We start from the raw sequence: 72,089 nt of genomic DNA, 5'->3' as shown, positions 1-72,089 counted from the left end.
CTTTTCATCATTTTCTACCTTGTGGTACAGTTTCATTGCATTTGTGCGGCCTCCAAAGAGGGATTCTCGTGGATTGAGACGCCCTGGTTTTTCATATGTTAACATGATCTCCTTAACGTCAGGGTTAGTGTCCACAGCCTGTCGCCAATCACATTCCCACATCACCACAACTTTCAGCTGATGCTTATTTTTTAGAGCAGTCACTCTGTTATGGAACTCCGAGCGCAGCTCACCCTGTGTTTTTTTGTTTTGTTTTTGGTGAGAGGATTGATTTCACCTGACGCATAGCACTTATTACAGCCGTGAAAGAAGCAGCCATTAAATTCATAACACGTGTGTGTGTCTTCACAATAGCCATCTACAAAGAACTGACCGAATGACTTTTCACCTCTGTTCAGAGCATGTTGTATGTCAAGGCCCTCTCTGTCTGCAACATACTCAAGCCACTGTATTGAAACATCAGAACATGTCTTGTTTTGTCTAATGTAGGCACCTTTGTATGTCGGAGCAACAGTGTCTTTGGGAAGGAACAGCGTTTTAAATACACCCATACATGAGGAGGCCAATGTAGCGTATGCAAACGGGTCTAGGCCTGTGCCCTCGTGGAAGGCCTCTCTGTATATTTTGCATGCTTTAATCAAAACCGTTACATCGTTAACACAATAGCTGCGCAGCTCTTTTCGAAAGTCAAAAGGCGTGTCGCGGACCGTAACGTACCACTCCATGAACGTTTTCTTAGAGGTGTCACTCATAGCATCATAACCATATAGAGCTGGTGCAGGATACGGACCAATATAATTCTCATTCTCGCGCTTGTTAAATTCATGTGTGAAGAATCCTTTGAGAAGATCGGAGAACCCCATGGCTGCCGGAGTTTTAGATAGAGCCATAGGGATAAAACTGAACGAATCGATCCAACGCTGATTGAAAGTAGAATCGATCATCAGAAGCACCCTAGAACCGCGCATAGTAATAGTTGGACAAAGTTTCTGACTCACCAGATACTCTAAAACTATATAACTGTCAAAACCTGATGCATTGTGTGCTATAAAAGTATAGCCTTTGTATTTCTCCTGTCTGTAGTTCTTAATGAATGATGCGACGCAGTTTGTTGTTTTGTAGCAGTTTTTTTGCCCGTCCATATCCATAACGCATACAAAATTAGCTTCATGGCGCCCACATTGATAATGTGTTTCGAAATCGTAAAAGAGATACTTATCACTACTTTCTTTGCGTTAGACGGGTTGTATATAGCAAGAGTGCGTAGTAGCACCTAAAGGCTCTCTACAATATAGGCATTTAGGTTTTTACATCCGGCTACATGATGGAATATCACAATTTTCATTTTCAAATGTTTCTGAAATCTGTCAACATCAGAGAACGAAACCTTATGGGTGTAGTCAAAACCCAAATCACTATGCAGCTGCTTGGCATAATTCATCTTCTCATCATGCGACAATCTGCTGTTTACATAATGTGCCAGGCAGAGAGAAAAGCAGAGATTGTCGTTACCAGCGTTATTCTTGGGATTATACAAAGCATTACCTTTTTCTGACAATATTTGATCGTAACCAATGCTTCCTAGTTTTCGACGTCCCCTGCCATTCCCTCCCGACATATTGCGCGCTATTGTCACAATTAATTCTAAAGAGTCTTCGGTCAGTGAATTATCGTTACTCTGCATCGCTTGTGCGACTTGCTCCAGAAATGTGTCTGTGTTATAGCCATCGCTTGAGTTCAACATTGTTTGGATAGGGACATCTACGGCGGGACCCCTTAACTCAACATTTAAAACGCTGTCCTGTGTTGCATTGCCCAAAGCCCTCTCTATTAAACCTGTTAGGGTGCTATACACCCTTTTAGGAACACTACCAATATCAGTCAAATCAATATTTCGCAGGTCAACATCTTGACGAAATTCAGCAGCATTAAAAAGGGGTATCTGTCTGGATGCTATTTCAGATGTTACCTTAGAAACTCGCCCCGCACCACACTGCACACTACCCTGAGGATTTTCTGAGGGTGATGGAGGGGGTCTATAAGCCCTTGTGGACGGTTGGGGACCTGTCTGCTCATCTGTACAGGATCGTTTTGACGGCTGAACACTCGGAAAACATGCAGGTCTCTTATTACTCTGATCTATGCCTGTGGGGTCTGTATTTGATGATTGTGTAGCGTCTGTATTGGCCTGTGTATTGTTGGAATATACGCTTGAAGGACCATTATGTGACAACTGCTCAGGAGCAGGACTATCTGATGCTTGTGTTTTCTCACTGTTGCTTTCACTAGCGCTATCACTAGGCATAGATTGGGCCCAGGCTTCGAATATTTTTGCATGTATCGCGCACAATCGTGCAAAATCCTGAGGATTGCTTACTGCTCTTGTGTAATCGTCCTCGCACGGCCATTCTAGTTCCTCATCACTACTAGTATCACACACCCCTAAGGGTTCAGATGTTTTGTTTTTTCGGGTGGGGGTGACATTTTTTTTATTTTTTCTTAACACTTTTTTACTGCGGGGCATATTCATTGTCTTTTTAAGGCATACTATCATAGGTACAAGCAGTGTATTGAGAGAGCTGACATGAGTGGCAAGAGTTGCGCCAAATCCTGTGACCAAATCAACCAAATGCGTGTTAGCTCTGACCTGACTGGCTAGAGCTGTGCCAAAGTCTGTGACCAATCTGGTCAATTGTGTGTTAGCTGTTTGCAAGACATCTAATTTATTCATAAGAGCATCGTTTTTTTCCCGTAATTCTGCTAATTCTGATTGTATTTGTTTATAAGGGACATCGGCCGCAGGTTGTTGAGGGGTAGTGTTGACACAATACTCAAAAAACTCTTCACTCTGAAGTAATGTTAACTGCTCAGGACCTCCTAGTGCCCCACCGTGTTCAAACAGATTGTTAGAAATATAATTAGGTACTGCTTGCTTATCAAGGAATGGAACGTTAACCTCTAATACATTTACAGGAGTGGTTACGGCTGTATTATCCCTGTTACACTTTTTATCTGACACAGTTATGACAGAGGTGTGTGGTATACAGCTGACATAATCGGTGCCTTCCTCGGTGCTATAGATACAGTTAAAGAGGTATTCACCTACATTATATTCAGGGACCTCCTGCAAAGCAGCCTGACTCGGTTGGTGGGCTGTAAGCGGTGTCTCTGTTAGTCCAGTGTCTTCAGATCCTTCTCCTGTAGCTCCCCGATTTGTCTGGCGTGATGTAGGGGCTGTTGCTGTTAGTCCGGTGTCTTCAGATACTTCGCCTGTAGCTTCCCGATTTGTTTGGCGTGATGTAGGGGCTGTCGCTGTTAGTCCGGTGTCTTCAGATACTTCGCCTACTTCTATGGCATGGATTGTCTAGAGGTATAACAACATATTTTTGGTTAAATAAAGACACACACAAGCACACACACACACACACACCTCATCAGATGTCTTTTGTAAAGGGGTATCCTTTTGTTCCCTCTCAATGGAAACACTTGGTGGCTGGTAGGGCTTTGGTGTACTATGTGTTAAATCACACTTAGACGACGACCAATGCAAGGACTCTAAGTCTTCTTTTTTTTTTAAATACAACACGCTATTTTACTGTTTTCCTTTTCAACTCACATCAATAGATCTCTTCTTAGATCCCTTCTTAGGCTTGTGTGGACATACGTTTCTGCTCCACGGGGGTGACTGTGTGAAATCGTCCTCAGGCGTCAAATACAATGAAACTAAGTCTTCCGTCGCCTTTAGTTGCTAAAACAAAGGAAAAAGCCTTTTTAACAATATATACATTTTATTTAAAAAGCTTTTACAACATTGTTAGCTACAAAAAGGTTTCTCACCTCCGCCGCTGTGTTAGTATCATAAGATACATTGGCCGGGTAAGATGAGACCGTAACAAAGGAATGGTGGCTACTTTTGGGCGGGAAACCGTCCGTGTATGGCTTCACAGGCTGCAATTAGCATTAGCAGAATTTTTTTTTAATATATACACGCTATTTTACGGTTTTCCTTTTCAACTCACCTCAATAAATTGCTTCTTAGGCTTACGATGGCGAACGTTTTTAGGCGTAGCATCTTTCACAGAGAGGGGCATAGAAGCACATGGCCTTTCAACAGGGTTGATTTCAGCCACATGGGCGAGCGAGTAGCCGTCGCCCTTACGGATCCTTTGTTCAGGGGCTGATTGTCTAGACACAGAATATATATATATATATATATATATATATATATATATATATATATATATATATATATATATATATATATATTAGATGACTACAAACACAGTGATAAATTAAACAGTAATAAATATTACATTCTGAAAGAGATAAATAAACCGTAAATACCTGTTTGCAGCGTTCTTATTCCTTATTAGAGCGACCTTTTGTTTTATGTTCTGTAGTGTCGGGGTCTGTAGGATTGGGCTACACAGCGCTTTTTTAAAAACAAAAACAAAATGAATGAAAACACAGTACTAAATCAATTAATGCTGTAGTTTATAATATATTTATGAGTTTTTACCTTGTGGTTTAATAGTTTCATCAACTAACACAGCCACGTTATCCCAGCTTTTTGCATGATCACCTAATGACGCAAACTACATTATAACACACACCAAAAAAAACGTTTTTAAGTCACAAATGTCTGAATGAATTAAATACCTTACAATAAGCTTTTTTTTTTTTTACTCACCAAACGCAGCCATTGCTGTAGAAACGAACCCTCTTTCTTCAGAGGTCTTTGTTGAGGAAGTCTGAGAAAACAAGGGAAAGTTTTAGCTAGCCACGTAACTACAAAATGCAGGTAAAAAAGTGAGCAGACCCGTCTTGAAACAAGGGGTTTTAAACCCCACAAACCAAACCCCTTTATGACGATTTAACACTCACAACAATAGACCCCACATTTACAAGCTAACCACCGGTCTAACACGAGTATTTTTATTTTTTTATTTTTTAACACTAGCGTCATATGGTACAACCCACCAGCATTAGGAACACACGATCAAAGTTTTAGCTAATTTATGAATAACTGAATGAATTAAATATCTTTGAACATTCTTAAACACAAGATTTACTTACCACTTGTAGGTAGTGCTGAAAAAACGAAACAGCGTTGCTTGCACCAAGAAGAATTAAAAAGTGAAACTCCAGATGGCCTTTTGTCGAGGGAAAACGTGGTAGCAAGCTAGCTACCAGATCAGCTAAAAAAGCTTCTAAAAAAAGAGCTAAATAGCATGAAACAAAAGGCTAAACAGGGCACTGCTGAGAAACGATCCTTAGTTGTTTTCACCAAAACATAAGACAAACTCCAGATGGCCTTTTGTTGTGGAAAAACGCCACGTGGTAAAAAGGAGGGCTACACGCCTACGCACTATGAACGAGTGTCCTCCGTCGTGTATAGCTACATCTGTGAGAGTCAGCCTCCGCTCAAGTGCACCAGACACCTGTTGCGGCGAAGCGGCCGACCGCATCATATTCATATTATCATCATATTATGCCGCTAGATGGCACTCGCGGAGTGCCGACGTTCGACCGCTACGTTATTACGCTCGCGGTATGCGCACGCAGCTTCGACGATTAGATGCACTACCATATTCGACCACTAGATGGCGATCGCGAGTACCAACGTGCGGCCGCGACGTCATCACGCACGCTCATATCACCAGATTACATGGCGGGTTTGCGCGTGCGTGTGATGACGTCACACATGCACGCGCAAAGACACCACCTTAATACTACTCTCCACAATGATATTAATTGTTGGTTCAACCGACAAAACTTCAACGGTAATGTTTCCACACAAAAGTCTGAGCCGGATAGTTAAGCTAGCTGCTTCTTTATGAACCTCTTTTTACTTTCCAGAAATATGTTGACCTGCTCAAAATGAATGCTAACATTTTTACACAACTTTGAATGCCGAGATAAGAACGTTGAGGGATGAAGAAGCAGCCCCGGTTAAACACAATAAAACAAGCCTCATCACTTCTACAATCAACCATGTTTGTTTGTGGCTAAGTTGTACACAGGGAAAAGAAAGAAAGGAAGCTTACTTGTTTATCGCTTAGGACTGTTATTCTCCTGTCGTGTAGCTGTCTCTGTTTTTGAGACCACTTAAGTTAACGTTACTCATTCTTGTCTCAAATCGACTTTATTTTGGGCTAATGTTAACGTTAATGTCTTAAATCTCTCAGACGTAAGTTAGAGGACTTTTTTTTTTATTATCAACAAGACCGCTTTATGTGTTTTCTTTCAAACGGTGTGAGCTGGTTAAGGGATGTGGGGAGCACAAGTTAAGACCAGATCAGTCAGTCAGTCCTTAGAATCAAGGATGACAGCAATCCAAAGTTTGACTTTACTAGCCATAAAGAATTTGGAAGTTCACACAAAAGAAAAAAGCAGTAATAGCTTTCATGCAGTTGCTATACCAGTGCTTTACTCATTCAGAGATAGAGGCTGCATTTACAGTGTATTGAAATGTTAGGAAATAATTATGGGCTATGTATACTGTGTATGTTGCTAGTTAAAATATACCAAGATATAGGTTTAGGTCATGGTGCCTAATGTTTCACATTTCCTAGTAAGTTATGTCCGAGGGTCTTGGCTACATCACTTAACATTTTTTTGTGTGTGTTTGTCTGTATTTTCACTCACAGAGAAAGCATGTCAATCATATGGAGAGATACAGAAACCTCACTTCAGTTGTTCAGAAAAGAAAGTCAACCCCGAATGCAGATAGCCTCGTGAGACCGTCCTCATCTCGCGAGCTCCAGTTTTCCACTTGCAGATCAGTCTGGCATCTTGAGGCAGAGAAAATTTGGAGCCGTTAGCCAAACAACCGGGCCAATCAGCGTTGGTTTTGAGGTGGGTTAGGTGGTGATAGACCGATGGTTTATCCAATCGGCTAACCAGTATTATCAGCCAGCGGTAGCCCTAATTCTGTTAGCCGCTCGCTAATGCTTTTTTTCTCTTGGATCCTTCTTTTGGAATATGATCCGGGAACCTGAAATGGTGACTTTTATTCCTAAATTCTCGTTACACAAATGGCAAATATCCTTTACCGACATGTTGCTTGCATGCTGAGCTTACGAGCTATGCTTTGCCTGCAGCAGCAGGGGCGGGCTTGTGGTTGTATTTTCATACGCTTCGTGGATCTGATTGGTTGATTTGGCCCGTCTATCACCAACATAGGTGATAGACAGATGGTTCATCCAATTAAATAACCAGTATTCCGCCCCTTCCCAAAAGTTCTCCAACGGAAAGTTCCCAGATGGATATGCCGAGCAAATGCGAAGCAATCCATCTGGCGAGTCAGGTTAGAATGCAGACCCATCACCCAAACAACCAAAGTTATGGGAAGCCAAGTGTCACAGGTCAGTGTGGATAAAGGAATCATTGGCCCAATCCCAAAGTGAGCCCTGAGGACTAAGGACTAAAGACTCACAGACTTAAGTGATCTCAGGTACTAAGTGAGTGAGTGTGTGAGGCCACATGGGCTCAGATAGGTATAAATGGGATTGGGACAGCACTTCACGAGATCACATGTTACCTTGGCGACGTTTAATAACAAAGATGTTGCTGACACTTGCCGGTTTGAGAATCTTCATTTTAAGTTTGTTGCTTTCCACACGGCCAAGGCCCAGGAGACGGCGGCCTGATTCCAAACTCTTGTTTTACAAGCTGGACAACAGGTTGGTCTGTTCCGTGGCCGTGTGTCGTGCTGTTGTTTACCTTTGTAATTTCCGGATTTCCATACGGTCTCCGCGGTAAACGTCACAACGCTTTGAACTGTGGGTAATTCCCTTTGGTGAAGTCTGCATCGATGCAGACTCACGGAAAGGGCTCGGTAAGTGCGTACTCAAACCCTCACGCCCTTTGAAATTCGACATTGGGACAACCCTAAGCCCTTATGAATTTCGCGAGAACGCGCACCAAAGTCCGTGAGTCTGTGAGTCCGGACTTTGGGATTGGGCCATTGACTTTGTCATTCAAGGTCTACACCCACTCAGTGTAGTTGAGCAGCAGGGATTTAGAGACCTTCTGTTTCTCCTCCAGCCCGATCTAGCAGTGATGTCTCGTGGCACACTTAAAAACAAAGTGGAGAAAGCAACACAAGAAATGAAAAATATTCTGAAATTGGCCTTGAAGAAAGTTGAGGTTATTGCAACCACCACAGATTGCTGGACCGCACACAGACGGGGGTTTATAGGTGTCACTGTGCATTGGATAGAGAGTGCAACTCTGCAGAGGTGCTGTGCTGCCCTAGCGTGCAAACAGCTAAAAGGGTCACATACTGTACCTTTTCTGCCCTTGCTAGTGCTCTCAACGATATACATGTGGAGTACAACAACTGACAATGGTTCAAATTTTATAAAGGCCTTTAGAGTCTATGGTGAGCTGGATGAAAATAACAATGCAGATACTGCACTTCAGGGTGCGAGGGCAATTACGGGAGAAGGAGAGAGTGATGAAGAAGAAGAAGGGGGAGATATCACAGGTGTTGAGTTTGTTGAAGCCGGGACAATATTGGATGAAGATAATGGCTTGGAATACCAGCCGCCAAAGCACCAACGTTGTGCATGCCACCTTCTCAACCTGATCTCCACCGCTGATGCCTTGAAAGCAAATGGAAATCCAGTGTACAAGCGGCTGTCTCGTTCAGCATTCTCTAAGTGTTCAAGTCTGTGGAGCAAAAGCTCAAGATCTACCACAGCTGCTAAAAATCACAGAGGATAACTGCAAACTTCAGCTCCTGAGGCCCAATGAGACACGGTGGAACTCCCTTTTCTTTGCCGTGGAGAGGATTGTGAGAATCCTGAAGGAACAAAGAGAAGGAGCAATTACAGCTGTCTGCAGTGCGCTAAAGATTCCTATGTATGTACTTGCCTTTTTATTTTGTAGATTTATTGACTGCAATATGAGGTAGCTTCATATAATTTTTTAGTTAATGTCTTGCAGTTAAGGATGGGTTTAAATTGGCTTAATGAATACTATATGCTATATTCATTAATCACTCTGTTTTTTGTTGTCAGGTTCACTCCCTTTGATTGAAGCACTTCTAGCAGGCCTTGAAAAACGTTTTGGACAGATGCTCACAGATCCAGAGCTAGGTGCCGCTGCCATTCTCGTCCCCAAATTCAAGACCTGCTGGACAAGTGATGAATGTGTCCTAAAACTGGGTAAGTCTTGCACTGTTTGCTTTACGCTTATAATAGTGAAAAGTCCAGCATTTGAAGTATCCCTAACCTAGTGCAAACAAAATGACAATATTTATGTAATCCTTATATATATGTTTTTAAATTATGTTATAAACCATCTTAGAGATAGTTGACATCTTATTTGGTTTTGTGTTCCATAGGCCTTGACTACATCAAAAGTCACCTGAAGGAACAAGTTGTGGTGAATGAAGGAGGTAATACCTACCATTCTTCGGAGGAGGAGGATTTCTTTTCAGCAATCAAGCAGTCCAGTTTCCAAGAAAATACCAAACAGCTGGAGACCTACCTGGGGTGCCCAGGTGATACAACGGATGTACTGAAGTCTTTCCCGGCAGTATGCCGCCTGTCATTGAGGCTTAACACGGCACTACCTGCCTGCGAGGGACTGCTCAGCACTGCAGGGCTGATTTTTACACCAAAAAGGGCACGTGTTGATTCCAAGAACTTTGAAAATCAGCTTCTTTTAAAGCTAAACAAAGATTTCTGGTAGTATTGGATTCTCAACTCACTCAACTCAACTCAACTTTATTTATAAAGCACTTTCAAAACCACAAGTGGAACCAAAGTGCTGTACATAAGGTATAAAAACATAAAAGCTTAAAAAACAATACAAACAAAACAAACAACTTACAAAGCATTATCAAATGCTAAGGAAAACAAGTGAGTTTTAACAGCACTCTGAAAAACCCCCAGAGAAGGACAGGTTTTTACAGACAGAGGAAGGTCATTCCAAAGCCTAGGAGCTGCAACAGAGAAAGCCTTTACACTTTAAGCGTGTTCGTGGAACTACAAGAAGTGACTGATCATGTGATCGCAGAGATCTGCTGGATTGACATTGGCTGATTAAATCAGTAACATACTCAGGGGCTAAACCATGCAGGGACTTAAAAACATACAACAGCGCTTTGTAATGGATTCTGTATCGTATGGGTAACCAATGTAGTTTCATTAAAACCGGAGTAATGTGTTATCTCTTCTTAGTACCAGTTAAAAGTCTGGCAGCTGAGTTCTGAACGAGCTGCAAACGGGACAGAGAAGCCTGACTCACACCCAGATACAGATTCTCCCTCTGTATCATGCAAACACACATTCACACTGATATTCATGTGTACACACACACACACACACAGTACATTGATATTGATGCTAACACAGCTTGCTAACACAAGCAGGAGCACCTGCATTGTAATTCGACTTGTGAAAAGGGATCGGTTTTAGGAAAAGGCCTCCATCAACGTTGCTACTAGCTAAACTAGCAAGCTACACGATGCCCTCCCTCCCTCAGCTGTTCACCTGGCTGTGACTCGTGCCTCCTGTTCAGCCAGAAGATAGTGGAACTTGAAGCCAGAATATCGACTCTCCACCAGATCAAGGCAAGTGAACAGTTCCTCGACTCCATTATCATTGGAAGTTCCCCTCACACACACTGTCGGATGTCTTGATTCCACTGTGCCCTGCAACGCACTAATACAACCTCTGACTCTGTTGTCTCTCCTCGGCTTCTGCCGAGGACCCAGCCAGCTCTGCTGACCAGCTCCACTCCACACCAGCCTGAGCCATGGCGTGTAAGCAAGCACCAGAGCAGGCGGTCAGGACAACGCTCAGCCCTAGCCCAACCCCTACAAGTAGAAAATCGCTACAGCATTCGGATGAACGACGAGGAGTTCCCTTCTCTGCCACGTCCCCACGCAGCTCATCCTGGTCCATCCACACAGTCGACGCGCCCTCACTCCTGCCCCCCCTCGGACTCATCAACCTCCACGCTGGTCATCGGAAGCTCCATGGTAAGGGACCTCCACATTCCCCCTTTACCTAGCGGTCCCTCCAAGGTCTACTGCTTCCCCGGTGCCAAGGTCCGTGACATCCAGCACAAACTTCCCGGCATCCTCACCCGCCACGCCAAGGTCAACAACATCATCGTGCATGTGGGCACAAACGACATCAGAGAGAGACGGTCGATAGCACTCCAGAAAAACTTCACCACTCTCCTCTCCACCCTGATGGGCACAGGTAAACGGATTGTCATCTCTGGGCCCCTACCTACCTACAGGAAGGGTGTGGAGAGATGGTCCAGACTGTTCTGGCTCCACACCTGGCTGGAACCACTCTGCACTTCCCTGAGCATTCCCTATGTCGACAACTTCAACTTGTTCTGGGAAATGCCGAACCTCCTGAAGCATGATGGTCTCCACCCAAACCGACACAGAGCCAGGATGCTATCTGACAACATAACGACCACACTGAAAGGCAAGTATTGACATTCTGTTGAAAATATCACATTCATGTCCCCCAGGTATTGATCCTGATAGCACTATACAAGTGGATGAATCTGAAAATGTTTTCTGCAGGATAACATGTAGTACTAGTATTATTCCAGTAACATGTAGTACTAGTGCTATTCCAGTAACATGTAGTACTAGTACTATTCCAATTATAATCAACAACAGACCATACAAAGTGGTGAAGCCCCTAAGTAATAAGAAGTTGACTGCAAACATAGTCAATTTAGCATCCAGTTCACGCCAGCCACAGCCTGTCCCAAAAGAAAATGAGACGGTGTCTGTTCCTCGACTAAGATCAGTTAAATCAAAGGTAACCAAGAGAGGGGCAATACTTAACAACCTAATTGGAATTAAAACTACCACTGCAATGATAGAAAAGGATAGGAAAATTAGATGTGGATTACTAAATATCAGATCTCTGTCTTCTAAAACAGTACTAATAAACGAATTGATATCTGATAATCAAATTGATCTATTCTGTCTTACTGAAACCTGGCTGGGCCATGAAGAATATATTAGTCTAAATGAAGCAACTCCTCCCAGTCATATTAATACTCAAATTCCTAGAGGCTCAGGCCGAGGAGGGGGAGTTGCAGCCATATTTGATTCAAGCCTGTTAATTAATCCTAAACCTAAACTAAATTATAACTCTTTTGAAAGCCTTGTTCTTAATCGTCAACATCCAACACGTAAATCAGTACAGCCAATTATATTTGTTGTTGTCTACCGAGCTCCAGGTCCGTATTCTGAATTTTTATCTGAATTCTCAGAGTTTTTATCATGTGTAGTCCTTAAATCAGACAAAGTACTTATTGTAGGCGATTTTAATATCCATGTGGATGTTGACAGCAATAGCCTTACTACTGCTTTCAACTCACTACTAGATTCTATTGGCTTCAGTCAGAGTGTGCATGAGGCCACGCACTGTTTTAACCACACCCTCGACCTCGTGCTGGCATATGGTATCAAAATTGAAGATGTATTCTTTATTATCAGACCACTTCTTAATTACTTTCAAATTCTTAATACCCGATTATACAAAATTAAATAAAAGCTACTATACTAGATGCCTATCTGACAGTGCTATAGCTAAATTTAAGGAAGACATTCCAACAGCACTAAACTCATTACCTTGTTTTAATACAACAGAGGACCTTTATGTAAACTTTAGTCCCTCTCAAATCGACAATTGTGTAGATGGTGTTACGGCCTGCCTACGGACTACTTTAGACTCTGTTGCTCCACTCAAAAAGAAGATGAAGCAAAGGAAACTAGCACCTTGGTATAACTCTCAAAAAGTAAATTAAAGCAAAACTCGCGAAAACTTTAAAGTAAATGGCGCTCCACCAAAATGCAAGAGTCTCGTTTGGACTGGCAAGACAGTCTGAAAACCTATAGGACGGCCCTCAGACATGCCAGATCAGACTATTACTCATCATTAATAGAAGAAAACAAGAACAACCAAAGGTTTCTTTTCAGCACTGTAGCCAGGCTGACAGATAGTCACAGCTCTACTGAGCCATCTATTCCTCTAGCTCTGAGTAGTGATGACTTCATGAGCTTCTTTAATGATAAAATTATAAAAATTAGAGATAAAATTCATCACCTTTGGCCCTCAACTTCTGATGGTTCACCTTTCAACGCAGGACTGCTAGAAAGAATGACTAGACCTGACATATACTTAGACTGTTTTTATCCTATAGACCATCCATCCATCCATCCATCCATCCATCCATCCATCCATCTTCGTCCGCTTATCCAGTGTCGGGTCGCGGGGGGAGCAGCTCCAGCAGGGGACCCCAAACTTCCCTTTCCCGAGCAACATTAACCATCTCCGACTGGGGGATCCCGAGGCGTTCCCAGGCCAGGTTGGAGATATAATCCCTCCACCTAGTCCTGGGTCTTCCCCGAGGCCTCCTCCCAGCTGGACGTGCCTGGAACCCCTCCCTAGGGAGGCGCCCAGGGGGCATCCTTACCAGATGCCCGAACCACCTCAACTGGCTCCTTTCGACGCGAAGGAGCAGCGGCTCTACTCCGAGCTCCTCATGGATGACTGAGCTTCTCACCCTATCTCTAAGGGAGACGCCAGCCACCCTCCTGAGGAAACCCATTTCGGCCGCTTGTACCCTGGATCTCGTTCTTTCAGTTATGACCCAGCCTTCATCACCATAGGTGAGGGTAGGAATGAAAACTGACCGGTAGAGCGAGAGCTTTGCCTTCTGGCTCAGCTCTCTTTTCGTCACAACGGTGCGATAGATTGAATATAATACCGCACCCGCTGCGCCGATTCTCCGACCAATCTCCCGCTCCATTGTCCCCTCACTCGCGAACAAAACCCCAAGGTACTTGAACTCCTTCACTTGGGGTAAGGACTCATTCCCTACCTGGAGAAGGCATTCCATCGGTTTCCTGCTGAGAACCATGGCCTCCGATTTAGAGGTGCTGATCCTCATCCCAACCGCTTCACACTCGGCTGCGAACCGATCCAGTGAGTGCTGAAGGTCACAGGCCGACGATGCCATCAGGACCACATCATCTGCAAAGAGCAGCGATGAGATCCCCAGCCCACCGAACTGCAACCCCTCCCCACCACGACTACGCCTCAATATCCTGTCCATAAATATTACAAACAGGATTGGTGACAAAGCGCAGCACTGGCGGAGGCCAACCCTCACCTGAAACGAGTCCGACTTACTGCCGAGAACCCGGACACAGCTCTCACTTTGGTCGTACAGAGATTGGATGGCCCTGAGTAGAGACCCCCTCACCCCATACTCCCGCAGCACCTCCCACAGTATCTCCCGGGGACCCGGTCATACGCCTTCTCCAAATCCACAAAACACATGTAGACCGGTTGGGCATACTCCCAGGCTCCCTCCAGGATCCTTGCGAGAGTGAAGAGCTGGTCCGTTGTTCCACAACCAGGACGGAATCCGCATTGTTCCTCCTCAACCCGAGGTTCGACTATCGGCCGAACCCTCCTTTCCAGCACCTTGGAGTAGACTTTACCAGGGAGGCTGAGAAGTGTGATACCCCTGTAATTGGCACACACCCTCTGGTCCCCCCTTTTTAAAAGGGAACCACCACCCCAGTCTGCCACTCCTTTGGCACTGTTCCAGACTTCCACGCAATGTTGAAGAGTTGTGTCAACCAGGACAGCCCCTCCACACCCAGAGCCTTGAGCGTTTCTGGACGGATCTCATCAATCCCCGGGGCTTTGCCACTGTGGAGTTGTTTGACTACATCAGTGACTTCCGCCTGGGAAATCGACGACAATCCCCGTTATCCTCCAGCTCTGCCTCTAACATAGAGGGCGTATTAGTCGGATTCAGGAGTTCCTCAAAGTGCTCCTTCCACCGCCCTATTACCTCCTCAGTTGAGGTCAACAGTGTCCCATCCTTACTGTACACAGCTTGGATGGTTCCCCCCCCCCTCCTGAGGTGGCGAACAGTTTTCCAGAAGCACTTTGGTGCCGACCGAAAGTCCTTCTCCATGTCTTCTCCAAACTTCTCCCACACCCGCTGCTTTGCCTCTTTCACGGCAGAGGCTGCAGCCCTTCGGGCCCTTCGGTACCCTGCAACTGACTCCGGAGTCCTCTGGGATAACATATCCCGGAAAGACTCCTTCTTCAGTCGGATGGCTTCCCTGACCACCGGTGTCCACCACGGTGTTCGTGGGTTACCGCCCCTTGAGGCACCGAAGACCCTACGACCACAGCTCCACGCCGCAGCTTCAGCAATGGAAACTTTGAACATTGTCCACTCGGGTTCAATGCCCCCAGCCTCCACAGGGATGCACGAAAAGCTCCGCCGGAGGTGTGAGTTGAAAGTCTGTCGGACAGGGGCCTCCTCCAGACGTTCCCAATTTACCCGCACTACACGTTTCGGCTTACCAGGTCTGTCCAGAGTCTTCCCCCACCCCCTGACACAACTCACCACCAGATGGTGATCGGTTGACAGTTCTGCCCCTCTCTTCACCCGAGTGTCCAAAACATACGGCCTCAGATCAGATGAAACAATTATAAAATCGATCATTGACCTTCGGCCTAGGGTGCTCTGGTACCAGGTACACTTATGAGCATCCCTATGTTCGAACATGGTGTTTGTTATAGACAATCCATAACTAGCACAGAAGTTCAACAACAAACAACCACTCTGGTTTAGATCAGGGAGGCCGTTCCTCCCAATGACGCCTCTCCAGGTGTCTCCATCATTGCCCACGTGCGCGTTGAAGTCCCCCAGCAGAACAATGGAGTCCCCCACTGGAGCCCCATGCAGGACTTTAGTCAAGGTCTCCAAGAAGGCCGAATACTCCGAACTCCTGTTTGGTGCATATGCACAAACAACAGTCAGAGTTTTCCCCCCCACAACCCGCAGGCGTAGGGAGGCGACCCTCTCGTCCACCAGGGTAAACTCCAACGTAGCGGCGCTCAGCCGGGGGCTTGTGAGTATCCCCACACCCGCCCGGCGCCTCACACCCTGGGCAACTCCGGAGAAGAAAAGAGTCCAACCCCTATCCAGGAGTACGGTTCCAGAACCAAGACTGTGTGTAGAGGTAAGCCCCACCAGATCTAAGCGGTAGCGCTCCACCTCCCGCACCAGTTCCGGCTCCTTCCCCCACAGAGAGGTGACGTTCCACGTCCCCAGAGCCAGCGTCTGCTGCCCGGGTCTGGTCCGTCGAGGCCCCTGACCTTCACTGCCACCCATGTGGCAGCGCACCCGACCCCAGTGGTTCCTCCCACAGGTGGTGGGCCCATGGGCTGGAGAGATGGGAGCCACGTAGCTTGTTCGGGCTGTGCCCGGCCGGGCTCCATGACAAACCCGGCCACCAGGCGCTCGCCGACGAGCCCGCCGTCTGGGCCTGGCTCCAGACGGGGGCCCCGGGCTTCCTCCGGGCAGGGTCACTCCATCTCTACCTTGTTTATTCATTGGGGTTTTTGAACCATTCTTTGTCTGGCCCCTCACCTGAGACCACTTTGCCTTGGGAGACCCTACCAGGAGCACAAAGCTCCAGACAACACAGCCCTCAGGTTCACAGAGACACACAAACCTCTCCACCACGATAAGGTGATGGTTCACGGAGAAGACCTTCAACAACTAATGGTAAAGGTATCTTGAGCGACCCCATCCCAACGAGGCTACTCAAAGAAGCATTACCCGTGGTTAACACCTCTCTACTAGATATGATCAATATGTCTCTATTAACAGGTCATGTACCGCAGTCATTTAAAGTAGCTGTGATAAAACCTCTTTTGAAAAAACCCACCCTCGATCCTGAGGTCTTAGCAAACTATAGACCTATATCTAACCTTCCCTTTCTCTCCAAGATCCTTAAGAAAGTAGTTGCTAATCAGTTATGTGATTTTCTCCATAGCAACAGTTTATTTGAAGACTTTCAATCAGGATTTAGAAAGAATCATAGCACAGAGACGGCACTGGTGAAAATTACTAACAACGTTCTAACTGCTGCAGACAAAGGACTTGTCTCCATACTTGTTTTATTAGTCGGAATTAAAGGAATTGCACTAAGCTGGTTTAAGTCTTATTTCTCTGATCGGTCTCAATTTGTTAATGTTAATGATAAATCCTCTAAGTACGCAAAAGTTAAACATGGCGTTCCACAAGGCTCAGTGCTTGGACCAATTTTATTCTCCTTATATATGCTTCCTCTTGGTAATATCATTAGGAAACACTCAATTAACTATCACTGCTATGCGGACGACACCCAATTATACTTATCAATCAAACCAGACGAAACAAGTCAGTTAGCTAAACTTCAAGCATGTATAAAAGATATAAAATCCTGGACGACCTATAATTTTCTGATGTTAAACTGTAACAAAACTGAAGTTATTGTGCTGGGCCCTAAACACCTCCGAACTTCATTATCTAAAGATATAGCTACTCTGGATGGTGTTGTCCTGGCCTCCAGCACTACTGTCAGAAATCTAGGAGTTATTTTTGATCATATCCTTTAACGCCCATCTAAAACAATCATCGAGAACAGCCTTTTTTCATCTTCGTAACATTGCCAAAATTAGGAATATCCTGTCTCAAAACGATGCTGAAAAACTGGTCCATGCATTCGTTACTTCCAGGCTGGACTATTATAATTCCCTACTGTCAGGTTGCTCAAATAAGTCCCTTAAGACTTTCCAGCTGATCCAGAATGCTGCAGCAAGTGTTCTCGCAAGAACTAAGAAAAGAGATCATATTTCTCCTGTTTTAGCTACTCTGCATTGGCTTCCTGTGAAACTCAGGATTGACTTTAAAGTCCTTCTCCTGACCTACAAAGCCCTAAATGGTCAAGCACCATCCTATCTAGAACAGCTCTTAGTACCTTATTGTCCCACTAGAGCACTGCGCTCCCAGAATGCAGAGTTACTTGTGGTTCCTAGAGTCTCCAAAACTAGAATGGGAGCAAGAGCCTTCAGCCACCAGGCTCCTTTCCTGTGGAACCAGCTCCCAGTCTGGGTTAGGGGGGCAGACACCATCACCTCATTTAAGAATAAACTGAAAACTCTCCTCTTTGATAAAGCTTATAGTTAAGAAGTGAGGAGTTGCAGCGTCCGCCTAACCCGGCCCACCTGCTTCTCTTCGTAGTCATCAGATTTATTGATCATATAATCAATAATATAGTGTGAGTAGAGGGAGGCAGGCCAGTACAGCCTCTCATCAATGTTTTCATTTGTTTCCTTTTATATGCATCCTGTCCCAGAACTGCTTGTTACTAACCTATCTCTGGGGAGTTTACTCCCCGGAGTCCTTATGTTTCTTCTTCGCAGAGCTATGCTCTGCGATTCCCTTCAACGCCTGGCCGCGTCCTGCTGCGTCCGCTGCACCCACCCATGCTCTGCAGCGCCACGTTTCATCCCGCAGTGACATGAACTACAACGACTACCTTCAAAGTCACTGTTCCACTATCTTTAATGCGATTATTATTGCCATCACACCCCCAACCGGCCCCGTCAGACACCACCTACCAAGAGTCTGGGTCTGCCGAGGTTTCTTTCTAAAAGGGAGTTTTTTTTTTTTCTCTTGAGGGAATTACTGTAATTGTTGGGGCTTTGTAAATTATAGAGTGTGGTCTAGACCTACTCTATCTGTAAAGTGTCTTGAGATAACTCTGTTATGATTTGATACTATAAATAAAATTGTATTGAATTAAAAAAAGGTTCTGGTTGTTATGTTAATTATACCTTGGAAGTTATTCCACAGGTTTTGAAGGGTCTTAGGGTTTCACCCAACATCAAGCACACACAGACTTTGAGGTATACATGTGATCACTTGCGGTCTCTCTCTCCCTGTCCCTGAGATTTGCCTTAATCCCTGAGCTCCTGCTCTCCATGGAAAAGTCTTTTTGCTCAAGACTTTTCACCAGTGTGACTTTATGTGATTTTATAAAGAAAAGTGTATCATATTTGTGTGTAAATATACTGTATCTAAAAACACGTTTTTTCACTCACTTGCTGTCCTACACACAATTATGTTATGACACGTTAAGCATTACAGATGGTGTGTATATGTGTTCTGTACACAATTACGTTATGACACGTTCCACTATACAGAAGGTCTGTATACCCTAGTTGCTCCCAAGTTCTTTAAAGGAACACGCCAACTTATTGGGACTTTAGCTTATTCACCGTAACCCCCAGAGTTAGACAAGTCCATACATACCCTTCTCATCTCTGTGCGTGCTGTAATGCTGTCTGACGGCTCCAGCGTTAGCTTAGCCTAGCACAGATCCTGCAGGTGAATGGTTCCAGTAATCCTACTGCTCCAAATTGTGACAAAATAACGCCAACATGTTCCTATTTACATGTTGTGATTTATAGAGTCACAGCGTGTACAAAAAACAACATAACATGAGACACAGCCATCTTCTAACCGTAAACAAGCCGGGAACTATATTCTTAGGCGGAAGAATATAGTACTTTGGCGGAGTGATATGCTCGCAGCAAGCCGGTCTGAGAATATAGTTCCCGGCTTGTTTACGGTTAGAAGGTGGCTGTGTCTCATGTTACGTTGTTTTTGTACACGCCAGACTCTAAAATCACAACATGTAAATAGGAACATGTTGGGGTTATTTTGTCACTTATTCGAGCAGTAGGATTGCTGGAACCATTCATCTGCATGTTCTGTGCTGGCCTGATGCCGCTGGAGCCGTCCAGACAGCATTACAGCACGCACGGAGATGAGAAGGGTATGTATCGACTTGTCTAACTCTGGGGGTTACGGTGAATAAGCTAAATTCCCAATAAGTCGGCGTGTTCCTTTAAGGGATTCAGGAAAAATCCATGCACATCTACAGATTTGAAGGCATACATCACTTGCCATTTTTCTTTTGCTGGATGTCTATATGCATATCAATAAAAAAATGTAATAGAATGCACATTGAATTTGTAATTTCTCCAACTTGTATAGCACTTCATTGTAAAAATTGTGAGCCTGACATATTACATTTATTATCATTAGCACTCCATGTTCAAAGATTTACTAGCTGTCAGTTTATTTCTAATACACTGTTGCCATCCGTTAGTTGTACTCTAAAAGTATGCGGAAATTACATGTAGATTCCTTTAAATGTAAAGGGGAAGATTAAAAAAGGAACTGGATCTGTGAATTATCACAGAATCACAATTGAATTCATATCTTGCTACTCAGTAAGAATCGTATTAACCTGGAGTCCCAGTCTCTGTCACAATAATCATATGTGATGTTTTAGGCCTATTGGCTGACATTCATTTAAAATGTAGACAATGGCATATATATAAAGAGCCTTTTCTCCATGTCTACTGAAGTTTCTCAGCTTGCACTCTAGTAACATTTGTGGTCCAGGTAGCTTTGCATAAAAAATGGTTGTCATTCGCAAGGCTACTTTTACTTTTATACTTTAAGTACATTTCCAAGCCTGTATTTTGTTACTTTTACTTGAGTAAATAAGTTAAATCAGTACTTCTACTTTTACCAGAGTATTTTTTAACACAAGTATCTGTACTTCGACTTAAGTACGAGAAGTGAGTACTTTTGCCATCTCTGCCACAGACCACTTCTCAGTTCCTATGCTTCCTGGCTGATGTTTTGGTCACTTTTGAATGCTGGCGGTGCTTTCACTCTAGTGGTAGCATGAGACGGAGTCTACAACCCACACAAGTGGCTCAGGTAGTGCAGCTCATCTAGGATGGCACATCAATGCGAGCTGTGGCAAGAAGGTTTGCTGTGTCTGTCAGCATAGTGTCTAGAGCATGGAGGTGATACCAGGAGACAGGCCAGTACATCAGGAGACGTGGAGGAGGCCGTAGGAGGGCAACAACCCAGCAACAGGACTGCTACCTCCGCCTTTGTGCAAGGAGGAGCAGGAGGAGCACTGCCAGAGCCCTGCAAAATGACCTCCAGCAGGCCACAAATGTGCGTGTGTCTGCTCAAACGGTCAGAAACAGACTCCATGAGGGTGCTATGAGGGCCCAACGTCCACAGGTGGGGGTTGTGCTTACAGCCCAACACCGTGCAGGACGTTTGGCATTTGCCAGAGAACACCAAGATTGGCAAATTTGCCACTGGCGCCCTGTGCTCTTCACAGAGCAAGCAAGAGAAAGCAGGTTCACACTGAGCACATGTGACAGACGTGACAGAGTCTGGAGACACCGTGGAGAACGTTCTGCTGCCTGCAACATCCTCCAGCATGACCGGTTTGGCGGTATGGTGTGAGGTGGCATTTCTTTGGGGGGCCACGCAGCACTCCATGTTCTCGCCAGAGGTAGCCTGACTGCCATTAGGTACCGAGATGAGATCCTCAGACCCCTTGTGAGACCATATGCTGGTGCGGTTGGCCCTGGGTTCATCCTAAAGCAAGACAATGCTAGACCTCATGTGGCTGGAGTGTGTCAGCAGCTCCTGCAAGAGGAAGGCACTGATGCTATGGACTGGCCCGCCCGTTTCCCAGACCTGAATCCAATTGAGCACATCTGGGACATCATGTCTCGCTCCATCCACCAACGCCACGTTGCACCACAGACTGTCCAGGAGTTGGCGGATGCTTTAGTCCAGGTCTGGGAGGAGATCCCTCAGGAGACCATCCGCCACCTCATCAGGAGCATGCCCAGGTGTTGTAGGGAGGTCATACAGGCACGTGGAGGCCACACACACTATTGAGCCTCATTTTGACTTGTTTTAAGGACATTACATCAAAGTTGGATCAACCTGTGGTGTGGTTTTCCACTTTAATTTTGAGTGTGCCTCCAAATCCAGACCTCCATGGGTTGATAAATTTGATTTCCATTGATCATTTTTGTGTGATTTTGTTGTCAGCACATTCAACTATGTAAAGAAAAAAGTATTTAATAAGATTATTTCATTCATTCAGATCTAGGATGTGTTATTTTAGAAGCTTGAGGTCCTGAAAGCCTGTTCCTGACCAATTACCATCCACTCCCAATTACCGTCAGGTATGTTTTCTAGAGAACCACTCTGTGTTCAAATCTGATTATTCTTACCAGTGTTTTGGTGTGAAACTACAGTATACACAGTGGTTGGTGGGTACCAAGATGTTAAAATTTGTGCTGTGGAAGATAATCCACATCGTTCATTGTGACCCCAGTCTTTTTTTAGCTACATGCAAATGATGACAATAGTTCATGGCAAACAGCCAATCATATTGCAGTGTGGAAAAGCCAATTAGCTACACAAATTCATGCCATTCCCTTTCATTGCCAAACAATTTGGGCAGTTTTATTGTTTTCCCCACACAGTCGCCTGTTAAGCCAAGCATATTTAAAACATCATGCTATAACTATTATATCAGCCACTGACCTTAAACTGTAGAGTAAACGTACTCGGTGCCACTAAAACCACACTTTTTGTCTGTTGCCAGCTGGTGGCCTCTTTTGTTTGTAAACTAAAATGATAGATCTCAACTAGAATGGCAACATGCCTTTTTAATAACCTACATGTGGGACAAGTGCAGGTTAATTACAGCCATGTAAAGGTTTGTGCAGATTATGTGCATTTGCACATTAATAAGCCATCCCAGTATAATTCTAAATCCAACTCTTTATGGCTCTGCTGGGGCTGTGGATTTGAATTCTGAGCTTTGCAGTGGCAGTGTATTCTCCATATACTACATTATTTATGTGCCAGAGATGCCTCCTGTTCTGTTCGTGTTCTTTTGTCACTTAGCTTGACAGGATACTTTCCCCGAGGTGACATGAGGCATGTTTCTGTCTGCTGTGCTGCTGCTTTAAAGAGAATGTGGCATATCTGCTGAATAAAATCAGAATTTCAGAGTACTGAGGAACAACTGTATCCTGCACAAAAGAAAGCAAAATTGAAGAGAAACTCATTAGTCATGACTTCTGTTTAGTCATAACGTCTGTTGACATGCATTCACCACTAAAATGTTCAATAGTTGTGTATTTATTTTGGTTGATGGAGTGATGTAAAACATTCTGAATTCTGATCTCAAGACTTGAAGTTTCGCTAGCTTTAGCAGTAACTTTGTCAAATTTGCTGAAACTGTCACTATATCCTGACAGCACAGCACACAGATAATTGGTGAAAAAAAAAGTTACCAACTGGGGACTTTCAGTAATGGCGGTGAGCAGACATGGATTCTTGTGCTCTGTTGCTAATCCTAACTACTTAAATAATTCCACTTCGAGTAAAAGTATCACAACTTGAAACAATAGTTTTCATACAAGTTAATCAGTCCCTCCAGAAAAACGTGATTATGTGATCGCATAATTTAATGCATAATCAGCCAAAGTCTGCATATTTATGTGGGGGCTGCATTTTTTCAAATACGCCGCACTTTTGCCGCATAAATTGCCAATTTCCACGCAAAATATTATTTATATTATAACATTTTCGTTGCAAAAAAGTCACATATCTTAGCAGAAAGTTGAAAAATGTTGCGTGACATGAACATCATCGAAAAGCAGGGTTTTGGGAAAATAAATATATTCAAAATTAACATATTGACTAAATTCATGTATTTATTTCAAAATATCACTCTTCCGCCAACCACAGGAATGTTTAAAAAACTCACAGCATTATTCAGGACATTTATATAGGATAATAAATGTCCTGGATTCAGCTTATTTGCTTATCCTTGTAAATATTAATATTCTTTTTAATATTTTATCCTTTGGCATGAATTTTATCGCAGCACATATCTACTTTTAGCAGAACTTATTATCATATTGTGTGGGTTTTCTTTGCATGGTTTTTACCTGAGCACTTATTTTTAGCACTTATATTGTTATTTTTCTTCTTTGCCTTATCATTTACATTTTTACATTTTCTCCTGAATCTTTGTCCCGTAGTCCCTAGATGGCCCCTACTAAGCTGATTTTAAACGTCCTCACCCTCGGCACGTTCAAGCTTTTTGTTTAAAGTGGATATAGTGGTTGCCCGTGCGGTCGTTGGCCCCTTGGAGCCACTGCTAGACCTGACCTTGAGTTGACCCCTGAGTTTGGAGACAGCTCCCTACTCACGTACCTACAGATAGTTGCTAATGCTGCCCTCATCTCGGTCTCTTGGTCCTCCTCCTTCCCCAGTAGAAAAGCTTGTGACCCCCCTTGGAGACAGTGGAACAGGATCCGGCAGGAATGCATAGCAGGGAGAAAGCTTACCTTAGTTAACAAAACAGCAACCAACATTTTCACTATAGCATATGGATTCAATTTAATTTTATTTATGACCTTTAGCGGAATCTTGGGTCCATACTCTCTGTATCCCAGATCGCAGTCATTGAAGCCTGACCTCCTGCCATGAACAAGACACTACATTTTCTTCTTTCTTCTATCACCCATTGCGTTTTACGAATGACTATGAATTATCTTGGGCCATAGAGTGCACCTTAATCTTGGCTATGCATTCTTCTTGTTGCATTATAGACATGGATCATGCATGTCAGCATGTAGAATCATCCAATGTTAACGTCTTTCTCTTGTGATAGGGTTTGTAACCTCTTCAGGTTACACAAAGTTGATTTTACATGTGCCAAGTGTTTCTCTGTGTAGCTTAATCTCCACTTAATGTGTGGTGTAAAACCTGGAGTGTGCCATGTGTTGTCTTTTTTGTTTATGTAGAATATATTTCAGGCTTTAAAGGGGATTTTCTGCCTTTGGACTGTGATTTTTTTTTTTAATTGGTCCAGTTTTGGGCGAGAACGCTGTAATCCGAGCTGCAATGCAATCCTATGGGGCAATAGAGACATGTCCACTAAAAGTGCTTCTTTTGGCCAGTGACAGGCTCACATTGAAAGATGGAAAGAGGGTCTTGTTCTGAAATCTCACAAGTTGACTTTTTGCCGTAAGACAGCAGTATGGAATGCAAGTGTGAGAGTTGGACAGCGGAGTGCCGGGGAGAGTTTGTTGTATGGATTACAGAAAGCGTTGCTTTGTGTCTAAAAGATTTTTAATTGCACATTTCAAAATTGTGCCAACACAATGTCGAGAAATATGATTTCCCCCCTGATCTATTAGGCTAGAGTGCTGTCAATCTGACAATTGTGATTTCCATTGGTTCAAAGTACTGTCACTTGGCTGTCTGTTCTGCCAATCTTCCCAGCCCTTGTCACGTGACCAATTCATGTTTCCATGATGGCTATCCAAAATTCTGATACCATGGAACCAGCACTGGAATTGTTTTAAAAAAAGTGGCAGACAGAAAATGTGTATTGTGTTTGGATTTACAATTAGTTTAAAATGAAAAAAAAAGTGGCAGACAGAAAATGTGTATTGTGTTTGGATTTACAATTAGTTTAAAATGAAAAAAAAAGTGAAATTAATATGATGTTTTATTTTTGCATAATTACATTTCTATACAGATTTTCTATGCTGTATTCTGATGCCATGCCCCTGACTGATTATTGGTCCCTCCCCCTGTGCCACCCCACTTAAAACATCCTGGAATCGCCCCTGGTGGAGAGCTGCAGACAGTGCAGAGTTAATGAGGTCAGACACTTATAATGACAATCTGAGTCTGCAGCAAGAACAACCACTTTGTGGACATACATTGGAGGGTTGCTATTGCCATATAGGGTTCCAGTGCAGCTCGGTTCACGTTTTCGCTCAATACTATACCATTTCAAAGATTCCTATTCACATAAGTCACTTAGACAAAAATCCATGGGAAAATAGGGTCCAGGTTGAAAAATATCTCTTTTAAGTAATTTGTACTCATACCAAACAGGTCAAAAGTACATGATGCAAAACAGAGTGCGTTTCTGTCTGTGTCATTTTAATAGGCCATTAGACTGTAAAATTGTTGAAAGAAAGAAAAGGTTATTTCAGTGTGGCCATGACTCATTTCCAACTATGCGTCTCTGGCCAGTAAATGAACACAAATGTTTTCTCTTCCGGTGTATGGAATAGAAAATATCTTTCATGTTTAAGCCTTAATTCTATTTGCTTGTAAAGCTTTTACAATAGTGTATCAACAAAACATAAATCCAATTGTCCCTTTTTTATTCAGTTCAAATCCAAAAGCGTTATTTTTTTCAAACTCATTGATATCTCTCAATGTAGGCCTTTATATTTAATGTTTATCTACATATTGTACTGGGTTATAGGCTACATCTTACACATATCAAAAATCAGTAAGGATAAGTATGGGAAAATAAGAATTAAAAACATTTAAACATTTAAAACCTTTCAATCAGAGTGGTGTTGAAACATCACAACTTCGCCCCTCACCCACCTCACTAAGTACTTACAGAGCCTTTCACACCCAAAAGCCACCTGTTAAGGAAAAAGTCAGGAGCAGCACATCTCATTTCATATACATGAAGAAGGTTTGGGAGACCTTGATGACTCAATTGAGGAGACAATTAAGCAGGCAGGACAGTTTAACCACGATGTGTTATTGTGCAACTCTCTGAAGTACCTGTCCGATGCACTATGAATTGGTACCTGTCTGCCTGCCTGCACCCTTGTCTCTGCCTCATTCCTGTAACCAGTGGACTCTCTGTTACTTCTGTTTGGACTTCTAAACATGCCAGTAATCCTAGGTAGCTTCATTATATAAGGTAGCTTCATTTCATCAATATATAAAAGTTTCTACACTAGATGCCTATCTGACAGTGCTATAGCTAAATTTAAGGAAGATATTCCAACAGCATTTAACTCAATGTCGGGCCTTAATATAACAGAGGACCTTTATGTTAACTTCAGTCACTCCCAACTTGATAATTTCATAGACGCTGCTAAGGCCTGCCTACGGACAACTTTGGACTCGGTCGCTCCTCCTCAAAAAGAAGACGATGAAGCAAAGGAAATTAGCACCTTGGTATAACTCCCAAACTCGCAAATTAAAACAAATCTCACGAAAACTTGAAAGTAAATAGCGTTCCACCAAACTGGAAGAATCTCGTGTAGATTGGCAAGATAGTCTGAAAAATTATAGGAAGGCCCTCAGAATTGCCAGATCAGACTATTACTCAACACTAATAGAAGAAAATAAGAACAACCAAAGGTTTCTTTTCAGCACTGTAGCCAGGCTGACAGATAGCCACCGCTCTACTAAGCATTCTATTCCTGTAGCTCTGAGTAGTGATGACTTCATGACCTTCTTTAATGATAAAATTATAACAATTAGAGATAAAATTCATCACCTTTTGCCCTCAACAGGTCTCCATTGGGTGCAGGAGGACTGGAGAGAATGATAAGACCTGATACATACTTATGCTGCTTTTATCCTATAGACCTTCAACAATTAATGTTAAAGGTCTCTTAGACCCCATTCCAACGAGGCTACTTAAAGAAGCACTACCCGTGGTTAACACCAATACTAGACACAATCAATATGTCTTTATTAACAGGTCATGTACCGCAGTCATTTAAAGTAGCTGTGATAAAACCTATTCTGAAAAAACCTACCCTCGATCCTAAAGTCTTAGCCAACTATAGACCTATATCTAACCTTCCCTTTCTCCCCAAAATTCTTGAGAAGGTAGTCGCTAACCAATTATGTGACTTTCTACATAGGAATAGTCTATTTGAAGACTTTCAGTCAGGATTTAGAATGCATCATAGCACAGAGACGGCACTGGTGAAAATTACTAACGACCTTCTAACTGCTGCTGACAAAGGACTTGTCTCCATACTTGTTTTATTAGATCTCAGTGCTGCATTCGACACTATTGACCATACCATCCTGTTACAGAGATTGGAACACTTAGTTGGCGATTCGCACTTAGCTGGTTTAAGTCCTATTTCTCTGAGCTATCCCAATTTGTTAACATTAACGATAAACCCTCCAATTACGCTAAAATTAGCCATGGCGTTCCTCAAGACTCAGTGCTTGGACCATTTCTATTTTCCTTATATATGCTTCCTCTAGGCAATATTTTTAGGAAACACTCAATTAACTTTCACTGTTACGCAGACGACACCCAATTATATCGGTCAGTTAGCTAAACTTCAAGCGTGCATTAAAGATATAAAAGTGTCTCGAGATAACTCTGTTATGATTTGATACTATAAATAAAATTGAATTGAATTGACTGTTCCTGTCTACTCAGGAAGTAGGGTGGGTCTTCGCCATCGCAATGTGAACTTGCCACAGCAGGTTCACATTGCCACAAATCTTCACGTCATGTTATAGCATACTCATAGCATAAAATATGAACCTGTGGTACAGGTTCTGTTCTTACTGCAGAGCTATTCTGCTATGTTGCATTACTCATTACATTACTGTTGCCTAGTGTGCACCATGCTATTATGTTGGGGGGGGGGGAGACCTGGGGTCTCTAAAGATCCATTAAAGCTTTTTTCAAGAAAAACAATTTTGACACCAGAACACTGACAAAGCAAATAGTTGGAGGAATAGCAGGGACCTGAGGGCTTAATTGATTAAAGTGAATGCATTAGACTGGGATTACCATGGTCCCACCTCTCTGTGTGGCACCTTTTAAGCATGCCATTTAGAAAATGAAGTGGCATAAAACATTTTAACATAAAACATGTAAAACCAAGACATGAGCCTAAAGGGGCTTTGTGAAATGTCTGATGTATTAGGTGTCTCTTTGGAAACACAACATGGGGCTCAAAATATGTGCTTCATTTCTAAATCTCTAAAAGCTGCTTTGTTACTTTGTACAGTACATTAGAGGCTTGACTGCAGTGTAACACATGGGCCATTATCATAATGGACTGAAGCCTAGTAGTGATGTAAGCTCTCAGAAAATATTTCAAGCTGCAACGTGCCTCTTGATTGATTCATGTCAACTACAGAAACTGGACTGGATAATACAGTGTGTGTGTGTGTGTGTGTGTGTGTCTCATGAGATACCAGCCTCCAGCCTGCTGCTGGAATTTCATATAAAATCATGAATTTGATTTGTCAGCCTGTCAGAATCTGGAACACTGCAAACGTGCCTGGAGTGAGAACTTCAGGCTCTTTACTGGAAGCCTCCAAGATGCCAAATAGTCATTGATGTCTCTTCTCTGCTGGTGAGGAGGTGATCCATCCAGAGAACTCAGATACAGTAAAATCAGCTCCCGCATGGTTCTCTTGCTGTGGTTTTCTGTGGTTGCCATGGTTCCCGTAGCGAGCCGCGGCGGCAGGTTGACAAAGTTAAACCATTTTGAACTCTGAATGCATCAGCAAATACCTGTGCACGGGCATTAGAGCAGAAGCCGCTCCTCCCTCTCTTTGCCACTGTGTTGAAAACAGGCTGCTGCAGTGAGTGCTGAATGAAGCTTCCTGCTCTGACTTTAAGCAGAAAGACTACTTTTAGTGTGAGTGTGACCAATAGATAAATAATGGAGTTATTGAGGTTATGTATGCACTAATATGATGCCAAAGTCAATACCTTAGCTTAAAGTGACCATATTATGCTCATTTCAGGTTCATAATTGTATTTTGAGGTTGTACCAGAATAGGTTTACATGGATTAATTTTCAAAAAACACCATATTTTTGTTGTACTGCACACTGCTGCAGATCCTCTTTTCACCCTTTGTGTTCAGGTCTCTGTTTTAGCTACAGAGTGAGGCATCACACTTCTATCCCATCTTTGTTGGGAGCTGCACATGCGCTAGGTAAGGATCACATCAGCTAGCTGTTTGTTTCTACAACTTCAGTCAGTACAAGGCAGGATTAGCCGGGAGACTTCTTCTAAACGAGGGCGCACTTACAACTTCGCGTGGAATACCTGCAGAATAGGGACATGTAAGTAGTTCTTTTGTAGATTATGGTGAACTAGTGTGTGTTGTAGCAGTGTTTTGCCATTGAGAATGACCTAGCATGCTAGCGATGGCTAGCATGCTACGGTTAGCCACCTCGTCTCGGCTTCTGACGTAGAAAGCCGTGCAGATTTTGAACAGCTCACCCGGAGACTGAAGGCAGGACACATTCAGAAACCCGTATCTCACTCAAAACAGCATGAATGTTTTTTTTCCCAAGTTTGTATGCATGTGGAAGCACCAGAAACACAAAATAATACCCCAAATCCCAGAAAAAGTGATTTTCTTTTCATTATATGGGTACTTTAAAGGGAAATGTCATATTTTTCTTCAACCTGGACCCTATTTTCCCATGTATTGGTGTCTAAGTGACTAATGTTTTTACATTAGTCACTTAGACACCAATACATCTTTGAAATATGTCCAGTTTTGAGCGAGAACACTGTAACCAGCAGCTGCGAACTGGGCTGCAATGTAACACTACAGGGCAAATACGCATCATCAATTTCCATCCACTAAAAGTACTGTTTCTGCCATTGACAAGCTCAGATTATTCTTCTAAGTGTCTGAAAATATGGTTTATTTAAATGGAGTCTGGTGGGATTGGTAGCGATTGTTATATGTTAAACAAAAAAGATCTCTCTAGGGATCATTTCCATTATGTTGTCAGACACTTCAGTGGCAAAAACAGCACTTTTAGTGGACGTAAATTGAAGGTTCGCTGCCCTTAATGCTACATGCAGCTTGTATCACGGTCTCTATTAATACTGGATCAATTTCCAAAGATTTTTGTTCCCATCAGTCACTTAGAAACAAAAACATTAAAAAATAGGGTCTAGGTTGAAAAAAAAAAAAGTTACCCTATAAATGTTATAATGACAGAAGAGTATCCTGGTGTACTGCATTATAGTCTGGTATGCCGGCTGTATAGCAGCAGACAAAAAGGCTCTGCAGAGGGTAATAAATACAGCACAAAAAATCAACGTGTTCTCTCCCCTCCCTGGAAGACATTGCTAACACTCGCTACCTCAACGGAGCCTCAACCATCACCAGAGACTGTACTCACCCAGGATAACATCTGTTTGACTTGCTACCCTCTGGGAAGTGCCACAGAGTCAAACACAGCTTTTCCCCCACAGCTAGAAGAACTCTGAACAGACTAAAACTTAAAAAATCAAATGAACTCCAGCCCAGATAGATTCTCAAAAGCCATCACATATTTTAGGGTTTTAATATAGCTTAAACTTTGTGTCATTTCCCATCAGTCTCTCTCACTGGACGGGCAAATAAATAGAGCAAAAGTTCCATTCCAAAACAAGCGAAATTAATAATGAATGTGAGGTTTTATTTAGCAGAATCACATTGTGTTGTTCTATCCTATCCAATATTACCTATATTTCTAAGCAGCTTTTCTATGCTGTATTCTGATAAAAAAGGTCCCTCTTATGATGTCGTGATTTAGCCCCCCTTCAACTTTTAGATAAGATGGATCTTATCATCTTTTAGATATTAACATGTTGATTTCCCTGGTTCATCCTTTGACATTGTATTTGTAAATTGTATTTTTCTATCATATGATATGTACCTATGTAGTCTTTAACATCGGTAGAGGTACTATGTCTGTTAATTGGAATAATTAACAAATATTAAATAACAATTAGAAGATCTCAGTGCAGTTTTAAGTTCATAATAAAAAGAGTTAATTACTTTGTTTGGATACCAGGGAGCTGCTGCTGATAACCTCTGATCTGATATAAACATGCAAGACCATAAGGACTACTTGACCACTGAATGCACATGTCCTGTTACTGAACATTGATAAGTCAGTTTGATGTAATTGATGTGATAAAAGTCTGTTGTTTATTCTTTTATGTGACACTTTTTATTGTCGCTGTCCTTGCCAGGACTCCCTTGTAAAAGAGATTCTGAATCTCAATTTGAATATTTCTTGTTAGTTAGGAGGGTTTATCGTATTCATCGGTTAGAAGGCACAAGTAAGCCAGGAAACTTCAGTCCACTCAACAAAGATTTATTTTCCAAAACTTAAAATGGTTGCAAATGCGTACAAAATCACACATGAGCTGATGATTCAGAACTGCCACCTCATGCTAGGTAAACAGAGTAGCTGTGTTGGAAACCGTTCCCTCATTCACCCAATCACTATTCCCTATATAGTGTTTATTAAATAGTCAACTATGTGGGGACCGACTAAACGAGATTTCAGACACTCACTGAAAACATCGTTGCGTAAGTAGATGCGCCGGTTATTTGTGTGACGGAGGCGTGCACGCCCAGCATCATGTAAACAAACCCCAAAAATACTTTTAATACGCAAACCAAGTGCTCCGGAGAATAGTAAAAGGTTGTATTGATGTTGCATGTTATATTTCCACTGTTAAGAAACAAAACCCTGCTCCATGTTTCCTTATCAGTTTTTGCGGGTCCTTCTGCTTCTTCTTCTTCTTCTTCTTCTTCTTCTTCTTCTCCTTCTCCTCCTCCTCCTCCCCTGGGGAACTACGCTCGCATTACATACAGTAGTAAAATGTAGGGTACACATGCACTATTTCCATGATAGGGAACGGTTTCCAACACCGCTAATGAATGAGAGGGAGTGCAGTCTTTTGATATGGGGTCACCAGGTGAACTTAATGAGGTAATTAAGAGTGAGAAAGGGTGGAAGCAAGAACCAATCAATGGGCTCGTTCAAGATGAGCTGTGCCTCGCTTGTAAAGAGGACGGGAGCAGGCAGCAGCAGCAGCTGGGGACGTTGACAAAAAGCGGCGGCCAAGTCGGAGAGTATACAGCCGTTTGAAGCTGCCTTCAGTCTGTACAAGAAGTCACAGAAACACTCACATCCTGTTAGGTCAGATTAGGATTTATTAAAATGTTATCAGACTCATATCAGTTTGTGATCAGTCTCCGATTGATTAGATTCTGACAGAGTAGCCTGTTAAAATGATCTGCAGGCAATCTGTCACTCATGTTAATATACAACAGACTGTAGACAATCTGTAATGTGAACTTTAGTCTCATTGACTTTTTGTATTTCGTCTCTCTGACAACTAAACGCCACCATCAGCCACACATGTATTCTGTTAACAGAATAAGCCTTCAAATAAGACAAATATCGATCTTAACCTCTCCAATTAAAAAGTGTATGTGAAACGTCAGTGTTGAGTCACTTATGAACCAATCAGCTGTTAGATCAGCTGAGAGCCAGGCATTTCCCATCATGCCCTGGGTCTTACAGTCGGTGGAGAGCAACTGCAGAGCCTGGCTCTAAAAACTGCAGCTGCCTCGATCTCGTGAGGTTATCGTTGCCTATGTGTGCATGATGTCAGAGCAAGTCGGACACAATCTAACCGGCATGCACTGATGGATTCTGCGCAGGCCTGGCTCATCTTAAACAAGCCTAGTGATGAACAAAGGAGAGGAAAGGAAGAAAGAAAGTGCCAAAATCAAAGATAATATGGATCTTTACATTACTGGTAAAAAAAAAAAAAAAAATACATATACATGTACACAATCCACAGTGTCTCAGGGGCTACAAATATATTTGTGTATATAGTCAACAAGTGTAGGTGACCTTCGTCGACATGGTCACAATAAACACAGAAGGCGTTTTAAGGGGGATGCCATCCCATTCCCCTTGTTAACAAAAGGACCATCGTCATCATCAAGTATCTGGTGTTCCTGTTTGATTACCTACCTAGCTTGACACATTCACTCGCTGAAGAAATATAGGAGAAGCCGAAACGTTCGCTGCAGCGCACGGGCGCTCCACTCCTGATTGCAGCCATTGTGTGAGCAGACAGATTGAATATCCCTAGCGTGACTCATTGGTCATTTATCTGACTAAGGTTTGTGCAAGTTAGAATCCATGGCTCCGACATGTCACTAGCATAACCGAAAATGAAGTATATGTGGTACCGGAGCTGTTTGTCTATATAAATTATACTTGATGAAGGTATAAGGATAGAAACATTGGTAATACAGTGAGTACAAGTGATCACAAATTCTTTGTGAGTTTTTGATCCCACACACTTTGTAGTAATTGTTATCAGATTTAAAAGTAAAATTAACATTTCATTATAAAATACATTTTTCACATTTTAGAGAGCCACTGTTAAACATAAAACAACAACAAAGTGAAATCACGGGTGAAAAGATCATTTTGTGAGCGTTTGAAATTTAGAAACATGAACTCAACATATACAGTACATCATATTTTTTTCAGCCATTTCTGTCATGTTGTTCAACTGAAGCAGAACAGCTCTTGCCCAGTTTGCAAAGACAAACCTCAAATTCAAACAGGTCCACCAACAAACAATTAACATATATAGATACATCAAATACATAAATGTACACAGAAAAAATAAATCAAACATTTTAAAGCCTGGAGAAAGTGACACATTTAATTTAACCTTTCTCCTATCTGGGGGATATCGAGGGCCAACACAAGCCCCACACAGGCAACGCACTGTACTACACCCAAAGTGTTTTTTGTTGTTGTTTTTTTTACATTAATAAATCAATCTGTGTTACTGAAAAGTAAAACTCGCACACTAGTATACTATGAAATTAAGCCTGTGTTGTCTTTTCTCAGAAATATCAATTTGTCAACAATTTTGGTTTGAACTTTGTGTTGAACAAATCCGCAGAACAACTACATATAAAATTGATAAGATAAAATCAATTACATTTAAAAGTTTGAAAGAGATATTTAAACGTGGTGAAATTTAAACAATATTGGTTTAGTGCAGTCCAAGAGGACTTGAGAAGATTGTGTAAAATATTGTAAAGTAAACCTATGTTAAAAAAAGGTTCAATTGTAGTGAGGACACTGTGATAAAAAGTTTAACAAAGTGTATGATCAGAATGGCATAGGAATAGTACAGGCTTTTATTTTGAAACATCTGCAGTTTTTATCAGCCGTGTTGAGTTTCACAGACTGTAAAAAACACAGCAAAATAGAAGTAATTGGAAATAATTGAATAAAAACAATATGTACAATATATTTGTAATATAATATATTATTTGTATAATATATTTGGGGCAGCTAACCTAGAGGTTAGAGAAGCGCAGTTCAATCCCCAGACCAGCAGGATAAAATCTTGGTGGGGAAAGTGAAAGAGCAGCGCCTCCCTCATCACCACCACTGAGGTGCCCTTGCCCTTAACCTCAGCCGCTCCAGTGGAGCTGCTCAGTGGCCAGCAGATCAGAATGTGGTTGTACTGGTGTAACTATGTGAATGTGACAGGTCGTCATAACTGTGTTTTTGCCAAATTAATCTGAAGGTAATCTGAATTGTTAAAATACATCTGTGAACTGTATAATTTGGGCATTTTGGGGGTGTCATTGGATGATTTTTTGGGGGTGTATTTGTAAATAAACAGTTACATTTTGACAAACAATCATGGTATTTTACATTTGTAATTAGTTTGCGGGGTATCCAAGCAGCCTCTTATACTTAGGGCTGGCTATAACCTAAAGTAAGTTGATACATGTCAATAAGAATAACCATTTTGTGCTTACAGTCATTGGTGCTTTACATCCTTGCCCACTTACAGAACATTTGTGGGATTCTTACAGTTAAATACATCTTTTTCAGTTTTTCTCTTAACATGTCAGCCAGTCAGATCAGCTTCTGAACTTTACATTTTCTGCTTATCCATTAGTTGTTCTTCTGGCTTTCTCAACTTTGTGTTCCGTATCGCAAAATTCTTATTAAGGAGTTTACACTTTGTCAAGTCCATTTCTGTATGGCACACCTGTGTACTTCAGGGGATATTACAAAAAAATGATGATATATTTGAACTCTATGTAGTTTAAGTTTTATAATGTATGAATGAAAAGGATATCAATCTCCCCATTATAAACCTTAAGACAATAAAACTCTACCACTACATTGTGGTTGTACGGGAGGTATATGTCCCATTGCGAAACACCATATCAGAAGCCATACAGTCCTTGGGAAAATCCAGAGGGTTACATGTTGCTTGTCTCTTCAAAGCTACAGCACAGTAATCTACCTGTTCCGCATCCAGCCCAGATTCCAGCCAGCGGAAACACACAATGCGCTGGAATGACCGCCGGAAATTGTCAGACACAAAGCCGTACAGGATAGGATTGGCGCCGCTGTTAGCGTAGCTGAGGATGACAAAAAGCTGAGTCACCATGGGGTCTGGGGGACGGTGGAAAACGCTGACCAGCTGGATGATATAGAAGGGCATCCAGCAGAGAACGAACACGGCCACAACTAGCAGCACCATGCGGGTGATCTTCTTCTCTGAGCGCCGTCGTTGAAGCCAGCCTGCTTTTAGCCCCACTGCTCGCATCCTGGCCACCATTAAACAGTAACATAAGCAGATGGCTCCAACCGGCAGCAGAAACCCCAACAGAAACGTGTAGACCACAAATGCCTCTGACCACGCCGATTCAGGCCACAAGAAATTACAGTCCACAGCACCGTCTGGCGCCCGGACAGTGTCTGCGAAGATAATGATGGGCAGGATAACTAAAAGTGACAGCCCCCATACACACACATTGACTACTTTGGCTACAGTGGGCCTGCGGTACCGGGCAGCCTTGATAGGGTGGACCACTGCTACGTAACGGTCCACACTCAGCACAGTCAAGCAGAAGATTGATGTAAACATATTGATACCATCCACACTCAGCACCAACCTACACATCAGCGACCCGAAGGGCCAATGGCGGATGGCAGCTGATGTGGCCAGAAAAGGAACACTTAACATGAACAACTCGTCAGCAATTGCCAAATTGAGGATGTAAATGTTTGTGGCTGTTTTCATTTTGGCATATTTCAGAATGACGTAGATGACCATGGCATTGCCAATAAGACCTATACAGCAGACAAGAGCATAGATAGATGGGAGGATGATTCTACTAGCGTAAAGCTCTGGGTAGTAGTACTCGTAGTCCGTGCTTGTGTTATAGGGCAGCCCTGTTGGGTAGGACCCATAGTCCCGGCTCCCATTGAAATCCATGGTCAGTTTTGGTGGGTATTTGATGTTAACTTTAAGTTTAAATGATAATGGTGCTAGCTAATGAAGTTACAGAGAGCTGAAGTCAAGCTTTTGGGCTTCTTGGATTTGTAATACCACCGATTGCCAAAGAGCCAGGCCTAAAACATAACCTTGATCAACAGTAGGTTGTGCGGCCTACTACATTTGTCTAGGCAGGGATGGTAATACTTTATTATTCATTCAATCATTCTATTTTAGCAACCTTTCAAGAACACCTCAGCCCACAAGCCCAAGCTTGTCAAGTGGCTGCCGCTACGAGAGTGGACAGGGTGTACCGAATGGCGTAGATATCTAAAACACGTCATACTTGTGCTGACACTCTGAAAAGACTTCTTAGGGGCTGTAGTTTTTCAAATACTAACTAATCATTGTTTTGTTATTTTGTTAAAATCATGAAGGGTTCAAATCCTAATAGCGAGTTCTGTATTAGTACTCATTTATCTAATATAGTAAGATAATGAGACATTCCTTGAGTTAGCAGAACAACAGCTAGACTAAAAGTGTCAGGACTTTTGGTTTCTATGACAATTCACAGAAAAAAAGGATCCTGTTCATATTTCAAAAGGAACTTCTTTGCCACTGTCACCCAAGAGAATTTTCATTATAAAGTCCAGACAACCTATATATTCTCATTTTCCTCTTAGCTACACAAGCAATACGGGGTATGCAGGAATTCGCAAGGTATCTACTGTACAGCCTGATTCACAGGATTCTTAGTGGGCAATCATGTAGTATTCCATTTTCTTTCATGAGTAAACATCTTATTGCCCATCTGTTCCAGGTTGTAGTAAGTGCAGAGTTCTGATCAAAACCAAGCTACAACCACTTGGACACACAGTAAGCATAGATACAAAACACTCAATCTGTTGATTGCAATGCGGTGTCCCGGAGAGTCAAATCACATCGAGTGTCTACTTGTGTTGTGTTGCTTGGCTCCTGCACTTATGTTGTCTTGTTGAGTCTCACAGCCATTGCAGAGTGTGGAGAAATCACAAGGTTCCTACTGAAGCTTCCCTTCAGGACACATTGTGCTCCCATTTCCTGTGACCTGAATTATGAAAACCTGTAAGAAAACAAAGAACTGTCATTAAGTTTGCCTCTGAAAGACACCAAGCACAAGATGAGTCATACCTTATACAGCGTTAGTTATCTGAGACACTGCATTTACCAGGAATGTATTACCATGAAGACATTTGGTCTGTGTCGGTATGTATTGCACACATCACAGACTCAAAATCTTTTAGTCTTGGAAAGTCATATTCCCATACAGGCTTTCTCCAGCAATACTGATTACCAATAGACCATGAGTAATAATTGAGAGGAACAGTTTTAAAGTCTAGATCTTCTCCCAGCACTGTGTGGATCTGAAGATTGGGCTTGATTGATATCTCTTTGACTGTTAAATTTCTTGGTTGTGATACAACTGATAGCTTCCTTTGTCTTAATCTCATTGAACAGCAAACTTAAGCTGACACGAGTGAAGGGAAAGTGAAATTGCAGATCTCTTAGAACAAGTTAGTCAGGCTTGTGTAGAGCACATTTTGACAACTAATAACCCTTGAGGGTTCAAGCTGTGCAACTATAACTAAGTGTGGTGCATAATGTTTAACAACTATGCCCCGTAGTATCTTTCAGACCACCTTTGTAGGATTAGGGGAACTCATGCTCACCAGATTAGCGCTAGTGTTGTTGACTAGAGAGTGTTCAAAAACATTGCCAGGAATTTGAACTAATACACATAAAAAAAAAAACTACATCAATTTTAGAAAGAAGGTAAAATTATGACTCATGAGAAACTAACCCCTAACCCCGTAAACTTACTATAAGTGTCATTTTTAGTTGTTAGGAACAACAACAATTACTAACATGACATGGCAAATATATCAGTTTAAGGTCCCGGAACTTTTGGTTCTCTCCAATCTGGCAGATTTCAATATTTGCTGCCTTCATCAAAATGGGTTGCGTATAAGGCCAGGAAACTGGTATCCCATGCTGTTTTCCCCCTTTTTTTTCTAACCCTACACCCTCATCTGTGTGGTTGCAGAATTTTGTGAAATGTATTAAATAATGATTTGAAAATGGGTAAAATCTAATAATTGGGAAAGTGTCACAATTCAAAACCTAACTGACTGTTAAGCCTTCACCCTCACCCTCCATACTGAGTGTTTCACTGCAGTGCAATTCTTGATAGCAGAAAGGAATTCCAATTGGCAATCTTCTACATAAGTGGGAGTACGAAGGGCATTTCACAATGATGCATAATATGGCCAATTCCCAAGCACTGAATTGTCCTAAGGCGTGGGACATCCTTTCAGGTCTTCAGAGTGTGATTCACAGAGTGAAAGAGGTTTGTGGTTGTCTGCCAACAGCATATGATAGCACATGATTCACACATAAGAGATGATTCCAAACTTGCTGTCTCATCATCTTGTTGTACAGTATGGTAATATCTACATATGGTAATACATGACAAGAATGAAAGCAGGCAAGAAGAGACGGTGGCTTGCCAGTCCACACTATCCAGACCTTAGTGAAAGGCTATATCGAAATTGCAGCCATCACATGGTATCCCATTAGAATCAGAGAATGTGTTATCCGTTGTAACTGCTGACATGTGAATTTCCTTCTCACCCTGAAACATTTCACTGATTGCCCCGTCTATGCTATCTGCTGCTCTGTTCACATACACTCAACAGAATCACCAGGACTGTTTGCCACCCATGACTGCTAATCTGGACTTTAACGGCTTTGTAGGGTTGAATCATTGTCTCCTACTCCACACAAATTATGTTCACATACAACTATTCAGCACAATATGTATCGCCAAACTTGAGGCTTCAAAACGGCAGTTCACAAACTAATGGATGACGTCACAGATGCTACATCATGCTACTATTTCCACATTCTATGGGCTGGCTGAGGACCTTTGTTACATGTTGTTTACCATCTCTCTCTTCCCTCATCCCCTGTCATCTCTCTACTGTCATCTATCTAATAAAGCTACAAAATGCAACAAATCATAAAATCAAGATTTGACATTTTTATACTCCTAATTGCATACGTGTTTTCCAAAAATGTTATTGTAAAATAGTTGTATATGAATGTAATTCATAGAACACTTATTTGCCAAAATCCCCTGTACATGGATAGAATTTCTTTTTCCCTAAAACTGTTTGTATCCCAGGTTTGTGTAGAGAGCTTAGGTATTTGACATATAACGCTTATAGTTGCTCTTAAAGGTCCAATATGGAATACAGACAGCTAGCGTTTAAAATGGTTACTGCAGTTAAAATTCTAAATACTGGAGAGAGTAGTCTCCCCCGGATCCTCCTCCCCAGCATTGAAGTTCACAGGGGTTGCCAGGTTGAAAATGCTGAACCCATTGACCCACAATGTCAATGTTAGCTTTTAGACAGACATTACTCCACAGTGCAGCAGCTAGAGGCTGCTATGTTTACGGTTGTAAAAGCCTGTGCTCTTGCAGAGCTCTGTACCTGGTTGACAGTCACCTTTTGTTGGCTAAATGTAACAACAACGACCGCTAAAAAGACTGCAACCTTGCGGCGCTTTGTGCCCATTTGCCTTTTGAACATACATACGTTTCTTGGCCCCTGCAAGTAAGCTGAGAAGGGCTGTTTGTATTTTTGTGGATGCTGGTCATGAAGTCTGGGTTTGCACAAAGATGTAATTGTCCGATATTTCCCATATCGTTTGTGCAAGTTGTTTTCAGCCATGCTTCCACTATGAAATACACTCACCTAAAGGATTATTAGGAACACCCTACAAATATCGCGTTTGATCCCCTTTCGCCTTCATAACTGCCTTAATTCTGCCTTAATTCTTCATGGCATTGATTCAACAAGGTGCTGGAAGCATTCTTTAGAAATGTTGGCCCATATTGATAGGATAGCATCTTGCAGTTGATGGAGATTTGTGGGATGCACATCCAGGGCACGAAGCTCCCGGTCCACCACATCCCAAAGATGTTCTATTGGGTTGAGATCTGGTGACTGTGGGGGCCATTTTAGTACGGTAAACTCATTGTCATGTTCAAGAAATCAATTTGAAATGATTCAAGCTTTGTGACATGGTGCATTATCCTGCTGGAAGTAGCCATCAGAGGATGGGTACATGGTGGTCATAAAATGATGGACATGGTCAGAAACAATGCTCAGGTAGGCTGTGGCATTTAAACGATGCCCAATTGGTACTAAGGGGCCTAAAGTGTGCCAAGAAAACATTCCCCACACCACTACACCACCACCAGCAGCCTGCACAGTGGTAACAAGGCATCACATCCATGTTCTCATTCTGTTTACACCAAATTCTGACTCTACCATCTGAATATCTCAACAGAAATCGAGACTCATCAGACCAGGCAAAATCTTTACAGTCTTTAACTGTCCAATTTTGGTGAGCTTGGGCAAAGGACAGGACTGCCACATACTGGATGTTTTTCCTTTTTCAGACCATTCTTTGTAAACCCTAGAAATGGTTGTGCGTGAAAATCCCAGTAACTGAGCAGATTGTGTAATACTCAAACCAGCCCGTCTGGCACCAACAACCATGCCACGCTCAAAGTTGCTTAGATCACATTTCTTTCCCATTCTGACATTCAGTTTGGAGTTCAGGAGATTGTCTAGACCTGGACGGCACCCCTAAATGCATTGAAGCAGCTGCAGTGTGATTGGTTGATTAGATAATTGCATTATCGAGAAATCTTACAGGTGTTTCTAATAATCCTTTAGGTGAGTGTATATCAACTGTTTGATGGATTGTCAATTTTGTACAGACATGGATCGTCAGAGGATGAATTGCAGTAACTTTGGTGATCTCCTGACCTTTTATCAAGTGCCATCATCATTTCAATATATATATATATATATATATATATATATATATATATATATATATATATATATATTTTCCATCCGAATACTTGATATATGACCAGATACCTGCAACACTAATGACATCCCTATGACACCATTTCATCTGTAGGCTACTTTCTTCATTGAACACAAAGACAGAACAAAAAAAGTGATAAGGCTGCATGTTAGAAGAGAAATTGACAACATTGCTCAATGATGGTGCTATTATAAATTAAAAGCTCACTGAACATAAAATATATCAAAATGCTGCCTGCAGTGAAAGCAAAACCTGCATCAATTACAAGTAAATGACTTCCATGCAAACACATTGCTGTTGTGGGCTGTTGTATATTTTCTTTTAATAACAGGATCAGGTCAGAATGGTGCTGCTGCTGCAAATGACTGATTTGCTGTTGTCTGTCCGTGAACAGCATGAACACTGTTTATTCATTTACATAAAAATAGACAGAGGACATTAATCCACACATTCGCCAGCAATCAGTGTATGCTATGTTGCTCATAATAAGGTATGGTCATTATTCATTCTGCCTTTCAGGGATCCATTCTTGTTCCATTGCTGCACACTCAGGGTTTGCAGGCATCCACTGTTGTGAGCAGCTGCCAAATAGTCTAATCTGAGAGAGACACAATGGCAGTACAGTACATTCATACTGCCTCAAGGGAGTGATTGTTTAAGACACAAGAGCACAGACTAAAAAACTAATTACAAACTAGTGCCAAATTATTTCAACCTGTGTCCCCATTGAAAAAGTTGCAGCTCAAATTACTTTGTAATTGTCTTTTAATGATTTGAAGCTAGTTTTTTCGTTCCTGGTTTTTGTTGGTCCAAGCAGATCTTTTGACGGTCAAGTATGTTCCCAGATGGTCTAGGGTGGTCTTTGTTGGTCTAAGCTGGCTTTTTGAGTGTCTGACTTAGTCTTGGATGGTCTACACTGGTCTTTTGATGGTCAAACCGGACATTTGTTGGTTTATGCTTGTTCTTTGATAGTCTGGCCTTGTGTTGAAAATGTCCATGCTGGCCCTTTCCTTGTGTATCCTCGTGAGCAGGTTTCCAGAAGCTTGCCAATAGGTTGACGAACTGAGACACAAAATCACCACGGTATTAAAAGTGAGGTAGCTAGCTTTGTGGGCCATAGACGTGTAAAGTGGTAATTATTTCTTGGACCATAATGGGAATATTTCCAGTGATGTAGCTAACTGTGTGGGCTAAAGAAGTGTAAAGTAGTCATGGTTAAGATTTTTCATAAACCTTGGCTATTGCAATTTCAGTAAACGGTAGCTTCATTCAGCTTATGTGTGTTATGTTGTGATATTATGTGTGTTATTATGTAAATAAATGTAAGCGATGTGATGCAAATAGCTCATGGCCACTTTAATTATTTTAAGGTAGCCCTCAGATGAAGAAAGGTTGGAGACCCCTGGTCTACAAGATAGTCTGCACTGGTGGGCCATGCTGATGGTCTAGTTTTGAGTGTGCTAGTCTAAGCTGTTCCGTTGATGATGTAACCTGTCGTCGGTGGTCTAAGCTGGTCTTTGGATGGCCAACCCTTGTTTTCTATTGGTCAAAAAATGCCTTTTGAGCCAGCCTATGCTTTGACGGTATAACTTGTACACTTAATAGTCTTACTTCATTTTTGATAGGTATCGCTGATCTTTTGATGGTCCTTTTTAATGTCTGTCCAATCTCTTATGGTCTAAGATGCTCTTTTGATTGCCAGACCTAATTTTTAATAATCTGAGGTGGTCTTTTAATGATCTGGCCTGCTCGATGAAGGATAACTCAGTATTCAAGATGGTGTACTGCTCATGCTCTGACTAGTTCAGGATACAGTTAGAGCCCAACACTATCTTGCAAAGTAAAAAGTGACAAATGTTTCATGGGATGCTGGTAGCGCTACATAAATGTATTTCTCTCTCTTTTCATGGATGAAGCAAGCTAATCCCCATGGTTTCACATGAGATTAGGCTCCTAAGAGTCTAATTTTACCAAATATTTCCACTCAGCCCGAGAGAAATTGAGTTGTGAACTTGAATGTGCTCTTATTGTGCTAAATGATTACTGCTGTGAGAGTAAACGCTGGAGGTCATCTTATCACATTTCTTTGCAGCTTTCTTCCCAGCAGAGTTTTTGAAACATTGACTGATCAATTTAACACAACATAATGTATCCAGTCATTATAGTCTATGCAGTAGCATGTGAGATCTCTCCCCCACCCCTCCCCATTGACACATGCAGCCTCGAACACTGGAGACACAATAGGATAACATTAATGAACCTTGAAAAATTAGCCACTTACCGCTACTGAAAGGCCTTAAAGAGTGCTCATCAGTGCAACATGGGCAGGTTGAGAGAGTTCCAGTTTTATACAAATGTCATGTGTACAGGACTAACAACATGACAAAAGCTCATTTCGATTCCCTTGTTAAGCAGATCCACAGAGTGGTTTTCTACTCCACACAATTAGGTTAAACAGGTCAAACTAAATGGAGGAAAAGTTTATTGCCATGGTCAACAACTTCCCAGTTCTCTGCAAAATAACTTTGACTACCACGACTTGAAAAAGACAAAAGATGCCTGTAAACATTGCTCAGGAAATGAATTACTTCATCATGCAAAGGTATAATGACAATCAGGGCCTGAAATTGCACAAATGCGCCAAATGCTTGTGAATTTTGCCATTAGCGGGTGAAACTGTCAGTCTACCTGCACGTTGGCGGGTAGCCAATGAGAATTGAGTCATTCATTAGTTTTTTGCCACTGTTCTTTCACATTTTTAATCAAGTCTGTCATTTCCTAGGATTTGAGCTAAAAAATGTGGTGGCACATTACTGGGATGAAGAGAAATGAGGATGATTCAAAGAAAAGTAAAAGAAGACGTTTTAATACCAAGTGGACAGCAGCTGACTTACAGCGCCAGTACATAACAAATGAACTGCAGTAATGTTGTCTGTAATGGTGTAGACACATATAGCCGACGGCTGACCGTTGACAGAAAACCCCGTCGATATGATCAGTCGCGTCCCTGAGGTCCAAAAAAGTGCCACAGAACAGACCAAAAAGACGAGAGGAGACGAGACATAATACGTCTCTATAACAGCAGGCGGCGCTAATCTGTAATGTCGCTCAAGAAATGAAAACCGGCAGCTGATTGGACGAACGCGTCACATGGGTTTGTTTTCTCCGGAAATTCAGACCTGGACTGTCATGGCGACCGTTCAGAATATGATCTCATATTGTACTAAAATAGTTCACTGAAACGTGTTTCTGAAAACATTTTAAGCGAGAAATAGGCCATGCAGTTGCTGAATCTGTCTTCATTTCAGCTCAACAAAGGTCAGTTTAAAAGATTTTCGTCAGATTTTGAGAGACTCTAGTCACCTCATTCCGCTCGTCATTTCCGGGTGAGTCCCGACGGCCCTAGCCTCGTGAGACCGTCCTGATCTCGCGAGCTCCAGTTTTCCACTCCCAGATCAGTCTGGCATCTTGAGGCAGAGAAAATTTGGAGCCAGTCGTTAACGACTGGGCCAATCAGCGTTGGTTTTGAGTTGGGTTAGGTGGTGATAGACAGATGTTTTATCTAATCAGCTAACCAGTATTATCAGACAGCGGTAGCCCTAATTCTGTTAGCCGCTCACTAATGCTTTTTTTCTCTTGGATCCTTCTTTTGGAATATGATCCGGGAACCTGAAATGGTGTCTTTTATTCCTAAATTCTCGTTACACAAACGGCAAATCTCCTTTACCGACATGTTGCTTGCATGCTGAGCTAACGAGCTATGCTTTGCCTGCAGCGGCAGGGGCGGGCTTGTGGTTGTATTTTCATACGCTTCGTGGATCTGATTGGTTGATTTGGCCCGTCTATCACCAACATAGGTGATAAACAGATGGTTCATCCAATCAGCTAACCAGTATTTCCGCCCCTTCCCAAAAGTTCTCCAACGGAATGTTCCCAGATGGATATGCCGAGCAAATGCGAAGCAATCCATCTGACGGAGTCAGGTTACGACGGCCCTGCCGCCGACCGAACAGGTCAGGTCGGCCAAAATGAACGCCGACAGCCCCCCAGACGGACGACGGCACGGGACACACCGAACAGATTTGAGTCACTGACCTCGCCAGACTGTCTTAACGGCCGATAATCGGCCTGATGTGTCCCGGCCCTAAGGCTCAGGGAATGCAAAGTTAAATCCTTTTGTAATCGGGAATAACAACTTAAAATTAGAAGCAATTAAAGCTACAGTGTGTAGTTTCTGTCTTCCCCATGAGGAATTCTAAGTAATGAAAACAAAACCTTCGGCGCGTCCACATGACACAAGCCTTCGTGATTGCGCACCCCTCCCCCCCACCCCTCCTCCACATGGTTGCTAGTAGCCAAGGAGGACACGGAGGATTAAAAAAACTTCAGAAGAGGTTATTATCTTCACTCGAGTTTCTGAGCAAAAGTCGCCAGACGACACCAGTTTCTGAACATAGCCATAGTGAGAAATACATTAAGTTCATTAATATAAAAAAGGTTACGCACCAAAGCTTTAAGAACCATGAGTCCTTTAAAAGTAGAAGTAAAAAGTAACTATGTAACACTTAATGAGTATTCTTAACAAGTTCATGAACAATGCTTGTACATTGCCTGTATTACACCTTTATGAGGCAAAAAGAAAATGGGTTGGTTAAAATTAGTGGTGGAAATCACCAGAGGCCTCACGATACAATATTATCACAATACTTATGTCACAATACAATATTATTGTGATTTTAAACATATTCATATTCTACAATATATTCAATTTATCACCTTTTTTCCAACTTCAATTTTATACCAATTTCATATTATGTCTCCAAAAGGAAACTGTGTCAACATCTGTTTTATCTAAAAAGATACATTTCTCTGTTTGTTCATCTCACTTCAATTTTATTGCTGCAAAATGGGACAAACTGACCAACATATATACACACACATATATATATATATATATATATATATATATATATATATATATATATATATATATATATACATATATACATATATAAAATAATAGACTGATACTTGGCGTCTGTGTTGATACAGTATTGCCACGGAAGATATCGCAATACTATGTTTTCAGTTCAGGGTTCAGTTCCAACCTGTGGCCCTTTGCCGTCCTATCAAATAAAGGCCTAAAATGGCAATGAAATCTTGCTAAATCTGTTTTGCTAGAGCTGGTCTATGTCAAAAAGTACACTCTCGCTCTGTCTATGCATCCAAATACCATGTCAGTACAGAGTCAGAGCCCTTTGGTGGCCAACCAGAGAACTACACCTATTGCAGGGAGCCTGTTTGTTTTGCAGTTCAGATCTAACAGCTGATAATCTGCAGTATAAACGCTACCCCTCCAGAAACATAAATGATGTATGAGGAAGAACAAGGACTCCAAAGTCTTAATTGGTATTTTCATTGTTCGACGTGCTGCTAGCTCCACTCCAACCTTCACTTCTCTTCTGCAGGCTTTAATTATAGGCAGTCATCCTTTTGTAGTTGCATTAGTGTTGCTTGGTAGAAGGAATATATCAGTGTGAGTGTGTGTGTGTGTGTGTGTGTTTGTGTGTGTTAATAAGGGAGATAATGGAAAAACATGTACTGTATATATAAATTCTTTGCTTTACATTAATATACAACCAAGGCTACTGTTGTCAGTATTGCCATATTGCCATGACAATTCGGGGCACCCAAGATGAAAACGTTGGTTCGGTAATGAGTTCATCTGTCCGTCCAACACTTTGGCCTAGGTTGATATTTTCTATTGGGATATCAATCACTAAATGTGTGTACAAAGTCTTTCCTTATTAGGTTCCTACTAGTGAATTAAATAAGCTTCTAGAATAACAATTTAAAGTGTGATTCTGATGATATATTTGTGTGTGTATCAAAGCCTGATGTTCCAATGTGCCATAGAGGTCCATATAACACACAAGTAGTAGTATATTTTGACTCAATCCCATATACACTGTCCTGCTGCCCCAAATACTCACTAGAGCATCAAATGTGGATTAATCTGCCGCTGAAAATAGTCCCCATCAAATGCACTATTTCCTCCTGATTGAGTAACACCAGCCTTATCCTGTAAGTAATGTTTTAGCTAGTAAATACCTTATGCGTGGACCTGTTGCAAGGAGACAATTGTAGTGCTGTCCAATCGAAAGCAATCAACTTTGTAAACAAATACTTTAACAGTGTATACTTTATGTGAGAGTCAATACAAAATCTGAGAAAATAGCTAGCTGCAGATCACTATAAAACTACATCAGAGCTACTGCCTACAATCACCTAGAAGAGCAAGTAATCAACCGAGGAGCTCACAGAATGCTGCGTTATCCCACAGTTATCTAGCCGTCTCTTTTTATGTCATTCTTCTCTGCCTTTCTTCTCTCCGGCAGAGTAAACCCCCCACCTCCACCCTACCAAGGGGCGGCTGTGGCTCAGTGGTAGAGCGGTTGCCTGCCAATCTTCCACCGTAGTCTTACTGTTTTGGTTCACTCTCACCTATAGTGTAATTTTCAGCCGCAGCAGGCAGCTGTTTTCAGATAAATCTCTAAAAAGCCACTGTACTAGCTAGTGAACAAAGTGGAATATCTAGCAGCTGATGAGTCAGATATTTCTCTTAGAGACCAAAAACGGCTAAAAGAAAGAATATAGGACATTCATCAGGTGGACACAAACATGACTCCAAGTGGCCAAACCTCAACCAATCGGGCTGCTTTGTAGGGCAGGTCTTGCCTAGAACTGTAGCGGGATCCATAAAAACGCGCCTATCACGTCCGTCATTGTTGTTTTGAACGAACAGTTGCAGCCATCGCACACCCCTAAACCAAGCCTGTAGCTGCCAGTAACTTCTCACAGGACACTGTTTGGTTCGGTAAGCTGCTGTTTGGTCACAAATGCATTACTTGAAGGCTGACGAGATGGATTTTCGTGTGATAGGTGATATTGAGAGAATCCAGCTGCCGTGCAAGTTATGCCAACCTTACACCAAATGACTTTTCAAGCGATTCCATTGTCGCAGACGAATTTCTAATATTACATTTCTATATATCAGCGTTTATCGCATAAGCCATTTCCCGATTTAAGAGAAAATCCGATAAGATTGAACTTCCAAACTTTGTGTCGATATTGATCAAAATCATCAAATTTTACTGTTTCCACGAGGCATTTGTCATTCAATATTACTTAATCTGCATAAACCTGTGTTGATGGAAACATGGAAAACATCTTCTGAGTCTGGGCAGGTAGTACATTTTTGGGTCTTTTTTGGTTTCGGCACAAGTGTTTGGAGTTGTGAAGACCTCTACACTAGTGTTGCATACAACGAGTGCATCCCCAGTGTGTGGAGTTGTGGGATGGATATATTATAGTAATCACAATGAAGATTGTGTGACGTTGTGGAACTTTACTTTTTGATGGAATGCACAGGCTTTTTTGTAGCTGGATATATCATTTGTTTCATCTAAATATGAATGTTGATAACGTTAGTGATATTGAGATGCTTGCTACAGTTGCATTTCTAGTGATGAATTGGCAAAAATGCTTTGTTCTAACTGGATGCTCTCTCTCTCTTCAGTCTCTCTCTATCTCACTTGACCGTATAACGTTACCTTGCTTTTGGGCAGTCGTTGAGGCTCCGTCTAAAACTTCGCCATTTTGGCCAGCTGTTTGTAACATGAAAATAAAATGGATTAGGGATCATTTAATTTCTATAATTTATAGCTGACTTTAACATCTGATTTCTCTATTGGCTGTTGAAACAGGTGACGTCCCTTACGTTCCAAAACCAGCATCTGCGACTTGAACAGCTGAGTCGCAGCGAAACCATCAGCTGGTTTGAGTCGAGCTGAGACGGGCCGGTTCAAACCGCTGAAACTTTTCTTTGCGACATTCTAAAACAGTTTTGTCTCATCGCGAATCTTTGGTCTGAACTGGGCTTTAAAGGTTTGAACACGAAAAAAACGGCAACGAATGTCTGTATTTTCTATCAGTTTTTCTTTTCGTCCTCAGTGTGAAAAGCCCTATAGAGAGCCAGAGTAAGAACTTGCTTTGCGATACAGGGCACAAGAGTCAGGATGTGGTTAGTTTAGCATAGCATAAAAACTGGAAGCAGTGAAGCAGGGAAAACGCTAGCATGGCTACGTCCAAAATTCAAAAATACACCTACCAATACCTCTAAAGCTCACTTATTAACATGTTCTATTTTGTTTGGTTAACACAAGCAGTAATGGCAATTTTTGGTTTGAGAGAAAGTTATGAGCTGGAACAATTTTAATTTGCCGTCACATATTGAAACTACTGTGGTGCTTTGGTTGCTACACTTTTCCTATCATGTGAAGAAAAAGTATTTTAAAGTGCTGATATTATGCTCATTTTCAGGTTCATAATTGTATTTAGAGGTTATATGAGAATAGGTTTACATAGTTTAATCTTCAAAAAACACCATATTTTTGTTGTACTGCACATTGCTGCAGCTCCTCTTTTCACCCTGTGTGTTGAGCTCTCTGTTTTAGCTACCGAGTGAGGCATCTCACTTCTGTTCCATCTTTGTTGGGAGTTGCACATGCGCAGTAGCTAGGTAAGGACTACTAGCCAGTCAGAAGCAGAGTATGAGGACGTGCTACACTAGCAGCTAGGCGAGCATTATAACGTGTGTTACAAACGTGTGTTTGTCTCTGAAGTAAAGGCTGGACTACAATAGAGCTTTTGGAGAAGTTTGTGAACAGTGTTTTCTGGTGGAGATGGTAAGTCCCTTTGGGGTGGACTTTGGACTTTTTCCCTTTGTAAACCTAGAACATGCACCAAAACACAATAAAGGGAAAGGAAAAAGCCAAAAAGCATAATATGAGCACTTTAAGTTTCTGGTTTATGCTTGTAAAAGAGATATGAAGGGGAGTTATTTGTTCTCAATACTTGATGTCTTACCTTAGCTCCATTACCTTTGCACATTATTTGATTTTCTTTTTTTTTTTACCTTTCTGAAACATCAATTCCTCCCAGAAACCCTGCCTCCGCTACCCTAATGATCATCTGCCAAACCTAAAGGAGCATTTCGTCAGATAATTGCTCCCCAGAGCAGAGCTGAAATTGGCACCCTTTGAAAAATGTTCACCCCATTTTATGTGATCATGTAGCCGGTGGCACAGTGCAGGAAAAATGAACGGTGAGGGAGAGAGTGCTTTGAAAAGCTCTTTCTCTCTTTCATTTGCATTCCATTCACTCTCCGCTGTGGTGGCTGCTGTATGCTGGGGACTATTTTCATCTAATTTCATATGACATATCTGCAGCTTGCAGTCCGGAGTGCAGCCTGTGATTAAATATGGCTCTAGCTCTGCCTTCCAGCTACTCAAGTCTTAGCTGAGGTGTTTCAGGAGCATCTGATAGGGAATGTGGTCAGTAAGATTTAATGGCTTCACTCTCACAAACATATTGTGACTCCATTACAGACTGATTTGAGCATGTTTTTTAATCTTTGGGCCTCATGCAAGGACCTTTTTCATATTCTTACATACAATGGGGAGAACAAGTATTTGATACACTGCTGATTTTGCAGGTTTTCCCACTTAGAAAGCATGTAGAAGTCTGTAATTTTTATCATAGGTACTCTTCAACTGTGAGTGACAAAAATCCAGAAAAATCACATTGTATGATTTTTAAGTAATTAATTTGCATTTTATTGCATGACATACGTATTTGATGCATCAAAAAGCAGAACTTAATATTTGGTACAGAAACATTTGTTTGCAATTACAGAGATCATACATTTCCTATAGTTCTTGACCAGGTTTGCACACACTGCAGCAGGAATTTTGGCCCACTCCTCCATACAGACCTTCTCCAGATCCTTCAGGTTTCGGGGCTGTCGCTGGGCAATACAGACTTTCAGCTCCCTCCAAAGATTTTCTATTGGATTCAGGTCTGGAGACTGGCTAGGCCACTCCAGGACCTTGAGATGCTTCTTACGGAGCCACTCCTTAGTTGCCCTGGCTGTGTGTTTCAGGTCGTTGTCATGCTGGAAGACCCAGCCACGACGCATCTTCAATGCTCTTACTGAGGGAAGGAGGTTGTTGGCCAAGATCTCGCGATATATGGCCCCATCCATCCTCCCTTCAATACAGTGCAGTCGTCCTGTCCCCTTTGCAGAAAAGCATCCCCAAAGAATGATGTTTCCACCTCCATGCTTCACAGTTGGGATGTGTTCTTGGGGTTGTACTCATCCTTCTTCTTCCTCCAAACACGGCGAGTGGAGTTTAGACCAAAAAGCTCTATTTTTGTCTCATCAGACCACATGACCTTCTCCCATTCCTCCTCTGAATCATCCAGATGGTCATTGGCAAACTTCAGATGGGCCTGGGGTCTCATTTATAAACGTGGCGTACGCACAAAACGGGGCTGAAAACGTGCGTACGCCACTTCCGACGCAAAGGTTGCGATTTATAAAAAACAAACTTGACGGGAGAATGTGCGGTCCTCCACGCAAACTCTGACCCATACGTACGCACATTTTGGAGACAAAATAGGAATTGGCGACGCAGATGGTGAGGTGGTGAACTGAAGTCAGACTGCAGAAAGTACATGTGGGAATAAGGGTAACTGTACGTACACACCGCCGCCGACTTGGGCGTCTAAAGATACCGGAAGTCATTAATTTTCAATGGAAGCTGGCTTCTCTCAGCTGCAAGGAGCGTCAAAACTGTCGGCGTCGCATTTTGGGCGTTTTGAGCGTTTTGAGCGTCAATCAGAAAGTTGAACTTTGGTCAACTTTATGGTAATGAGCTATGACGCGGTTCAGCGGCAAGCAGCGGCAAACGGCAGCAACCAATCGGAATATAGACGTCCTTCTCGCTGGCTGATTCTGGAGAAACATACGATGTAAACTTTTGTTCCTACCAAGACATTAGTTCCATGAAAATGGAGGGAAATCTCATAATCGTCGTTGCTGGGTTCCCCTATCATTTATGATGTAACGTTGTTTGCGTATAAGGACCAGTTAACGTGCCGTCACATGGTCTCCAAACAGTCCGCTCACAGTGAAGTCCTGCACGGGTCAACAGCTGGCGGCTGCTCGCTCTGCCTGCATTCTGCTGCGGATCAGCGGCTAACTGCTAACAGACACCGCTGTGACCAACAAACAATACAAATGATGTCCTTATATATGTAATTTATAAAAGGTTTCTAGTGTCAGTGTATTGGCCGTGCAGTGGCTGCTTGTGCTTTTTCTTCAATCGTGTGTTGCACATGATCGAAGAATGCTCCCACGTCAGAGCGGCCAAAGCGTCAAACAGCTTCCTCTGACTTTTTGACAAGCGTCCTCGACAGGGCGTCCAGAGCTTCTTTGCAGCTCAAGTCGGCGGCGGTGTGTACGTACAGTTAGGCTACTCTTAATATGTATTAAAGAATGCCTCACGCACATTTCTTCAAACCATATGAAGATTAAATCCAGCAGTGTTATTTGCACTTGTACTGAGTGATAATTGTTCCATAAACACCTCAAACTCAAATCGTAAATAAATACTTGTTATTAATATTTAACATTGTCCGCTACGGAGCGCAGGATTAGGAGATGGCCCAACTGCATGGAATACCGGATATCACCAAATACCATTAGATAACTGCACAACACAGTGTAAATAACTAAATATCTGTCTTTAAAACTGTGCATATATCATCAAATGTCAAAGTCTGGAAATACAGCCGTTAAAGGAGAATTCCGGTCGATTTCAACCCGTAGCTCTGTTGTTTGTAAATCAGGAGTACGGTCAGTAGCGAGAAAAACGAAAACAAAAGGTGCCGCCTACACCGAGTTATCCTCCTGCTAGATTTTGCACCCAACAGTCTTAAACGAGGCTTAAACAGGGCAAGTTTTAAATGTGTTTTTAGCCTCTAAACATGTTCGAAATGCCATTACTAGTGCTTAGCCATGTGCAGTTATTCCTTATTAGGGAACACAGCGAATTTGACGGCAGTAGATGTGACAGAAAGGCATAAAAGTTGTGTTAATCCTTACCTCTGTTTATGTACTGCTTTCCGGTCAAGTCCTCAATAATCGAGTGCCGATCTCATACAATCCAATATTCCAAAATGTATTTTTTCCACAAAAAAACGATTTGCCGTGGTCCTGTCCATAGTAATGAGCATGTATCAACAGGCTGGAACCTGACACCGCAGTGAAGCAGAGCTGACCTACAGTTCAAGAGTTCAGCAGCTCATTTGCATAGGTAACCTAGCAACGGCGGAGCCTGCCTGTCGGCAGAAGCAGGGAGGAGCTCACAGAGCTGACAGACGGAGCTTGGAGTTAGATCAGGACTAATATCAGAAAATGCTTTGAGTTTGTGCCTTTCCAAATTACGGCAACCAAATGAAGAGATATTTGAGTTTGAGTTTTCACCGTCTACAACCTCCGCAGCCGGGAGATTTTACCGTGGCTGATCCACGTACGCACACTTGTAGGTGATCTGTGATTTATAAAGGGAACATTGCTTAGGTGTGTGTACACACGATTTTATAAATCTGACTTTTTTTCGGCGTACGCCAATTTGGGCTTTTGGGCGCACGTACACTTATAGTAAGTATCCTACGCACAGTTTTATAAATGAGACCCCTGGACATGCGCTGGCTTGAGCAGGGGGACCTTGCGTGCGCTGCAGGATTTTAATCCGTGACGGCGTAGTGTGTTACTAATGGTTTTCTTTGAGACTGTGGTCCCAGCTCTATTCAGGTCATTGACCAGGTCCTGCCATGTAGTTCTGGGCTGATCCCTCACCTTCCTCATGATCATTGATGCCCCACGAGGTGAGATCTTGCATGGTGCCCCAGACCGAGGGAGATTGACCGTCATCTTGAACTTCTTCCATTTTCTAATTGTGCCAACAGTTGTTGCCTTCTCACCAAGCTGCTTGCCTATTGTCCTGTAGCCCATCCCAGCCTTGTGCAGGTCTACAATTTTATCCCTGATGTCCTTACACAGCTCTCTGGTCTTGGCCATTGTGGATAGGTATCTTTTATACAGGTAACGAGTTCAAACAGGTGCAGTTAATGCAGGTAATGAGCGGAGAACAGGAGGGCTTCTTAAATTAAAACTAAGAGGTCTGTGAGAGCCTGAATTCTTACTGGTTACTCTGGATGGTATTGCCCTGGCCTCCAGCACTACTGTCAGAAATCTAGGGGTTATTTTTGATCAGGATGTATCCTTTAACGCCCATCTAAAACAAACCTCAAGAACAGCCTTTTTTCATCTTCGTAACATAAACTAGTCCATGCATTTGTTACTTCCAGGCTGGACTATTGTAATTCCCTACGGTCAGGTTGTTCAAATAAGTCCCTTAAGACTCTCCAGCTGATCCAGAATGCTGCAGCGCATGTTCTCACAAGAACTAAGAAAAGAGATTATATTTCTCCTGTATTAGCTTCTCTGCATTGGCTTCCTGTAAAATACAGGATTGAATTTAAAATCCTTCTCCTGACCTACAAAGCTCTAAATGGTCAAGCACCATCATATCTAGAAGAGCTCCTAATACCTTATTGTCCCACTAGAGCACTGCGCTCCCAGAATGCAGAGTTACTGGTGGTTCTTAGAGTCTCTGAAAGTAGAATGGGAGCCAGAGCCTTCAGTTATCAGGCTCCGCTCCTATGGAACCAGCTCCCAATCTGGGTTCAGGGGGCAGAAACTCTCACCTCATTCAAGAATGAACTTAAAACTCCTATTTGATAAAGCTTATAGTTAGGGAGTGAGGAGTTGCAGTGTCCACCTAACTGGCCCACCTGCTTCTCTTCATAATTGTTCAGATAATAATATATAACAAAAGTAGAGGGAAGCAGGCCAGCACTGCCCGATCTGGCAGGGGAGAATTCAAAGCCCGAACAGGCTACCTCTCCTTATGACCTGTCTCTCTTAGTTACGCTGTTATAGTTCTAGACTGCCGGGGGACTTCCTTCCTTCCTTTGACACACTGAGCTGCTCTCTCCTCTCCCTTTCTATTACCATTTGTGTGCATCCCGTCCCAGAAATGCTTGTTACTAATCCTAGCTTCTGGGGAGTTTACTCCCTGGAGTCCTTATGTTTTTTCCCCCAGAGTATTTCCTTGGAGAACGTTGGCACCAAGATCCTGGTTGCAGCTGTCGCCGTGGTCCTGCTGCACTCCCTGCTGAGCTCAGCGGTGCCCTGCAATGTCATGCTGCTTCCTGCTGAACCCTGCTGCTTCCTGCTACGTCCATCCATGCTCTGCTGGGCCACGCTACATCCTGTAACGCTCTGCAGCGCCCTGATATGACATGAACTACTACGACTACCATTTGAAGTCACTGTTCCATTATTAATGTGACTATTACTGCCACTGTTCATCACATCCCCAACCGGCACCGTCAGACACCGCCTACCAAGAGCCTGGGTCTGTCCAAGGTTTCTTCCCAAGAGGAAGTTTTTCCTCGCCACTGCTTGCTCTTGAGGGAATTACTGGAATTGTTGGGGCTTTGTAAATTATAGAGTGTGGTCTAGACCTACTCTATCTGTAAAGATAACTCTTGTTATGATTTGATGCTATAAATAAAATTGAATTGATCAAATACTAATGTCATGCAATAAAATGCAAATTAATTATTTAAAAATCATACAATGTGATTTTCTGGATTTTTGTTTTAGATTCCATCTCTCACCATTGAAGGGTACCTATGATAAAAATGACAGACCTCTACATGCTTTGTAAGTACGAAAACCTGCAAAATCGGCAGTGTATCAAATACTTGTTCTCCCCACTGTATAAATTTCTCTTACTTTTATCTGAGGTTTGTTCGTACGAGTTCTTCAAGTCGATTTCACCAAACTTTGTTAATGGCTAATTGATTGGTTTTTTTCAACCTGGATCCTATTTTCCCATGCATTGCTGTCTGAGTGTAGCCTGCTGACACCAGACCCTTCTCAGTTGTAACTGAGAGTGGGTCTGGGGAAGGTTCATTCACAGCCCATTTCCAAAGACGCCGCTCAAATGCCTCTGGGCGCAATTGGATAGACCTAAAACCAAGCCAGACCGATTTGTAGAGCAAATCTAAAATTTGCCGGATGTTCGTCAGGGTTTTCCCAGGCTAGTCTGAGTGACTAATGTGAACAAAAAGCTTTGAAATTTGTCTAGTATTGAGTGAGACAGCTGTAATCGACAGCGGTGAACTGAGCTGCAACGTAATCTTATAGGGCAAATGCGCATTGTCAATTACCATCCACTAAAAATGCTGTTTTTGCCACTGACAGGCTCAGATTATTATTCTAAATGTGTCACAAATCCCCGGCCCTAACACTGACTGATTGTGTCGGTTTTGTTTGTCTTTATCTAGTAATATGCTTGGTGTGTTCTGTCTATTCTGGGAGTATGTCTCCCTTTATATCTCCCCTGGCAGTCGGTTTGGGGGCGTGCCTGGCCTAGGTTTAACACACACCTGGCGCTAATCCAATCACCACCTGAACCTCATCCGCTCGTCGAAAGAAGTATGTAAGGAACAGCCAGACATCCAGTCCATGCCGGATCGTTATGAAGTACTGCATCTGTTAAACCATTACCAGTATAGAGTTAGATGCCAGCCTGTTTCTGCCATCTTAGATCTCAATTTCTTGCAAGTGATTTATTTGCCTGCAACTGACTTTTTATCTCTCTGTCATAGTAAAGCATTCTCTGATCTCGGTCCTGGAGACCCTGTTGCCTACCCAAACCTTCTGGATCGCTGTCATTCGGATCAAGACCCACACTCAAGTCTGCCAGCCATCTGCTCTCTGTACCGGAACCCACCTGGACTCTTCCTCCTCCTCCCTCACCTGCCTACTCACCTGCCTACTCAGTCTGTTTGCACATTTCTGGTCTGTAAATAAAACGCTTGACTCACTCTCATGGCCCGATCTGCTTTTGGGTTTTACTACAGCAAACCTGACAAAGTGTGTGACAACATTATGGAAAGGATCCCTACAGAGGTCGACCTTTTTGTTAAAGAGTACGATTTTTTTGTTTAAAACCAAACTCACCAGACTCCATTTAAATAATCAATACTTTTAGCCTGTATAGAGCCAGCATATTTATTACATGTTAAATGGGTGAATTAAGGGTTTATTTCAACCAAACCAGAGTTGTGATTGTTGAAGCAGTGGAAAGATGAACCAAGATGGGCTTTTGATATTTATTTTGTTTCTGACAACTTTAAATTAAGTCAGTTTTCTGATGATAAAATTCATGTTTATTTAAATGGGGTCGCGTGGGTTTGGCGATAGCCATTTTGGGGCTGTTTCCTGTTAAACAACTTTAACAAAAAGGTCTATTTCTGTAGGGATCCTTTACATAATGTTGTCAGACACTTAGAATAATAATCTTAGCCCATCAGCGGCAAATACAGAACTTTTAGTGGCCGTAAATTGAATGTGCACAATTAACGTTAAACAGTAACGCTACATTGCAGCTTTTGACAGCGGTCTTACTTAATACTGCATCAATTTGTATTAAGATCAAGATTGTTGTTCCCATCAGTCACTTAGACCCAAAAACACGGGAAAATAGGGTCCAGGTTGGAAAAAAAAAGGGTGAGGCTATTTGCACCCCTGGTACAATTATCAGTGTATGCTATTCGTACCCTGGTGCAATTAGAAATGAATGCTATTCGTACCCTGGTGCAATTAGAAATGAATGCTATTCGTACCCCGCCGGTGCACACAGCAATGTGTTCTATTAATACCCCGTCTGGTACAAATATCAATGTATGCTATTTGCACCCCTGTGCATTTACAGTACCTTGGCATATATTTACACACAGTTATCCATACCACTCATGTATTACACCTTTTTGGAATATTATCGCCCTGACATTCTTACCCTGACCATAACCAATCCCAATTCTCTTGCCTCAACCTAACCAACCCAACCAGAGCAGGCATATTCATGAGTCTTCCCTTACCACCCTGCAAAAAAAAATTTGCGTTCCCCACTAACACAGAATGTTTAGGGAACGTTGGGGAACGTTAGTTTTTGGTTTTCTAAAAGTTAGTTCGAACCAAAACATTGACTAAAAAATAAAAAAACTAATTTGCGGGCCCTGACTTGCGCAATTGCATGCAAATTATCTAATCCAAAATGAAAAAAACAAAAGCACCTCACTGGCGAATCAAACTCCAGACTCCCAGACCAAAGCTCAGTGTTCTCACCTAGCAGTTCTTACAGAATATTGTGTAACGGTTTACCATTTGGTGTCTTCAAGCCGCGGTTGTTAGGTAACCATACTGTATACAAAAAATAGGTTCTAATCTACGGTACTAACTAACAAACTAACGGTTGTATGCTTTCACTGAAGACAGCGCAACTATAGTATCCATTTTCCGCTAATAATTCAATCGTTATAAACTTTAGAGACAAAACTTTCCTAATATGCCAGTTTCTGCGGTCATGGAAGAACGTCCGCCATGATTTTGGTGCACGTGAGCAACGTTTTTTTGTTGTTACGTCACAGGGTGTGAATAGCTCAGCTGTGTGGCCGAGGCTATTCGTACCGGGGGTGCAAATAGACACTTCGAAACCAAGTTACCCTTTAACCCCTTAACATTGACTGTCGCTAATTTGCATCAAACCGAGATAGCGTGTGTATTCCCTCAATGCCGGTTTGTTTACATTCGATACATACCTAGGAACCTTTTGCACGCACTGGTTGCCCGTAGGACCAGTTGGAGTGGGAACTACATCCAGTTCAGGGAAGCGAAATTAACCCTAACCCTAACCCCTAACCCTAACCCCTAAAAAGACTACTGTCAATGTTAGGGAGTAGGAGAGTGTTTTCTTTCTTGCTGTTGTCAAGATTCATTTCTTTGTCAATTACTTTGTGACATGAATAAAATCTACAAATGTGAGATGGGAAAATGTGATTTATTAATTTTACCATTTTGTAAAGAATTTTACCATGAATGCCTGTTGTCGCTAATTTGCATCATACCTAAATTTATATCTATTCTATATGCTATAGACAAATTAACAATCTCAATTTAATTTAGCATCAGCTTGGAGCCAGAAACACACATAACATTTTTTTATATAATTGTGAATAAATTCAGGCGTCACGGGGTTAACTATGCAATCGTTCGTTTCTGCCCAATGAATGCCACCGGTTCATGAGGAGTTTTGTGTTCATAATCGATGGTCCTAAAATTGTCCTGTAAACCTGTTAGCTCCATTTGTGGGCACATTTTTGAAAATGTTACCAAATAGAAAAAAACCATCATCCAAAGACCGCAGACTAGAAAAAACTAGAAACTCTTCACAGTAGAAAATCAGGATTAGGAGTCAAGTATGGAGAATGAAGTGACACATATGTTGTCTGTTTTTTTGGCTTAGGAATAAATAAAATGAACTACTACCATGTTAAAATACAACCCGGTCTCACGGCAGTTCATGTAAATGTCCACGTTATTCTTAATCTATTGATACGTGTTCACGGAGACGTTTTTCTCGTGAAGGAACTTGTTTTGGTGGAACGTGTGTACATTAAAAAGTTGTTTTAGTCGTGCAACAGAAAACTCTGATTGGACAGATAGTCTAGCTAGCTGTCTGGATTTACCCTGCAGAGATCTGAGGAGCAGTTAGTCACCATTAATACCACTGTAGTTTAGAATGCCAACACAAAGAAAGCTGAAGATAACAGACATCCGGCCGAAAATGAGGGACATCTGGCGGAATTTCCGGCGGCACCTAAACAATCCCGGAAATGAAACATCGTAGGTAAAGACTATATCTTTCTTAACCACAGACTGTTATTGTTGATAGCTAAATTAGCATAGCAGTAAATCTATAGCCTCATTTAAGCTCAAACCTGACACTACGCGATACATCCAAGCTGTGTTTGAAATCATTCCCTATCACAGAAATAGTGCACTATAAAGTGTGTTTTTGTAGTGGTGTACGAATTCTCTGCAGTAAATTTCATTCCCTATATAGTCCACTAATGAATACCCACAATGCCCTGCTAATTTGATTGTCCATACGATGTACACTACATTTTACTACCATAAACCACAATGCAACGTGGCCGTGTTTTCCCGGAGGAGAAGAAGAAGCAGAAGCACCCGCGAAAACTAAAAAGGAAAAATGGAGTGGACTTTCGTTTCTAACCAGTTTAAATGTAGCATGCAACATATATACAACCTTTTACGTTTGTTTCAGGAATGTATTAAAAGTATTTTAGTTTGGGTTTGTTCACATGATGCTGGGCTAGGCATAGCATACCGCGGCTCCACCACGCTCAACGGCTGGTAGGTTATCAAGAGCAATACATTCAAAATTCAACTTTTACCTTTGGGTGGTCACTGCTGTATTTTCTATCTTTGTCAAAGGACTGAAGTAGGGGCTGCTGATGGGTTTTTGCCAGCGTTTTTTCTTCTTACTTTTCAAAGTCTCGGTACTGCTCAGGATGACGGCTCTTGAGATGCGTAATCATATTTGTAGTGTGGAACACGCCTCCTCGCATCACTTGTGCTTTACAAGTACTGCAAATAGCAAGTTTGTTATCTGTTTTACATTCGAAATACCTCCACCCAGCTGACGTGTTGGAAGTTTAAGTTGCTGGCGCTCATGCTACGTTCATGGTCGTCATGTGCGCATAGTAAACAAGATACCCTATCGGCATGGCTCATCGGCAGAAATATTCATATCTGCAGATGCCGATGATGACCATTATAAGCTTTTATCGGCCGATACCGATGTCGTGCCGATATCATCGTGCATCCCTAGCGACAAGGGATTGCACCCACTTCTCGCACCCCACTACTTGCCCACTTGCCTCTCATTGAGAGGAATATGAAATATGCACTATTCCAGAACACAGGACCTTCTTCCTGTAGTTACTTTCTTGACACATCTGACCAATAAGCGGATTGAACGTTCTTGCGTGGTTTGTAGAAATATATTTTAGTTTGTGTGATGTGTGAAACGAAACTGAACCAAGATTACAAACTCATGAACTGATTCGGAGAAACACAGTGTAAATTATTGTAAATGAAAATGTACTTTTAAATCTCATCTGGATTTTATCCCCATACACTTAAAATGACAGAACCGTATAATTAAGCATTGCCACACTTTTCACAAAAAACGCAGAGAAGCCTCAAAATAACTCCGTCAGTCTGTAATTATGACTTCAAACTGGATACAATATATCTTAAGAGGTTAAGAATTAATTATATTGAGTGATGCAATTTCTAGTAAGAAATACATTTATCATGCACTAAAATAATAATTCCATGCTTTTATATTCCATTGGAAGGCAATTTTGTTTTAGTTTGTTGCATCATCTAGCTTTTGCAGGGCTTTGCCAGTTTAAATATAGCATTAATTAACCCTAAACATGTAATATGTCTAGACCGACAATCTGTAAACCAAGCGAGCAGTCATGCCTTTCAAACATAAAAGGGCCCCTCATAATAGTGTGCGCTGCGGCCCCTCGTAACTCCCTTACGGCTGGTGACACAAAGTTGTAGGCTTGTGACACAAATGTTCCAAATATCTGAGCAGAGTAAATGTGAGTGTGAAGCCTGAGTGAGGGACACCATTGTCAAGTTTAATTGATTAAATTTAATTGATTTAATTGACAAAACTACCAGTGTTGGAAGAAGTATTTAGATCTTTTGCTTACGTAAAAGTACTAATAACACACTGTAATAATACTCAATTACAAGTAAATGTTACTTAAGTCAAAGTATGTCAGTATCATCAGGAAAATTTACTGAAAGGATTAAAAGAAATACTCAAAGCAGAAAAATCCTCACATTTTAGAAACAGGAAACAATCCAAACAGTTGTGTGTTTAATTGTCTAATCATTTCTGCTGGACTTGTAGGCCATTATATTGTTGGTTAGTCTAATTTATAATTAAAAAAAAATCAGATTTTATAAACTACATGCTTTTTCTGTGCAAAAGTCGTAATGTGTAAAGTAACTAAACTGTCAGATGAATGTAGTGGAGTAAAAAGTACAATACTTCTCTCTGAAATGTAGTGGAGTAGAAGTAGAAAATGACATGAAAAGAAAAGACTCAAGTTAAGTACAAGTACCTCAAATTTGTACTTAAGTTCAGTACTTGAATACATGTACTTAGTTACATTTCACTACTGAAATCTACTGTGTTTTGCCCAGCAGATTGAAGCCATAATTAGGCTGCAATCCAAGTTTGGAGAGCTTGAGCAGTTTGTTGATTTTTGAGAGGAAGCAAAAATTACCCCACACAGTTTGGTTTGATTATGTTTTGGAACATTATGAACATCCATCCAACAACTGGCAACGTTAGCTGACATAACAGACTGAAATGCAAATTGCAGCTTGTTAGTCCTAAAAAAAATCAAGCAGCTAAATCAAGTTCTGTAGAAGATAGACAAAAATAATGTAGCCTAAATATAATTACAAAAAATATATATTCCATCAGTGTTTTCATGACAACGTTATCCAATCACGCAAGTCTGAAATAATTAAACAAAGGAAATCCTACTGCTCACTCAAATCTGACCAATTATGGTTTTAAAATATCAATTACAGTGATGCAAAACCTGTTCTGCACACACAGAACTCTCAAATCTGGACGTTTTGATTGAAATCCAGATGTGTGTTGTGCTTTCTCAATAGTTTTGTCACAGATTAACTTCCGTACACTCTCTCCCCCTAACAACTGCTGATGTGGGGGTTGATCATGCAAAACAAAACATGCAAGAATTAAATCCCCCTTTCAATACCATGGATATAGAGCCACTCGGCCAGGCATGCCAAACACTTATTTATGAATCTCAAAAAATAATCTCTTTCAACCCAGAGTTTCATGAAAGGCACTATATAAATAAAAGTTGTTATTATTATTATTATTATTATTATTATTATTATTATTAATAAACTTAACAAGTCGTTAACTGTCATCACCACATGACGCTCACTTTTTCTCGCTAAACTCCACTACCATCTGGTGGTGCCAGTAGCCGGCTCACAGTCACGTATTGGAGGCTAAGCAACTGCCGCTGGTAGCCGGCGTCCCGGAGCTCTGTAGCGGCCCAGCTTGTTCTCATGAACCATTCGTTCCAAAAGCTGCAAAAAGTTAAGCACTGTAATTCGTAAGCATTTCATGTTTTTTATTGCTGTATTTCTCACTAGATTGACGGCCGCTGTATAAGAACGCGGCCGGCCGCGTAGAGAGGAGGTCGGGCGTATGGGTGTGCGTTAACAACAAGCCTTTCACCCAGAAAATAAGTGTTCCTTGGGAGTGTTTTAATCAAAACCATGATCTTTTTTTCTAATCTTAACTGGTCGTTTTGGTGCCTAATCTTAACTTTCGTCACGGCAAAACGTTCATATTTTGTGGACTAAATTTAACCCTAATGTCCGCCGAAACTACCGGCAGGTCGCGGTGCTCTGTACCCGGCTCAAAGTCACCTATTTTTGGGTAACTGTCTGTTGGTGAAGTAGCATTGATCACTCTGAATGGGGATACATTTTATCCCCACCGGGAATAAAAAATAATTCAGCAGAGGCAGGGATATATTCACCCGAAAATGGGAAATCCCACATAATACAAACCACAATCTTTTTTTCTTAACTAGTTGTTTTGGTGTCGTCGCCACAGGACGGTCACTTTTTGTCAGCTAAACCTAACTTCAACGACCGTAATCTCACGGTGCTCAGTTAAACTGAATGAGCTGTATTTGTATAGTTCTTCCCAATAACTATTTCCCAGAGAGAGAAAGAAAACCTGTACTGTGAGGATGAGAAGTAGGTTAATGCTGCAGGGTAAATGCAAAATAAACAAAACACAATTCCCTTCAAGTACCCATCGATTACAGTGCACACAGCACACGGCAGACAGTTTGGCAGCTTATTTATGTTTTCCTCAGAGCCTCCGAAACCAAACAATAAACCAAACAATACACCTGTCTGAAATAATGATCCATAATCCATCCAGGGTCTAATTTGGTTTTAGTAAGTGCACTTAGTAAGCTTAGTATTCTCCATTGTCTAATTTATTAGCATTTTAACAAAGAAATCTGAATTTAATCAAATTGCCACAAACCAACTGAAACATTGGCACAGCTAAGCCTGTCCGAGCCCTCAGGGTCCGGGCCCCCCAAAGCAGTCGCACCATTTACACTTCACCCCTTTTTAAGTAAAACAATTTCCAACGTAAATTAAATGCCATATTTTGCCAAACACACAGGTAATGGGATAATGAAATTTGGCATCTCAGTAATTTGAGGTTGTATTTTTGTTGTCTTTTCCCGTTCGAGAATAATGGAGGCTGTGTTGGCAATTATAAAGTAAAGTTTGACAGCAATTTGGGTGCAAATTCAGGAGGCTAGTCCCACCGTGAAGAACCTATTCACAGAAAGAACAAGCTGAGACAATCAGAAGAGGGACATTTTTAAAGATGCAACACATTCTCACTCCCATCGCGTCAAACACAGATGCTCGTTCAGATGGCGTTTGTTATTGACGCAAAAAGTCTCCATCTGATTTAGGCTATCTTTATACGGAAACAATCTGAAGAGGAAACGCAGAAGTACCGTTGCATTATCACTTTTTATTCTGCGTTTAGACAAGCGTTTTGGGGGGGGGGGAATCTGAGTGCATATGGTGACGTAAAAGTGTGTGAAATTCAATGTAGCATGCACACCAGGCGGCTAGGTGGTAGTATGAAGCACTGCCACACAATACCACCAAGTCCACGCGCCTGCGTAGAACCTTCCTTCTACTACTCTCCCTCTCCTCTCCCTAGTAGCGCAAAACCAAAACATGAAAGCTGACAATTTTGTCTGGACAGACGAGGAGGTGGCACAACAAGATTTTCCCACTTCGTTCCATACAAATGCTAAAGGTTTTGCGTCGGTATCCAATGCGGAGAGACTCTCTATGAGTTAGGTTGTAAGAGAACGGGTTGAAAGATGATAAAATGAAATGCATGGCCAAGGTGCAGGTTCTAAATTGTTTTTCAGCCAAGGACCCCTTACAAGATAGAGACTATACCGGGGACACCCTTGTAATCGGTTTAAAGGGTGTAGAAGGTGATGAAAGGAGACATGATGAGACGACGAATAATTTTAAGTTTGTTTGTATTTGCTCATGTTTAAAGCTTTAGTGCGTAACTTTTTGATACACAACACTCTGTATTTCTCACTATGGTTATGTTCAGAAGAGTGTGTCATCCAGCGACTTTCGCGTGCAGAAACTCAAGTGAAGATAATTACCTCTTCTGAAGAGTCCATCATGTTTTTTTAAATCATCCGTGACTTGGCAGGACAGGAAAGATTGCTCATAAATTCACAAAACGCAACGAGGTGATGTCTGTACTCTGGTACCGTGAGTTCAAACTTGTGGAAATAAATGAACGAGTCAAGACTAAATCTGCCTACTGCTGACATTCAGAAGTGGATTTCAAGCTTTAGTGCGTAACTTTTTTTATATTAATGAACATCCGTTACATTCAAGCCATTGCCAAATGAGTTGCTACAAAGCTAATTAAGACTATGAGCTCCACACAACTCTTTCTGGATTTCTCAGTATGGCTATGTTCAGAAGATTGTGGCGTCAGAAACTCGAGTGAAGATAAAGACCTCTTCTGAAGAGTCCATCATGTTTGTTTAATTCTCTGTGTCCTCCTTGGCTACTAGCAACTGTGTGGAGGGAGAGGTGGGGAAGGCTTGTATCATGTGGATGCAACAACAGCTTTGTTTTCATTACTTAGAATTCCTCATGGGGGTGACAGAAACTATGCACTATAGCTTTAATATGAGTTTATTATGATTTTGCCACTACAACTCCAGATCTTCTATTAGGTACAGTCTCATCAGTGCACCAGGAGATAACATGCCATCGTTTCTCTTTCTCTCCCAGTAAAGATACATATAGATATATATATTGCTTGGGCACACAGAGTCCAACATTTAAATGATTTCCAGATGTTCAGGAAATCACATCATAACAACTTTGTTTTTCCCAGACCATGAGAAGCAGGGCTATGCCTCATGGGTCAAAAACATTGGGGCCTCCATATCACAAACATACATGATCTTGAACAGATGTCCTCCATAGCACACATACACAGTACATGTAGTGCAATGCATTGAGTAACAACTACCATCACATAAGCATTCATGAATTGCATTTTATCAGAACACAGCATAGTTTTTAAATCGCCCCCAGTAATACTAAGTACGTAAGTCCCATAGTAGTCTGGATCAACGGAAGTACATTTCCAAGATAAAGCCTGACATCCTTCTGCCCTCTGTGTGTTGCTGTTCTCAAACTCCCTTCACTTTGGGAAACAACCTTCGAGCTAGGAAGCTACATGCTGAATATTGCGAGTTTTGAAGAAGGCCTGCTTGGTTCGGTTCTTTCAGGGAATGATTGTAAAGATTTACAAAGAATGTTTACGATATTTACTATTTAACTGGAACGTATTGGGATGTTCAAATTAAGCTTCATGAACCATTAGTTGTACTTGTTGACCCAACTAGATGGCGCTCTTGGTTTAAGGAAAAAAGGCACAAAGAAATGCAAACAACCCAAAGAGTATCTGTGGTTTAGCTAGACCTTACTCCGTAGCGCTGTGGAGATGGGTCTGGCAATGCGAGACTAGTGCCCTAGTAATACTATTCGTGTGTGAATGGGGCTTTAGTGTTTCTTTATTTGATGTTCCTACCTGAGGAATTGTAGAGTCCAGGCTACAGCCCTGAATCGCAGGAACAGGCTATGGAATATGTACAGTGCTGTTTAAACTGGGCCTTGGCCACTCTAGTCAGTCAATACAAGTGATCAGCTGATCGATAAGCTAATTGACATGCATGCTGTTGAGTCCTTCTGACCTGAACCAACTGCAGTCAGTAAGCAGCATGTTAGTGCTGACGCACAGTAGCCTACTGACTAGGGATGTAACGATACACTCAACTCACAATTCGATACAATTCACGATTTTAAGTTCACGATACGATTTTCTCACAATTTTTTGTGACAGAATGAAATTACTGAAAAATATTCCTTCATTTATATAAACTGTGCAAAACAGCAGATGTGTCCTTATATCAAAAGTGCAACTGAAATAGTATTTTATCCTGAATAATAAAAAAAAAAAATTTGAGGTTAAAGAAAGGCTTGTTTATTGCTAATACATTTTTGTTGTTGTTGTTGTTTCCTGTTAAACGACAAAAAGAAACACTAGATGGCAGAAGGGTATTTTACAATAACATTGAACACAACACATGCTTACGGAGCCGGACACAAACAACACAAAGTCCCATCATGCTTTCTCAAAGTGCAGCGAGTCTCCTCTCTGTCCTTAGCTGCAGACTGTTGTACATCCCGGTGTTGTAATCCTTTTCCAGTGAAATACAGTCACTATTTAACTCCTAATAAGACTGTAGAGACATGCCTATAAGTAGCAGTATACAGTGCTATGTGTACGACTTCTTCATTTGGTTACAACAAAGACAAAAGTGCTTAAAATTGTAGAAAACCACAATGTTTACTACGTGTGATGCACGACGTAGCCATCTTTGAAAGTGAACTCGGGGTCCTCTGAGTTCAGACGACTTGACGAGTCGTAAATACGACCTCAGTGGCATTCTTTTTGCAACTTCCGGTTCGTAACTCCGGAAAACAAATCATGAATCGACTTCGGTGGACAAAAAGAACGCACCATAAGGGTATGCTAACTCTTGTAGAAGACACGACATTGTGCAATAATACAGCTACAAGAGTAATACAACAGTCCTGCAATAAATCCAGTTTCCACTATCTTGTCCACCCTATATATCAATGAGAGTAGGCTAAATAACAAACACCTCTCTGTATAATGTTATCAGGTTTAACAGTACAACAAACAGCATCCTCCAAAAGAACCAAGAACCAGTTTCAACACCAACTGAGCATTCTACATTTATAAAGGATTGATTGCAGGACTGACACTAGACTGCTAAACTGGCAACTCAGTGTATATGTTCTAAATATATTCTTTCATGGAAAAGTGTCAAGTCTCTACCAAGGAAAGTAAACATGGTGTTAAGAGGTGTTAGTGCATTAACAATACAGAGGTTTGCATTCAATTTCTATTTCATTTTGTATATACAACCATTATTATGGAAGTGTTACAACCCCAAATCAGAAAAAGTTGGGACAGTATGGAAAACACAAATAAAAAAAGAAAGTAGTGATTTCTAAATGTACTTTGACTTGTATTTCATTGCAGACAATAAAACAGAACATAATTTAATGTGTTCCTCATGATTTTTATTGTTTTATTTTTCAAAAAGCAAAATTTCTATTTTGGTTCTTGCAACACATTTCAAAAAAAGTTGGACCAGTAAAGCATTTACCACTTTGTAACATTGCCATTCCTTTTCACAACGCTTAAAAGACGTTTAGGGACTGAAGACACCAAGTGATGAAGTGTTTCAGGTGTAATTTTGTCCCATTCTTGCTGCAAACAAGTCTTAAGGTGGGCAACAGTACGGGGTCTTCGTTGTCGCATTTTGCGCTTCAAAATGCGCCACACATTCTCTATTGGAGACAGGTCGGGACTGCAGGCAGGCCAGTCAAATACCGTATCCTCTTCCTCCGCAGCCGGGACTTTGTAATGTGTGCAGAATGTGGTTTTGCATTATCTTGTTGAAATATGCATGGACGTCCCTGGAAAAGATGTCTTCTTGAAGGCAGCATATTGTGCTCCAAAATTTCTATGTACTTTTCACCATTAATGGTGCCATCACAGAAGTGCCAGTTACCTTTGCCAAGGGCACTGACACAACCCCATACCATGACAGACCCTGGCTTTTGGACTTGTTGCTGGTAACAGTCTGGATGATCCTTTTCTTCTTTGGTCCGGAGCACACGGCATCCATTTCTCCCAAAAAACACCTGAAATACTGATTCATCTGACCACAGTACACGTTTCCACTGTGTGATGGTCCGTCCCAGACACCTCCAAGCCCAAAGAAGTCGACGGCGCTTTTGGACACGGTTAACATAGGGCTTCCTTTTGGCACAGTACAGTTTTAACTGGCATTTGTGGATGTAACTACGTATTGTGGTACTTGACAAAGGTTTGCCAAAGTGGTCCTGAGCCCATGTGGTGATATCGCTTATAGATGAATGACGATTCTTGATGCAGTGCCGCCTGAGGGATCGGAGATCACGGTTGTTAAGATTAGGCTTGCGCCCTTGTCCTTTACGCACTGAAATTCCTCCACATTCCTTGAATCTTTTAATTATGTTATGCACTGTTGAATGTGAAATAAGCAAATGTCTTCCTATCTTTCTTTGAGGAACATTGTTTTTAAACATTTCAATAATTTTCTCACGCATTTGTTGGCAAACTGGCGATCCTCGGCCCATCTTTGCTCCTAAAGGACTAGACCTTTCTTGGATGCTGCTTCAAATCACATCATTATTTAACCAATTTACCTGATTACTAGCCCTAAATTGCTCCTGTCCCAACCTTTTTGGGAATGTGTTGCAAGTCTGAATGACAGGAAAGGATGTATATTTACAAATGAAATTAAGTTGACCAGACAAAACATGAAATATTTTGTGTTCACATTGTCTGCAATGAAATACAAGTCAAAGTACATTTAGAAATCACTACTTTCTTTTTTTATTTGTGTTTTCCATACTGTCCCAACTTTTTCTGATTTGGGGTTGTATTTACAAGATTGATTCATATATATATATATATATATATATATATATATATATATATATATATATATATATACAGTATAAAGATATAGATATGCCCTGCATTTGTAACATTTATATACATTCAAATTGTTCTAAAATGGAAGGAGTCTCCATCCGTCCATCTGTCTGTCTGTCCATCTGTCTGTTCGACAGACTGACAAACTGCTGTTTCTACACACCGCCCCCTGCTGATTTTGAGGGATTTTTCTGAACGCTCTGATCAATACATGTAAACAAATAATGCTTTGTTGTAATGACAGTTGACTTTTAGCAGCTAGCACCTAGCCTTGTCCAATGTGCTCCAGGACTTTTGATGCGTTTGTGACTTTGTCTCTCCCCCTGACCCGCCTTTAGACCCCTTTTATGTGTTCCAGGACCTCCTGATTTACAAATGAAGCTCTGAATACAACACATGGAATGTACCTAACTCACACCGTAATGTAAAAGCCATTCCCCAGTCTAGAATATGTTATTTCATTTATTTTAACCCAAACCATCTGGCGACCCTTAGAAATTATCCCGCGACCCCCTTTTGGGGGGTCCCGACCCCTAGGCTGAGAACAACTGATCTAGTATACTGAAATGACATGTATTCTCTTAGCATAATATGCAAATATGACAAGACCCAAGAAAGTACAATGTCTCGTTTGGCTGAGCGGCCGGTTCTTGAGAACACTGTAAGCAGCAATACTGCACTAGTATATACACATACACATTTTTAAGTACATGTTTTCACCCTCCACTCCTGAAATCTATGTTCTACTATAAACGTGATTAATAACTTAATCACTCTAGACAGTAAGTGTTATTTGCTGTCCTTCAAAGAACACTCCAGTCTTACATTGGGCAGGTCTGATTAATGACTTCCACTGAGCAAATTATAGTCGCATTCTGACAGCAGTTACCAAGGCACAGTAGACTGGTATGAGCCTGTCACTGATGAAATCAGGGATGAAATGCCCATACAAAAGAATTGAATATTAGTTTGGGCTGGCATTTGCAGGTAATATTGACAATCTCCGAATACATCCATTGGCACTAATCATTCTATTTAAATAGTATCATAGAAAATTGAGAGGAAAAAAGACAACATTCCAACTGGACCTGTTCAGAAACACCGTCTTGGTTGCACTGACCTTCACTGAATCTGATGATTAACTTTGATCCGTGCAGGTGTGCGTTGGTAACCTATCGTCCGTCTGTGGCTGCTGAAAGGCTGCTGTCCTCCAATCCTAATCCCCGGAATGATGAGGATGAACATGGACAGTATATCTGCTCTCCTTCTCTCTCTCTCTCTCTCTCTCTCTCTCTCTCTCTCTCTCTCTCTCTCTCTCTTCTGGAGTGTGACAATCTTGTCTTTGCTGTTTCCCCTCTTCCCATCAGCAGCTGTGCGTCTGTCAGCATCCACTGATCTCTGAGCTGCTTAATGCCGCTACACTCTCCTTTGCCTCTCTCTCTCTCTCTTTCTCTCTCTCTCTCTCTCTCTCTCTCTCTCTCTCTCTCTCTCTCTCTCTCTCTCACTCACTCTCTCACACTCTCTCCCCCTCCGTGGTGTAGGACATTTGTTTTGGTTGCACACTGACATGCTCTCTCTCTCTCTCTCTCTCTCTCTCTCTCTCTCTCGCTCTCTCTTTCACACACACACACACACACACACACACACACACACACACTGTCACCTTTACCTCCTATACATTTGTTTTGGTTGCTCACTGACATGCGCTCTCTCTTTCTCTCTCTT

At 41.8% G+C, this 72,089-nt stretch overlaps 1 protein-coding gene across 1 annotated transcript; it reads right to left on the bottom strand.

Moving 5' to 3' along the window:
• Positions 1 to 34,827: 34,827 nt before the first annotated feature.
• On the bottom strand, positions 34,828 to 71,739 carry sstr1b (somatostatin receptor 1b). Its single transcript, XM_028564922.1, has 2 exons — positions 71,485 to 71,739; positions 34,828 to 37,792 (listed from the first exon to the last, which is right to left on the bottom strand). The coding sequence occupies exon 2, from the start codon at positions 36,688 to 36,690 to the stop codon at positions 35,584 to 35,586; it is 1,107 nt and encodes a 368-aa protein (XP_028420723.1). The 5' UTR covers positions 36,691 to 37,792; positions 71,485 to 71,739; the 3' UTR covers positions 34,828 to 35,583.
• Positions 71,740 to 72,089: the final 350 nt, after the last annotated feature.

Source organism: Perca flavescens, chromosome 19, assembly GCF_004354835.1.
Source record: "Perca flavescens isolate YP-PL-M2 chromosome 19, PFLA_1.0, whole genome shotgun sequence".
NCBI lineage: Eukaryota > Metazoa > Chordata > Actinopteri > Perciformes > Percidae > Perca > Perca flavescens.
This window is presented reverse-complemented; position numbering and strand designations above follow the sequence as displayed.

Coding starts and splice junctions, on each gene's coding strand:
- sstr1b (XM_028564922.1), bottom strand. CDS start 36,690: ATGGATTTCAATGGGAGCCGGGACTATGGGTCCTACCCAACAGGGCTG.